General features: G+C 38.1%; 1 protein-coding gene across 1 annotated transcript; it reads right to left on the reverse strand.

Annotated features, from left to right (window-relative positions):
* Positions 1–10,390: 10,390 nt before the first annotated feature.
* LOC110907040 lies at positions 10,391–19,930 on the reverse strand. The gene is made up of 4 exons (XM_022152072.1): positions 19,862–19,930; positions 19,367–19,522; positions 18,752–19,231; positions 10,391–10,675 (listed from the first exon to the last, which is right to left on the reverse strand). Exons 1-4 carry the CDS (start codon positions 19,928–19,930, stop codon positions 10,391–10,393), a joined length of 990 nt encoding a protein of 329 aa, XP_022007764.1.
* Positions 19,931–72,089: the final 52,159 nt, after the last annotated feature.

A 72,089-nucleotide genomic window follows, 5' to 3' on the forward strand; every position in this document is an offset into this window, starting at 1 on the left:
CGTTTGAAAATAATTTATTCAATCTGCTCTGATACCAATTGTTGGACCCAGTATGGCCTTAACAACTTCTTTTTACGTAATATGGTGATTGTGCGGAAATAGAAATCAGACTTTCAAGAAACAGATGTGCGGAAATGGAAATCAGACTTTCAAGAAACAAGACCTACAAAATTAGCAAGTTTATATCACTTTGAAACAAACTAGTTTAACAAGGTGATTGTAAGATTATTATCTAATACAAATGAATATTGATTTCTGTGGGTGAGAAGAGCAGTGGAGTTTGGGTGTTTGTATATGAATGCTAAGCTTCAAACTCAAGTATCTTCTGCCTCTCGAGCCTTCTATTTATAGACGTCTGTGGACATGAATAAACAATTGTTTATTCATGCAATAAGTCCTGCGTAAAGTAGCAATTTGACATATTCATTGAATCCATTGTTCAAGTTGCATTTGTAATCATGATAACCAATAATGTCATGCTTCGGTCATGGGTGGCAGGATAGAGTTGTGATTTTTAGACAAGTGGGTCTTTTATCAGAATTTCTGATAAGCCACTTCATCGGAAATTCTGGTGAACAAATCACCAGAAAGTCTGACGATCAGAATTGTCAGAAACTGATGATATTTAATCAGAAATATCATCAGATCCATCAGAAATGACCTTCTCTGATAATCCAAATCAACTCTTGATCAACTTGAGATTCTTTGTAGTAGATACTTTGCTTTTCAGTTGTCCTATCTGATTTTCTTCATCTTGCTGTGATCTTCAGGACTGTTATCTTCTTCAGAGATCCAATTGATTTAGATTTTCTTCAATACTTACAAATAAAGTTTCCTAACACTAAGCCTCTAAGGTTCCCGTGAACATAGCGCGGAACCGGGCGATGATGTTCAAACATGAGCCACTTAAATTAATTCGCGCTTCTTCAACGAAGTTGCTAACACATGCAATAATTGTAATTCAGCAGAAAACAGATAAAAGAAGTCTGTTCCATTCCTAAGCGCAACCGCGCAAGGTTACATATGCAAATGAAAAAAGTTTACAAGGCATCAGTGCCCAAGTAAAAAGTCCTACAAACTACATTCAACCTTCACTCTGCGTCGTCAACATCGGCCTCATCATCATCGTTCATTGCTGGAACCGTCTCTGGAGGCTCATAAATGACCCTTAGTCGCACAACATAATATTCATGCTTCAAAGCCTCAGTGACTTAGTCCATTATGGGCAAGGAGATGTTGTCGTAGTTCTCTTCACCCTTGAGCAATCTCTCCTCCGCTCCTTCGCTAACGGCGCAATGACAGGTACCAAATTGGGTGCGCAATGACTCTTGGACGTGTGCTGCACATTCCACATAGCCGGCTCGATGGCCAGCTGCTCTCGCAACCATAGTAAGCGCAGCCACAACACGATCGAGCTTAGTGGCATTCAAGATTGAATTAGCAATCTGTGCAAAGAAAAGAAAAATGCAAGTAGAGTTCAAAAATTCAGACAAGGGAAAAAAGGAATCACTTACGTGCGCAACACCATAATGTTGCATCCATCCCAAATCAGTGATAAGAGGGTCCACTGTTGATTGCACCTCAGTATTGTTTTCCTGAGCCACGTTCAAAGCCGCGTGGCTAAACTTGCACGCCTCTTCCGCGGTCTCAGCCTTAACCTTCTCTACAACAAGGTCAATCTCCACGGAGTCACTCTTCTGCTTCTTAGCTTCCAAGCCCTCTTGCGCCTCGCGCAGACGACGTTGAAGCTCGACAATTTCAACATCTTTGCCAGCCAAGTCTTTATCTTTGCTGATGATTTGTTGAGACAATTCAACCTGCAAGCCCTTCAAGGAAGACGTAAACAAGTTAGAAAATTTTCTCAACTGAGTTATAAACAAGAGTCAAAAGGGTGCTAACCTGAAGAACCTCCACATGCTCCCTGTGAGACTTGGCTTCCTCATACTTGTCCTTATGATCTGCTTCAGATTTCTTCAGCTCCTCAATGCGTGCGTTCCTTAAGATTTGAATTTTCCGTTCGAACGGCGAACATCCGCTTGTTCTCATTCTCGCAAACCATGCTTCATTTACGACGCTCTTAAGTGAGCGTATCCTCACTCGCTTGCAGCTTCTTCTTCAAGCCTTGGAGTCCCCACTCTTTAGACCTTTTCTCCTGCTCAAAAGCTTCCTTGTCCTTAGCAAGCTGAGCCTTAGCTTGCTCAAACAACTTGGCTTCAGCAGCTAACCGTCCCTATGCTTTTCCCAGCTAGAGCGTTCAAGGTACATCGTGCGCCACTCAAATGTGATTTGGTGACTTGAAGAAGCGCAGTTGGCCTGGGCATTGACATGTGATCTATACAAAGCATTGTGCCCACAGTCACACTGATGGCGCACTTCACCTGGGGGGAAAGCCCCCATGAACCACTCCCTGCATGGAGCAGAATCACCAAAGGTATCACCTTGCTTTACCTTCCAAACCGAGGCGTGGATCTCATTGGCGAGACCTTCATCATATGATTTGTAATAGATGTTGCCCAATGTTTCTTCAGGCCAGGTCGGCGAAGGTTCCTGTTTACGAGTCTTGGGAGGGCTATCCTTCCTACTGCCCATGCCTGCACCCTCAACATTCTGGGTCTCCACATGCCTTTCTTCATGAATATCGCCAACAGCCTCCCCAGCAGTTGACGCAATAGTTTCTACTTGGATGGGGGCAGTCTGCTGCGCGATGGGGTTCTCAACCCGCGCTTAAGTATACATCCGCTCGATGATGGGCTGCTCGACTCCAGCAGCCTTCATAAACTTTGGAGTCTTCTTGACCTCCGGATTTATATCAATAGGCTGCTTCCCAGCCTTTGGAGTTTCAACCTTCTTCTCTCCTGCCTTCTCCCCAGCGGCAGCAGCCTTCACAACCTCCAGTTTCTTTTTAACCTCTTTTACAATTAAGGAAAAACATCAACAAAAAGCAAAGGAAAAAGGAAGTGCAAAAACGTAAAGTGTAAGAATACTTACCAGGCAAGGTTTCGGTCTACAAGGTTCTCAGGCTTCCCTTCTTCCCAATGGCAGGCTTGCTACCAGCAACCTTCTTGGCATCACGGGAAGCCTTAGATTTTGTCTCTTCATGCGCCCTCTTGGAAGCATTCTTCCAGATTAACTTCTCAGGATCCGGATCCTCTTCAGACTCTTGAGCATGAGCAGACGTCGGGGTCGCGCCGGATTCAGGGCCTTTAGAGCCTGCGCTACCAGAGCTCCGTGCACCTGCCACCACGCGGTCTTGTGGATTTCCACTTATGGCATATAATTCCTCTAAGGAATCAGCTACATACACAAAGTCTTCTGTAGGTCCCTTTAGTCCTATGGATCTTGACAGAATTATATATCTAATCTAGAGTGCGGAATCCTCTAGATCAGATTGTTATAGAAAATAGTAGTAACATAATTCACAATTAAATAGTCTTCTATTGATTATCCAAACTTGAAGTTTTACAATCAATTCAAGACTCACACAACCTCACAACCTCTCTCTGTGATCTTACCTCTCTCTCTCTCTCCCTAGAATTCTCTCAGATTTCTCTTATTGTTCTTCTAATGTTACAAACCCTAATCATAAAACATGTTTATATACCACATGTCTGTGAACTGGGCTTCCAACTGGGCTAGGCCATTCTCTAAGCCCATTACAACAATTAACTCACTAACCAATATGCTAAGCCTATTACAAAATATCCAAAGACTAAATAATCATACTATTAAGCTGTTGTCACAAAATATGCACCAACAGACTCCACCTTGACAATAGTTTCATAGTGTAACTTTGTCTTCAAACATCTTATGTTCTTTTGGTCTTTGGATAACTCAGCTACACACAATTTCTGACATCAACAGACTCCCCCTTAGTTGATGCTTCCAATCTCCAAAACTTTCATTCGTTGTAGATCAGTGAACTAGCATTCTTTGATTATGCACGTTTATATCACATTGTAGTGTAGTAGAAGGATCCTACCATGCATCTTCACACATTTTCACTTCACTCTCAATCTGCACTTTACTTGTATTCTACACTTCATTTTGATAACTGCATCAATCTGTTTAGCAACACAAGCAAGTAACTCGAAAAAGCGTTAGTCTTTTTCACATTAAAGATAAACCAATATTTTATCTTATCATGCAAAAACAACAACTTATCAATTCAAAATGGAAGTCTTTTTAAAAAGAAAAGTTTTTTGGTTTTTTTATTTATAAATAAAACAACTAAATAAAACTCAAAAATATTTACAATACATCTTTTTGTGAGAATCTTGTGCAATAAGATCATATCAGCAAAATCAAACTATTTTCACACTATAGGATAATTCTTTATATAATTTTCATAAAAGCACTACAAGACGATTACCAGTATTGTTTATCCACTTAAACATAATACATGAACATTTCAAGTTCCATTACCTAGTGATACGTTAAGGTTATTTCACGGATGCACTAATGTGTCCCACTTCAGGACATACCCCCATGATCAAGGCATGCACAAAGGTTCCTCGTAGTAGGTGAGCATACAAAATTCATCCCTTTTGTTTTACAATTGTAGGATCGTTGTTGGACCCGAACGAGTCGATCAGAAGAGTCTTTTATCCGAATCAAAGGCGGAATCAATGAAACGGATGCTCAAAGTAATTATAATGTCTCTTGTATTGATGTAACACTGATTACAACCTGAGAACAGTTTGGCAGCACTTCGTTACACAATTCTGATTCTGTGCCAAATGAAACAAACAATGCACTATTTATACTAGGCTAATTTCGCTCCTAATGACCAAGACCTTTCGAGCGAAATCAGAATCTTCTGATTTCGCTCCAAATGACCTTTGGTCATTTCAGGCGAAATCACATTCTTCTGATTTCACTCCAAATGGTCTTGGACCATTATGAGCGAAATCACACTCTAATTTTCTAACAATTGTTTCTCGAACCTCGTGCACTGATTATCCTAACCTATCTTATTACGTGATACAAGACGAAGTCAATAGACGTGATGCACTAACAGACTCCCCCTCGGATATTGACGAAGTCTTCAGTGTCTAGTCTCTGTCATGACACCTCTTCAGTCTTGATCATTCTGCATTCTCACTCAGATTGTAACAATATAACCATCCTTCAATCTTTATCTTTGATCAGCTTCTCTCTTTGACTATTAAGCCAGAATCTCATCACTGGCTCTTTCATCAACAGCTTCATCATAAGGCTCTCCCTTTCGTCAAGCTTCCGTGCTTTTAGGGATCGACACCTAGCTTTCCAGCTACAAGCTCCTCCTAACTTTCAGCTTGTCTTCAGACTCCCCCTTAGACTCAGCTCTCGGGATCGTAGTCTAGACTTTTCCTGCAATCACTCATACACTTGATAAGTAACAACATTTTAAACTTTCCAGATATTGTAATCTGACAACTCAAACCATTTAATCACCCCCTCTATCATCAAATTACAGATAATTTACAATTTCAACAAACAGGATCGTAAACTGACTCTTTAACAATATAAGCATCCAAATCCCCCACAGTTAATCATCCAAGTCCAACTTAATGACCATGGAGATATAACAAACTGTTTTTGAATTTTTTTTTTTAACTTTTAATATCAAGTTTCAAATTAATGAACTTGTTTTGTTTTCAGAAACACAATCAGCTTACATAGATTTTAAAACTCAGCATCTCAGACATCGGATTGTCGAAAATAAAGCAGAAATCAAAATCTTTTTGTGTTTTCTGAAAACATAAAACAGTAAAGAAATATGTACAAACATATTTACAAACAATATTTTTGCTTGAGTATGCGTCAGAGGATCATATCAGTTTTTGACTAGTCACAAGTACCGTTGAGCTTAATTTCACTTTAAGAATTAAACAATTCACTTAGATTGTCGATATACTAGTCCACTTAAATTTTCATACAGATTTCAACTGATTCAGGATACGAATTAGATGTTTTAAGAACTTAAACTCATTCATGTGTCGCACCTCTTGAATATACTCCCGTATCCAGAATCCCAATTATTCAGTCTTACAGGTGAGTATACCACAGATGATATCTGTAAGGGTTTAAATGCGAGGGCCGTGAGAGCTCAGGTCGATACTTCCGTATACGCAAAGAGATGACGACTTCGACTTTTTGGTATGTCCCCTTTAGAGGATCTTTTAGTTACAACAGCACACGATTAGCATTTTGCAATGTTTCATCGTTTTTATGCTGAGGGTGGTGCTATATTTCAAGCAATGCGAAAAGTATTATTCGGGGACTAGGTCAGAACTTCCATCCAGTAGAAGTCCCGGAATAATACCCCAGATATCACTGAGTATAAAGACCTAGTATTTCAGAATAAGGGACCTTTCAAACGAAATTTCAGGGGTTACCTATATATCCAAGTAGTGTTCCCCACGAAATAAGCAAGTTTGAATTTAGGTTTATATCCCGAAAAAGTTTACTAAATGTACGAAAACCTATCGACACATCATCAGTGAGACTGTCTAACGCTATTTAATCATTACAATTCTTTAGCATATTGTATTGTCTACTGATGTACTATCATTTCCTTTTTTTACGCAAAACTCAATTTTTGAATTTTATCATGTTTTTGTATTTTTCAAATTTTCTAATGTTTTTGGATTTTCTGACAAATTTTTCTCCCCCTGAAATGCAAAATCATTAAAAATTTGACAACACGATACTGATAGCTTTGTCTCGCCATCCATTTTCTGCTGACTATGAATCAATTGCACAAAAAACAGTAATTACCCCCATGATTTACAACACATTGATTTTTACAGTTTGAAAACCGTTTTTCAATCTGATGAACGTTAGATAATTGGTGATCGGGTCAGTACTTCCATACAACAAAGAGACCAATATCTAACGAGGGTAAGGCAAATACCAAATTTTGGTACAATTTATGCATTTTGCACATTTGAATGACTCCCTAGGTGAGCTTCTTCTATTTCTAGGTTGTTGACATTTTTCGCTCTTTTAAGATATCTTGGTTGTGCCTAGGTCGGCATATAACTGGATGCAGCAGAAGGACAACCCTGATATCCCCGGATTACATAACAGTATAAAGACCTAGAACCTCAGAATTTGGAAATCTTTCAACGCAAGATTTAAGGTCATTAAACCATACGCCACTGATATGTTACACATTCATACTCAGTTCATTGTGTTTATATCACCATGGTAAGTTGATTATTTCATGTTTCGTGCTTACTGGTACATCATATGATGAAGTTGCTATCACACTTAAGCAATTTAAGTTCAATTTTAGTAAGACAGTCTAAGTTGCTGATGTACTATCATTTCTTCTTTTTCACACAGTGATAACTCATTTTTTAGTTTTTAAATTTTTTTATTTTTATGGTTTTCTATTTTTTTTAATTTTTGATTTTTTAAGAAAGTAATAAACTATTTACAAAATTCTTATTAAAAATTGGTTTCAGGATTCCTCATCCCGTTGAGTTCGAATAGATGTTCAAATAGAGCCCTGTCAAATGCTTTTGTGTAAAGATCTGCCAGGTTATCTAATGTGTCGACTCTATGCAGTTCAATCATTTTCTTTTCAGCACAATCCCGTATAAAATGATGACGAATGTCAATATGTTTTGTGCGACTGTGTTTTGCGGGATTATTTGTTATGGAAATTCTGGCATTATTATCTATCATAATAGGGGTGCGAGTGAAATTCAAACCGTAATCGTGCATCTGCTATTGTATCCACAGAACATGAGAGCAATAACTACCCGAAACAATGTATTCATCTTCACACGAAGACGTAGACACATAGGCTTGTTTCTTGCACTGCCATGACACAAGTCTTCAACCCAAAGAGCTGACAACCACCTGTGGCAGATTTTTTGGTTGATTTACATCCTCCGAAATCTGAATCAGTGTATGCATTAAACTCCAAGTAACGTACAATTCGCATCACCGCCTTCATATGCGACTCCTTCGGATTTTCTTGATATCTGGCAAACATACATACGACGAACATAATGTCTGGTCATGAAGCAATAAGATACATCAATGATCCAATCATGGCCCTATATTGAGTTGGATCAACATCCTCCATACTTTCAGTATCTAGACCAATATTGTGATTTGCACAAATGGGTGTATTGTAAGTTGTGCAATCCTCCATCTTGAAACGAGTCAAAATGTCATATATACTTCGTCTGATGAATAAAGATCCCATCCTTTTTTTGTTCAACTTTCAATCCTAAGAAGAATGATAACTCACCCATTGCACTCATCTCAAACTTACTCTTCATCACCACTTCAAATTCATGACACATGCTCTCATCAGATGAACCAAAAATTATATCATCCACGTACACCTGTACCAGCTATAAATCTTCTTTCTTCCTCTTAATGAAAAGTGTACTATCGACCTGACCCCTTTCAAAACCATTTGCCAAAAGATGAGTCGACAGTGTCTCGTACCACGCCCTGGGTGCTTGATGTAAACCATACAATGCCTTATCCAATATGTACACCCGATCTGAATAGTCCAGATTAGTAAACCCATCTGGTTGTGAGACATACACCAGTTCTTTGACTTTCCCGTAAAGAAATGCACTCTTCACGTCAAGCTGATAAACTTTGAAGCCCTTAAAAGATGCAAACGCTAGAAACAACCGAATTGCTTCCAACCTTGCAACTGGTGCAAACACTTCATTATAGTCAATTCCCTCTTGCTGATTGAACCCTTTTACCACTAATCGAGCTTTGTTCCTTGTCACGATCCCTCGATCATTTTTCTTACACTTGAACACCCACTTGGTGCCAATTTCTTTCTCTCATTCTTGTAAATCAACTAACTCCCAAACTGAGCTAGTTCCTCCTACATAGCTTCTACCCACGAATTGTCCTTTAGAGCCATATATATGTTTTTCGGCTCCTCATGAGATATAAAACAGCTATACAAGCATTCGTTGATTATACCAGTCTTCTCAATTGTAGTAAACAAGCATGAATGTTCTGCTATACGTCTCCTTGTCTGAACACCTGCATTCGGATGACTTATAATGTTGTCAACTGGATGATCTTTGTTTGCTCATGTAGTAGCAATGGTGTCAACTTCCAAGTTAGTCCCTAGATTTGATCCAATCTCCCCCTGACCATTTTGATTAGCAAACGGATTTGTAAAGTCCTCTCCCTGAAGAGGTTCAGACTCGCTATCACTCGAATCCGCTACTTCTTCATTCATATTTGAGGAAGTTCTTAGCATATCAGCAATTGGAACACTTGTTGTCAAGCTATGAATTATCTCCACATCACCTACATCAGAAAACTCAGGAAATCTAAAAGATTCAAAGAAGAGATCATAATCATATAACTTTTCTAGACATGGGTTGGACTGTTTGGGCGAATATGATAAAATTTCAACATCAAAAACCGTCTCAATTTTACCATTTGTTTTATTAAAAACTCTCTTGTTTGGTGCACCGTCTACATAACCTAGGAAAAATCCTTCGTCAGCAACTTCACCAAATTTCGGTTGGTTTTTATGTCTAACTATTGTGCATGGTAGCCCAAATGGTTCAAACCCTTCTAAATTTGGTTTACGGTTTCTCAAAAGTTCATAACACGTTTTGTTATGTCGTTTAACCATCAAAACCCTATTCAGAACATAACAAGCTGTATTCACAGCCTCTGCCTAAAAGAGGACAGGAAGCTTAGAATTAGAAAGCATAGTCCTAGCAGCTTCAATTAAAGTCTTGTTTTTCCGTTCTGCCACTCCATTCTGTTGCGGTGTGTATGGGGCACTAAATTGATGTTCTACCCCCTTGCGAAGACAGTACATATCCAGCAACCGATTCTTGAATTCCGTGCCATTGTCGCTTCTATTGCGCTTGATCCTTGTCTCAAGTAGATTCTCTAACTTTGTAAAAAGATTGATCAACATTTCTACTGTTTCATCCTTTGTTACTAGAAAGAAAACCCAAGAAAAATGAGAAAAGTCATCAGTAACAACTAAACAATAATATTTTCCTCCAATACTCCTTACATTCACTGGACCGAACAAATCCATGTGAAGTAATTCGAGTGGAGAAGCAATGGAATTCACGGTTTTATACTTATGAGGTTTTCTGTGTTGCTTCCCCTTTTTACAAGGAAGACATTTTTCATCCACAGAAAACTTCTGCATAGGCACACCTTCCACTAAACCATTTTTAATTATATAATTCATTTTTCTATAGTGTATATGTGCCATGCATCTATGCCATAACATCGACTCTTCCTCAGTTGCTTTCGACAACAAACATGTAGACACCATCGAAGTATCATTGACAATCATGTCCATGACATAGGTATCATTCTTCCTTGGTGCCCTCATAACTACCCAAACATCAGGAATGATCAAACCAGGTTTTAACACCTATGCTTCAAACTTGGTAAAGTGGACAGAGTAACCATTGTCACAGACTTGCGACACGCTCATCAAATTGTGTTTGAACAACTCGACATAGTTGACTTTGTCCAACATTATCTTCCTATTGGTCACTTTTCCTTGAACTGTTATCTTTCCACCTTTTGCTCCTGCGAAGTTCACATACGCTCCATTAGTTTCTTCAAAATATGTAAGCAACCTCTTATCCCCCGTCATGTGCCTGGAGCAACCACTGTCAACATAGCACAAGTTGATCAGTCTCCTTAGCAGTTCCTGCACAAACCAAAACAAATTTAGTTAGCTAGGGGGACCCAAGCCTTAATGGTCTTGGGTCTTCCAGATTCACCAACTACCAGTACCAGTGGTGAAGCTTGAGATTTCCGACCTGATGGGCAAAAGTCACCGGACCTAAAAATTTCTATAAAACCAGGGAGTCGAAAACGTATATACCCAAAAGCTTCTATACGAAAACTACATAATCTCCACTACTGAGCGAAAAGTTCGGGGGGTCAGCCGCCCCCCTCCCGCCCCTTAAAAGATACGCCCATGACCGGTACATCCATCCAATATCCATCACTCCTAATAGGAGTCTTGGATCTCAGACCTGTTGATGGAAATGGTTTTTGATTTCCACTAGGTCTCTGGTCCTGAGGGTTCCTATATGTGTTTGGACTATGTGACCTTTGGAAATTTTGATTTTGAAAACCTCTATTCTTATTCGTAAATCCTGAGTTCGGGTGAACTCTCGATAGATATCCACAATTTTGATTGTACTAATTTCTTGAGTCATTATTATAAAAATTTCGAGTACCACTAGTGTGATATCGATTTTTTTGTGAACTTTGACCTCTGAAATTATTTGACTGACCATTAAAGTTATTCATTTTAGGTGAACTACTCCTAGGTCTGTCGAATCTGTCAGATGTAGACGCTGGCTGAAACCTTGGTTGATTTCTTTGAAAACGAGGAAATTGTTGATTTCTTATTTCAGCCTTGTCTTCAACAACAAATTTCTTTGGTGAGTTTGCTTTGCTCAACTTACAATCAACCCTCTTTTCTGGTGATTTGTCTTTCTTCATTTCTTTCAAAGGTGCTTCACCCTTCTTGTAAGGATAATAACTCACTACATGTCCTTTTGTATGATAATTAAAGCACGATCTTTTTGAAAAAGATTTCTTTTGCGAAGCCTTTGGACTTGATGGTTCTGATGATGTGGGCGATGTGTTTGAAGGACCAACGTTTGTTACTTTTGATTTGCCCTTATTCATTCTATCTTTAACAAACTTTTCATTTAACTCTGTTTCAATGATATTTTCTTCATTTTTCATGTCATCCCTTTTCACAAAATTCACCGTTTTAACAAAATGTTGTTTTTTAGACTTGGAATTTTTCAAAACTGATGTGCGTTAAGTGTGATATGTTTTTAGTTATATTTTAAGCCCTTTTTAACACTTTAGTCAAGTTTTAAATTTATAAAACACGATATTCTACTAACACTAAACACACATATGGGCAAGTGAACCCATCGTGAGCGTAGTATAGCGTTGGTAAGATACCGAGGTCATCCAAGGACACAAGAGCTTTTAGTACCGGTTTATCCTCAACGTCTAATCAAATCAAAATTTAGAAAAGGTTTTAAACATGAAAATAAAAACTAAAAATGCTGAAAAATAAAATAAAATAAAAACAGATAGACAAGATGAATTACTTGGATACGACTCGCCTTTAGTGTAACCTTTGATGATTTCCGCACTTTTGCACTTTTTAAGAGATTATCTTAGTTATAGTAGTAGGCCCCTCTTTTGAAGGTGACGTTACCCTCAACCCAGTAGTTTGAGTCAGCAAGGATACAATCCTAAAGGGTCGGAATATTGAAAGATAAATAATTAAGTTATTAATGCGTAATGTGGTAGGCCCCTCTTTTGAAGGTGACGTCACCCTCGGCTAAGGGATTTGAGTCAGCAGGGATACAATCCCAAATAGCTGGGTTAATGTATTAATAGTAGTTTACATATGAGGGGATCAAGCCATTCGCACCCCCGCTATCCAATACCAGTGGGTATTGAAGGAGGTCCTAGTAAGCTTGACCGAGGTCCTTGCAGGATCTATACACTGAACAAGGAAAAAACCTTACCAAACCATTCCCTTAACCCCCGACCAGATAGCTAACATATCTCTATATAGACCGTAGAGATATGAATGGTGTAAATCTTTTATTTTATATAGACAGTAAAATAACGCCAAGACACCACAGACAAATGATAAGGAAGTCTCACCTTCAACATAAGAAACTAGTTATTAAAGTCATTAATACAAAACCAAATAAAAAGTGCGAAAAGATTAAAAATCAAAAGTATTACACTAAATGCTTGTCTTCACCAAGTGATGTAAGAGACTTAGGTAAACATGGCCTTTGAATGTCAAGAACTCTTATTATCAATCTTGGATCCCGAGACTACTACACACACTCTAAGATGAATGATGGATGATGGTGGTGGATGTGGGTTGTAGTGGTGGTGGAGTGTGGGTGAAGTGGGAAAGAGGTGGTTTGCCAAGGGATGCCTTTGAAGTGAACCAAGCACCTCTATTTATAGCCTACACAGACGCCCGGACACGGTCCCGTGTTCACTGGGCACGGCCCCGTGTCCATCCCTTTTCTCTTTCTTCATTAATTTCAATTGTCTGCATTAGCTCCACACGCCCCCGTGTTCGCCGGGCACGGCCCCGTATGTAGAAGCGTATCTGTACTATCAAGATTTGCTTGGATTCTGCGAATCTTAGCGTTGACCATGGCCCGTGTTGACCTGGGCACGCCCCCGTGTTGGGAATAGAAGCTTCTACAACTTTGTCTTTTCTGTAGATACTTGGCCACGCCCCGGTGTCCGCTGGGCACGGGGCCGTGGTCAGCCTTCTGTTCTCTTGTTTTTGCTTGGGAATATGTTGTCGAGGGGTCAGGCATGCCACGTTTAAAATTCCATTTATATACAAGTTCACATACCTCATGGGAGATCACTCAACACTCGGCCGAACATGTATTTTTGTGAAACACTCGAGACCGGCATGCAACTTACTTCTACCATATGCTTACCAAGCAATCAATCATCCTCCTTTTTAACTATAAACCTTTGTAAATATCAAGAGGACTTGGGGAAGGGTTAGGCTTGGGTTAAAGGTAGGTGGTTTTGGGTTAGTGGTTAGTAGTAAGGGCTAAAAGGCGTAAAAAGCGTCGGTCATCGTAAAACTTTTTGTTTTTGTGACTTTTATTCAAACAAAACATTTTCAAACAAAGTTTCTTTGAGGAACTTGTTTGTTTATTCCTCGAATTCATTTTTTTATAAGGAATGTCACATGAAGACCGAGCTTTTTACTAAAATAAAGAGTTTAAAAATAAAAAAAGGTTTTGGTGGGTAAAGGGCGTTCATTTTGTGGGTTTAGAAACGAAAAGGTTTAGGCTCAAAGGGGTTAACTAGTTGGGTTTTGGGTTGGTGATAAAAAAATGAAAAATAATGGTGTTGAAAAGAAAAAGGGTTAGTCCTAATGCCTCCATCATTTACTTACTTGGGTTTAACTTGGTAAGGAACGGGAATGTATCGTCATGGCAAGTTCTAGAGTTGTAAGAAACCAAGCGGCTATTCACACAAGAAACGAAAGATGAGCATTTAATTTAAAAATGTATGCTTTTATGCTCAATATAGGCTCAAAACTCACTTTTTGTGGGAATGGGTTTATAATGTGATCGAGTATATATATAATCAAATTTTAACTAGATTTTTCATGCCGTTTCATAATTTTCTTATGTTGGTTCTTTGTATCACGATGCTATCGGTTGTAAATTTGTAAAAATATAACCTTTTTAGAACTTGTTATTCCCAAATTAAACCAAGACACGTAAAAAAAATGAAAAGTTTTTGAAAAAAATTGGGGTGATTAGCGGTTCCAATAGAGTTTTGTGTAAGGCTTGCTATTAGGACTTGCAAAATTCAAGTTTTAGCATCCCCCCACACTTAAATTACACATTGTCCTCAATGTGTCCCAAAAATAAGTTTTTAGGTTGATTGAAAGTGTAAAAAGGTGTCAAAAACAAAATTTTTTATGTTAGTGGGCATCTGGACACTGGCCCGTGTTGATCCGGGCATGACCCCGTGTTCTGATCGCCGGTATCATAATATACAGAAGGCTGGGCATGGGGGCGTGTTCAGTGAACACGGCCCCGTGTCCAGTTACCTGACTTTGCATTTTCTGCAGAACCTCGGGCACGGGGCGTGTTGGGCTGAGCACGGCCCCATGCTGAACTTGGTGTAATGAAGAAAAATTGTCGGGAGGCTCTGTTTTTGTGCATGGGGTGTGGGTTCAAGTTTCCCTCAGTAACCTCCACCATTCCGAGTGTGTTTTATCCATTACAACATCATCCAAACACCATTTAACTTAGAAACCATCATTCATTAAAGAGTAAATTACATTAGATCCTAGAAAATAAAAACATAAACTAAATCTTGATAAGTAGGTCATGAAACACGAGAAATCTAAAACCACAAGGAAGTCCTATCCTATAGTTTATTTTAAGGGCAAAATTTCTGAATAAAAGATAATTTTCTTGGTTAAATGCGGCTTGAAGAACTTCTTCGGGACGGGACCCTTATACATCGTTAAGCCATTCTTCTATCTCCCGAGGGAGAAGGGAGGCAGGCTCATTGGCGTCCTCGTTTTGAGGGGGTGTGACTTCCACCGGAACCTCTTGTAAGTCGTCAAGAGGAGGTTCCGGGGGGATGTCATCCCACCCGGCGGGGTTAATGACTCCTTGAGCTAAGTTCCAATCTTCTTAGGGAAGGATTGGTTCAATGGGAGGTGTTACAAGAATGTTCAACTTCTGCTGCCAGAGGTTGATTTATTAGAAATTGTTTTCTAGCCGCACCGTGAGATAATTAATACGGTCGATTAGGACTTCTTCTACGGATGTCATTTCGTCGAGAGCTTCTCGTAGTGCCATTACATATCGCACAAGAGTTGCTTCGATTGAAGGCCTTCGTTCCCTACGACTGTTCCATGAATGTGCTGAAGAGGATCCACTATTCTGGCTCGACATTCTACGAAAAAACAAGTCAAAAGAGTTCAATTTAATGAAATAGTGCCTCGGCCACGGCCCCGTGCTCGTTGAGCACGGCCCCGTGGCCACCTCTCTGCAGGTTTTTGAAACAAGGAATCTTAGAGCTTTAAATTATTTTTCTGACTTTTGAAGCATTTTTAAGCAGAAAATACTTAAAATAGTGTTGTAAAACTTATTTTTGACAAGATTCCTTGAATAAAAGCCTAGAAAATATCACAATAAAGGTTGAAAACATGGAGATTTCAAACTTTAATGGAGGTTTTGAGGAGAAAATGAAGAAGAAGGCAATGGACAAAAGTAGAAAAGACAAGATAGTTGTTAAGAACCTTCTTTAGAATATACCCTGTATGGTATATGTGAAGATCCCACCAGATCTTTATCTTTGGAATGGGTCCAAGAGTGCAGGAATCTTGCTGCATTTATAGAAAACGACAGCACGCCGAACACGGCCCCGTGTCGGCTGAACACGGCCCCGTGTGCAGACAAAATTCTGACACCTTTTGTCCATATTCTGACCAAAAGTCAGACTGGAATCTTTGGGTGGACATGGGGGCGTGCTGACCTGGACACGGCCCCGTGGCTAGAAGTTTTTATGAAGTTTCGTCTATTTTTAAGGAGTTTATCCGGATCGGGTGGTTCCTTACAGGATGGAACAACACCAAAGTGCCTGAGATACCTAAGTTGCCCTAGTTTTAGACAAGAACACAAGAGGTTATCGGAAAGGGTGGTTCCTAAGCTAAATACCGGTGGGCAAAACCAACCTTTATTTCCCTTATCCGGGCTCTCGTTAAAGAAGGTATATGCCTAATCACTCAGGTCTATGTATGCATCGGCGGAAACCGATGGGGAGTCCTTCACGGGACAATCAATACAGGGACGACTATCGCTCAAGTCCTTGCAAGAGTTAGAGGTGATTTCGGGAGCAACGATGTTGTTATAATCCGAGTGCGATCTCATTAATTCTCCTTGATCGTCGTCTTTAGATGAATTAGTTATTTCCATCTGAAGTTCTTTTATCCATCGGAGAATCATTTCATCTAGAAGGGATGATTGAGAGCATTCGAGGGAGAGATAGGGATTGTTTTTACTTTCGCCCATCTAAAGGCTATAGGAGAACGATCGGTCTATATAGTGGGGAATGTAATTTAAAAAATAACATTTAAAATCTTCAGGAGATCCACCACATAATTGACACCACGCACCATAAGAGGAGCGAAAGTAAAAATGATCAGTATCACTCATGTTTGCCTCAGAAATTACCAACCGTCGGGATCTTACAGTTCTGTTTTCAGTATCTGAAACTTGGGCACGGGGGCGTGTTTAGTGGACACAGCCCCGTGTTCAGCTACTGTCTGACTTAAAATAAGATTTCCAGTACCAAAGATTGGGCACGGGGGCGTGTTCAGCGGGCACGGCAAAATTAAGAAAAACAATTAGGCCGTTGATTCCTAACTTTCTTAAAATCCTTTTGTCCCCGGCAACAACGCCAAAAACTTGATGTGCGTTAGTTGTGATATGTTTTTAGTTATATTTTAAGCCCATTTTAACACTTTAGTCAAGTTTTAAATTTATAAAACACGATATTCTACTAACACTAAACACACATATGGGCAAGTGCACCCATCGTGAACGTAGTATAGCGTTGGTAAGATACCGAGGTCGTCTATGGACACAAGAGCTTTTAGTACCGGTTTATCCTCAACGTCTAAAAAAATCAAAATTTAGAAAAGGTTTTAAACATGAAAATAAAAACTAAAAATGCTGAAAATAAAATAAAATAAAAACAGATAGATAAGATGAATCACTTGGATCCGAATCGCCTTTAGTGTAACCTTTGATGATTTCCGCACTTTTGCACTTTTTAAGAGATTATCTTAGTTATAGTAGTAGGCCCCTCTTTTGAAGGTGGCGTTACCCTCAACCCAGTAGTTTGAGTCAGCAAGGATACAATCCTAAAGGGTCAGAATATTGAAAGATAATTAATTAAGTTATTAATGCGTAATGTGGTAGTCCCCTCTTTTGAAGGTGACGTTACCCTCGGCTAAGTGGTTTGAATCAGCAGGGATACAATCCCAAATATTCGGGTTAATGTATTAATAGTAGTTTACATATGAGGGGATCAAGCCATTCGCACCCCCGGCGTCCAATACCAGTGGGTATTGAAGGAGGTCCTAGTAAGCTTGACCCAGGTCCTTGCAGGATCTGTACACTAAACAAGGCAAGAACCTTACCAAACCATTCCCTTAACCCCCGACCAGGTAGCCAACATATCTCTATATAGACTGTAGAGATATGAATGGTGTAAATCTTTTATTTTATATAGACAATAAAATAACGCCAAGACACCACAGACAAATGATAAGGAAGTTTCACCTTCAACATAAGAAACTAGTTATTAAAGTCATTAATACAAAACCAAATAAAAAGTGCGAAAAGATTAAAAATCAAAAGTAATACACTAAATGCTTGTCTTCACCAAGTGATGTAAGAGACTTAGGCAAACATGGCCTTTGATTGTCAAGAACTCTTACTATCAATCTTGGATCCCGAGACTATTACACACACTCTAATATGGATGATGGATGATGGTGGTGGATGTGGGTTGTAGTGGTGGTGGAGTGTGGGTGAAGTGGGAGAGATGTGGTTTGCAAAGGGATGCCTTTGAAGTGAACCAAGCACCTCTATTTATAGCCTGCACAGATGCCCGGACACGGCCTCGTGTTCACTGGGTACGACCCCGTGTCCATCCCTTTTCTTTTTCTTCATTAATTTCAATTGTCTACATTAGCTCCACACGCCCCCGTGTTCGCTGGGCACGGCCCCGTGTGCAGAAGCGTATCTGTACTATCAATATTTGCTTGGATTCTGGGAATCTTAGCGTTGACCACGACCTGTGTTGAACTGGGCACACCCCCGTGTCGAGAATAGAAGCTTCTACAACTTTGTCTTTTCTACAGATACTTGGCCACGCCCCGGTGTCCGCTGGGCACGGGGCCGTGGTCAGCCTTTTGTTCTCTTGTTTTTGCTTGGGAAGATGCTGTCGAGGGGTCAGGCATGCCACATTTATTCCTTTTCTTGTATTTATGTTAGCTTTTGCTGCATATTTGTTCCTTTTGTTCATTTACGCTCATTTACTCCTGAAAATACAAAAGGAAGACAAAAGAACACTTTTTCCAACATTAGTACTAAAAAAGGGTTAGTTTTATGCCTCAATTGATGTATTTTATATGTTGCGTTTTACACACATCAAAAACAGTGTTTTGTTTGATTTCATTCTTAACATCAGCCACTTCATACTCAGATTCACCATCATTCTCAGATGCGGAACTATCAAGTACTTCGACGGTCATCGGCTCAACCACAACTACACCATACACAAAATTTGTTAAATCATCTTCATGTGGTAAAAATGTATAGTCCTGATGAACAGGAGGAACTTCATTAAATCCCATCATTGTTCGATCAATACTCTTTTTTAAGTTTCCCATCATGTGATTCATTACAAAAGATGTGTTTCTAAATTGGTCTATTTTTCTTTGAAGCTCAACAATCTTAACTTGTGAATCAGACAATTCTTTGCACTTGTCAGATAGCTCCTTTGTTTTATCTCTCATTGTCTCATGTGCTAAATCTATCACTTGAAGCTCTTTATTTAATTTTTCAGTTAAAGTTTGAACTTCAGCTTCGCATGATTTTATTTTCTTTATGTATTGAGACTCTTTTTTCTATATGAAAAAGTTTGATTCTTTTAGACCATTTAGTTCGTTTATCAGATTTTGGTTGTGTGTGGACAATCTGTCAACTGTACCTCTTAGTTCACTGCAACTCATGCAGACATAACTTATTTGTTTTGAACTTACTTCACCAGTAGCTTTACTCAAATCAGCCATATATGCAACAAAGTCAGCTTTGGCCTTCTCTTCTTCATCAGATTGCACATGTACATCATCAGCCTTAGGCTTGACCTTTTCCGCAACATTCTGTTCTTTGGCAGCTTTGGTTTCATCACTTGCTACCTATTGAGCTCCACTCTTCTTTTCAGAACACTCTTCTTGAACATCATCACTAGCTTCTCACTTAAATTGTTGACCTTCTTCGATCACAGTGACTATCTCTACCATTAGAGCTTGAGTTATGGTTCCTTCGTCTTCCAGGTGAAGACTCCAATCTTATGAACCATCAGAAGAAGTAGTAGAAACCAGTGCCCGCGATGCATTGTTTGATGAACTTTGACTAGACGAATTATAAAAAGTGGAAGGTTGTTGTGATTCTCATGTTTGTCTTTGACATTCTTTGGCGAAATGTCCAAGATTTTGAGATTTAAAGCATCGAACCTTTGATTTATCGAATCAGACCTTCTTCCCAATGAACTTCCTGCCAGTTCTAATCATGAACCATCTAGCCTTGAGAGATATCATAGCCATCTGCCACTAAATATCCATCTCATCCAAGTCGTCTGGATTAATCTGCTCATCATCTTCATCCAGTGCTGCTGGATATGTTATCTTGCCCTGTATATAATTCTGATAAGAAGCAACAAATGAGGCAAGGAGAGCTAGTTGATTCTTAGCTGATTTCACACTCATAGGCATGGACTTTGGAAGTTTGCTATTGTTCGATCCAGTCTGATGTTGTTCTTGTTATCGCTAACCTGCAATTGAACCTCCCGTTGAGGCAACAAAACATAATTCACCATTAGCATCAACAAAAACATTTTCATTTTCACTAGAAAGAAAAGCAGTTGCTGAGTCACTAGAATTGTTGAGAGAAGATGAAGATGGAAGGCCTTTGTAGAATCCCGGGTCTTGAACCTGATCATAACCTGTTTCCTTCTTCTTCATATTGAGCTCGTAAGCTCTCAACTTCCCAACAACGTCTTCTAAGTCATTATCAACATAATCAGCTTCACCCTTTATCATGAGAATGTAAATATCCCATTTAGCAGGAAGGGCATCTAGCAACTTGTCATTGATCTCAGTATCAGTGTATCCCTTTATGTCATAGTTGTCCATCTCTGTCATCAAATGATAGAACCCTATGATGATTTCTTCAAGGGACTCATTTCTAATGCACTTAAAAATAGCAAATTGCTTATTCAGCAGATCAATCTTGTTCTTCTTCATATCAGGGTTGCCCTCATACCGCTTTTCTAATGCATTACACATATCCTTTGAGGTAGTGTATTTCTTAAAGGTATGTTTAATGCCATCAGGTAGAGACATCTTTATAGCTGCAAGAGCTTTCTTCTTAGCTTCATACATTTTCTTCTCAGTTTCTTCCATATTGACATAAGCAGTGACCCGTTGTCTGCCTTCAAACTCATGAGTTGGGTTCGCGTACCCATCCTCAATGCATATCCACATTCGTGTGTTCTTGAGGATTATTCCATGTTTTTACTAAGCAATTACATAGAAGAAAATTATGTGGAGGGTTCAAATGATTTTTTTTTTTTTTTTTGTAAAAGGAAAAAAGAAAAATTTCAACCAATAACAATCATTCATTTTACTTCATTTAATTTTTGTACTTAATATTAGTGTAAGGGTAATTTGGTAACTTAGATAGATCATTAAATGCCAATTTTCCTCTTTAATAGCTAACTAAATTAAATTTGTAACTTATTTTTTCAAAAAAAGAAAAATTCAAAAAATAATAATAATAATTTAAAATGTAGGATAAAATACGAGGTGTGTAGGATGAATTACGAGTTATATAAGATAAATTTCAATATGTGTAGGATAAATTTCAAAACATGTAGGATAAATTTTGATGTTTGTAGGCAAAAATTTTAGTGTGAGGGGTGATAGTGGGATGATAGTCTTTATAAATAATTAATTAGCCAAAGATAATAATAAATGAGATGAGAGAAGACTTTTAAATATTTTACTGTTGTACCATTTATTTTTTATTCTCAATTTAATTTTCTTATCAAATGAATTTTCATAAAAAATTAAAATCCACTAACTAAACACCTACTAGGTTTAAGACAACTTTTATCTATTTAAATACTTATAATATTTATTTCTAGATACATAAAATGAGCATATGTCCACTATAGTAATAATGAAAGATATTTTGATCAAAAGGCAAACCCTTTTGATGTTTCTTGGTATTTCATCTGAGAAAAAGAAAGTGCATACATATTTGACCTTTTGGTTTGTTTATGCATATTGTGATTCTAAATGCTGATATTAGTGAGATGAATATACCCACAATTTACAAGTGCTCTACCTCTTCACAATTGTATTGGGACAATATCAATATCACCCCTACGATTTATATTTTAAGGAATCTCTCTATGTTCATGAAACACCTAATGTAACTATAAAATATGTAATGTAAGGTTGGTATCATGTCTTACTATTAAAGTTATAACAATATATTAAATGTAGAGGATTCAGACTGTAAGATTGGTATCATGTCTTACTAATAGAGTTATATCTGCTATACTTGCGTCATACCCAAATTTAGAATGCCCATCCTCCTTTCTTTGAATTTCGTTGAGACTTACCCAAACCCACCCACCAATCGGCAATACTAGATTTGGCACCTAGTAATTTTTGCGAGAGCGTTCTTTCATGCCCGTTGCCAATGACGGTGTGTACACGTTTACAATATTGATGCGTATATACATACCTGCCGAACTACCATAGACTATAATGAAGTTGTATGTGTGGATTACAGATGATTTTGTCAAAATGACAGGGTTCCATGAAGAGAACAAACCACATGATTGCCCCCTCGATTCAACCGCAAGTGAGTCAAAATCCATATATCCCCACATCCTGGCCAATGGTATACTCACCGTGTCCGCTAGTTGAGTCTCTTGCTCTCCTGCTAAAAAATGAATATTATTTTTTTACACATACTACATATCTACAAATCGTCTCTCAAAAATGTCTCTAATGTTCATCGTCATCACACAAATACCAACATATTTCATTTCGAATTACTTGGTAGCGGTATGTTGTTCACCATTGAAGAAGAACTTGCATATGCAAGCAGAACCGCATATAAATGAATAACGTTGCTACCACCACCGTCTCCTGTGTTACCAAACCCCCCTCTTAAAAACTCTGGGCCTAGGCCCACTGCCATCAGGTAGATTTGATTTACTCACTACTTCTTGGCCATTCTAGCTAACCCGCCCATCACTTTGTTGATCATTTAAATTGCCTTTGTTGGAGTCTTGGACCATGTTCTCCAGGCCCAAACCTATAAGGTTCAAAAACCCACAAAAGGTATTAAATCACATCTCATATTGGTTAAGTGTAACTCTGTCAGCTCATTTAAATACATCTTCTTGGTTCTTTTAAAATAACTAATAACAAGATCCGCGTGCGTTGCGGCGCGAGAACATCACTAACATCGAATGGATTAGTCCAAACGTTGTGTGATGCTTTTTTGACGTATCAGATTGAACCCGAAGTAACCTATATAAGCATTGCGATTGGATCAAAACGTGAAGTAAATCGAATTTATATGTGACATGACTCATACATAGAAAATAAACTACAATTTGACTCCACACAATTTGAAACAAAATTTACGAAACATACATAAAATGCTCACGAATATATATATTATATTTGTCCTGACTCATCTCCCAAATCGAAACGTAAACCAACTCACATTTATAGTACATAAAAATATGCACATAAAAATGTTTTTTTTAATGAAAAAATATTATATTTGACTTGACTCGTTTTCCAGAAAAAGTTTACGTCAAAACATAGAGAAAAACATATTTATATGGACGCGTAAATAAACATATGCACGTAAAAAATAGTATTTTTAAGTAAAGGAAGTATAGGGGTAAACTCGAAACAAATTATATGTAAAAAATTTAACAGGTTAAAAAGATTCGTAAAACCGTGACAAGTAGCACCAATGCCACACCATTGCATCGACCTCAACATCGGAAAAGTTCGTAAAAATAAATTAAATAAAAAAGGAAAAAAAATAACACCAAACGAAAAGAAAACGTAAAGTAATTGAACCACGCACGCCCGTTGTTGTGTGTTAATGCGAAGAAATTAGACTGAAACGTAAAACGTGGAAAAGAAAACTAAGTCAAACAGGGAAAAATAAACGTGTTGCGACGAACCTATCAAATGGGTAAAAAATATACCAAAAAACGGTGAACCCCACACACATGTTGCGGTGTGTTAACTTGCAAAATTAAGAACAAAACGTAACGATTATTTTGTGAAAGACGAAACATATGAGAGGCAAAAGATGAAAATGAAAAAATGTTTGGGTTAAATTGCAAAAGAAGAAAACCATTAGAATAGAAATGGAAAATCAATTATTATTATTATTTTTTTGAAAATCTACCCATGCATGGGGTACAACTTCATAAAGCAAAATTTGTTGCTAATTTATAGTTTATAATTTATAATAAATGAATTTTGACTAAAAATAAATTAATTCATTGTAATGTTTTTTTTTTACAATATCTTTATAGTTAGCTAATACGAAAGAACTTTGTTCTATTAATTTTTTTTTTCAATTTTCTGCGCCGCCATTCCTTTCTGAATCTTGAACCTTACTTACTTTAGTTTTTAAAGAATGTTAAAAAGCATTTTATGTGGTTTTGTATATCTAATTCTGAGCATTTTATGTGGTTTTGTATATCTAATTCTGAGCATGCATTTATAATCATTACCGTAAATTTTGGAATATGTCCCACTAAAATTAAATAGAACTGATGGAGTATTATAAGGCTATACGGTATGGTGATGGTCCTCCCTTGGAAGATGATCCGTCACATAAGCGTAAAGAAATGGGGGGATGATCCTGATATGCATATATATATATATAGGGTAAGGTTCATGCGAGAACCACCTTATTGCGAGAACCGCGAGAACCGCGAGAACCAATGTGAACACAACCTAAAATAGCTAAAAAAACCTAAAGAACCCTAAAAAAAACCTAACCCCCACCCCCCAAAAACCTAAACCCCCCACCCCCCAAGCTAAATGCTAAAAACTAAAACCCTCAAAAAACCTAAAAACACCCTAACCCCCCCCCCCAAAAAAAAAAAAACCTAAACCCCCCTCCCCCACCCCCCAAAAACCTAACCCCCCCCCCCCAAGCTAAAATGCTAAAAACTAAACCCCCAAAAAACCTAAAAAATCTAAAAAAATCTAAATTATTTTTTTTTTGCTACTAAAAGTAGCGATTTGAACATAAAAAATAGTAAAAAAATAAAAAAAAAAATTTTTGAGTGTTTTTTAGATTTTTTTAGGTATTATTGTTTGTGTTCACACTGGTTCTCGCGGTTCTCGCAATAAAGGGTGGTTCCTAACGGATCTTTGTCCTATATATATATATATATATATATATATATATACACACATATAGGGGAGAGTTTAAATGAGAACGCTAAATATTTGTGAGAACCGTGAGAACAAATGAAAAAACCATGAGAACTTGGTCAAAAACAATTCAAATTCAAAATTTTTTTCTACACTTATCATTATTATTCGAATACAATGTTAGAAATTCAATTTACACGTTTAAATTTACGTTAATTCATAAATAAAAAAAATTTACACATGTGTAAGTTTGCCATTTACACATGTGTAAATCTGCTATATTTACACATGTGTAAAAAATCTAAAAAGAATGATTTTGATATGAGAAATGAATTATTTGATGTTATAAATTCTTGTTTTGATGTTGTATCTTAATTAAAATGAGGTTTGTATAAAAAAATTGGTTTTGATTGGTTTTTTTCATTCTTTCTCACGGTTCTCGCAATATTTAGCGTTCTCAAGATAACCCTCCCCTATATATATATATATATATATATATATATATATATATATATATATATATATATATATATATATATATAAGTTGTATGTATAGGTGTGTGAGAGGGGGAGGAACGGCTCAAACGGCCGCAGGGGACGGGGAGGATGCCGGCAAGGGGGCGAAATGGCTGGAGGAGCGGCGTCGGTGGGGCAGTGGCGGAACTAGCCCATTAAATTAGGGGTATCCTAAATTTTTTTTTTACCGTGCAATCATATAATATTAAAAAAAAGACAATAAATAAATAAAGTAAACAAATAACTAATAGATTTAGCCTCTTATTTTTTTTCATAGATTGAAATCGTTCCATCACATCGTCGTCTTTTACTTTATGAAAAAAATTCTTTTTGACCGCATAAACATGGCATTGTTCAAAAATTACGGACCCATTCGATTGCGTACATCCGTCTTGATAATCTTCAATTTTCAAAAAACATCTTTTAACGGTTGCGGTTGCAACCGGTAAAATCAAAGCTAGTTTCACTACCCAAAAACCAAAGGACAAGAACAATTTGTTCCAACCATAAGATGCACAAGATCACTTATTCTATTATATGAGCTTTATTAGTTAATAGAATTTGGGCTTAATTATCATAAAACTAATTATTTAGGCTTTATTACTAAACATGTTTTAGGCTTAATGAATAATATCAAGTTTCATAATTTTCTCTTAGAGGTCCTCGTATATGTTTTTGGGTAGGCTATATATAAAATCGGAAAAAAAATTACACTGCGAATACAAATACGGGGTTGAGCCGTAGCCCGTGCTACGGCTCATTCTTAATTAGTTCCCCCTGCGGTGGGGGACCGTCCAAAACCGATCCCCGTACCGAGCAGCCTAATAAAACATTTTGAACCTGGTTTTTGGTAAGGTAGCCTGACTCTTTCAGACAACAACATATGAATGAGACAATGTCCACTTCATATATAGACAGAATTAACCCAGGTTTTATTGGGTTTCATCATACCCAATTTCTTGATTTGTTCAGTACGTTAATTATGGTTTTTGTTCTGATTCTAATTTGCTCAATATGTTAATTATGGTTTCTGTTTTGATTCTAATAAAATATCGTTACACTTGCAGGCTAGCTAGTTGAGTAACTTAAGAGCTAAATTGGTAAGATAGATTATAGTCGTGTTTATAGGTTTGGATATTGCATGCATGGGTGAAGCTTTTAAGGGGCGAAAGGGGGCGGCCGGCCCCCCGAACTTTTCGCTCAGTAGTGGAGATTATGTAGTTTTCGTATAGAAGTTTTTGTGTATATACGTTTTCGACTCCCCGGTTTTATAGAAATTTTTAGGTCCGGTGACTTTTGCCCATACAGTCGGAAATCTCAAGTTTCGCCACTAATTGCATGAAATGTTGTTGATATTCTAGGTGCTGATTCTTTTTCCTCACAAAGCTATACATACATCGATTGTTTAATATGTAATAGCACTCAGCTAGTAAGAATGCATTATTCTTTGCTAGTGAAAGTGCTAAGGGATGTACGGAAAAAATGTTTGGATTCTTTTCTAAATCAAGCTCTATTAATCTGTTATGTCCTTTTTAAGAAATAAATAAAAAAACAAGTGGCTTCTGACTGGTTAGTAAACAATGTGTATAATTCGTCTTGAAAAAGGGTTCTATATTTTTGTCAAATAAGTTTCCTGGTTAGAGGTCAGTTATGATTCTGGGCTACCTATGTTGATTTAACAAGTCATTTCTTTAGGTGCGTAGAAAATAACATAGTGTGACAATGTCTCCCTCAAATGAGATAAATGTTAAGACATACAAAATAAGACAACCGATCTCAAATTATTTATAAGAGTTAAGGGTGTAAGGAGTGGTTAAACACTTTGGAGTGGTAAACTAAAAAACCGGCCAATCAGAGCGCGCCATGTCAATCAGTGAAAAGTGTTTAAACTTTGGTGAAAAGTGTTGGCAATGGTTTAGACATTTGATAAAGTGGTAAACTTTTTTTTTTAAAAAAAAAAAGAAAAAGTGTGATTGGTTGAGAGATGGAATGGACCCCACCCACACACCCCCTATCTCTTTCCTTCCTCCCTTACCGATTTGGCATGCCACCACCGATTTGGCAAAGTTTGATGATTAAACACATGTTGGCGGTGGTGTTTACCGATCGGTAAAGGGGTTTGCCACCCTTTACCGATCACCACACCGTATACCCTAAAGCCTCGAAAGTTCTTTGCGCGGTAATTAGCAAGTTGCTGATTCTCTAATAAAGTGAGAGGTCTTTAGTTAAGGCGTCTAAGTGTCTTGTGAATCATGCCAATTTTCAATGTAAAACTGATTTTGTTTGGTTGACATGCTATGAATAAACTCAAATGTTTTAAATTTCATAAATAACATACGAAATACAAGAAATGTTTAATATTGATAAATGTGATATATAGGTTTTATCTGGAACAAATTTTACCCGCTGGAGGTCTCATCTTCTATCATATTTCATCTGAGCCAAGTGATCATGAGTTTATTTTCTTTCATTTGTTCTTTAATGTATGGTCCATGTTCTAACTGCAACTACGTCCTTATTTTCCTGATTTTCCTGATTTTCATTAATAATTTATATATACAAAACAAACTCAACCATGAATATTCACAAACTGACTACTTATGATATCGAGGTCTTGACAATATTATCTTGTTTTAGAAAATATTAGAATCAAAGATTTTTTTTTTGAAATGTAACTTTTATAAACACCGAGACCGCACCAAAAACAGGCCGGCTCACCAAAACAAACTACAACATGTACATAGGAAAATTACAGTACTCGACCCAAACAATATCTTTGTACTTCGATCTGTTTTTTAACCAAAGAATCAAAGAATGTTCATGGTAAGTTCACTATTTATGATTAATTATTGTGCTTAACTCGTATGTAATTTGATGAGAATGCGGAAAAATAGTTGTTAAAAGAAGAGAATTAGTATTCTCATTTATATGTTTATTTATTGGACTGATTTGCGTTGGGCTGATTATATAGCCTGGTAGTCTTTGGGCCTGTTACATCTTTGGGCTTATGTTCGAGTGGGCTGGTTGTTAGGTGGCTGGGCTATTTGTTTGTTATAATAACCACTTTAATGTTTGTTGCAAGTTGTTAGAAACAGCTGGAAGTCTGAGGGGGTGTTATGAATCTTTAGAGGGACTTCGATCATCACATCGCATTCTTTAGGACTGATGTGTAACATTTGGTGCTGGAGGTATATAAAAGACTGATGTTGTGCGCAGAAGGATTTATTTTCCCCAAGAAAGTTCTCCCCACAAATTCAATCTTACAATTCTCCCCATTCTCTCTGTTACGCATATGATCTACCGTCTTGCATATATACAAGCCATTGGTTCTAATCAATAAACCATTGAAGATCTGTTGAAGATCTCGTTGATTTGTTCAGTCTGTGTTGTTGAAGATCTTGTGGATCTTCGTATATTTGATCCGTTTTTGTATTCGTTAGTCACCAGTTTAGTATGGACTGGTTGACATTGATCCATTATTAGATCTTGTAGTGATGTTTTTTTGTTTCTATGATCAACTGATATTTCTATCAGTTGATCTTGTATTTTGTATATCTTGATTTAGATCTTACGTAAGTAAGATCTAGGGTTTGGGGGGTGTTTTTTTGGTTTGGGTTAATTAATAGATTTTTGTCACGTTTTCGTTGCTTCTCTTCGTGTTCTGTATTGATTCTTTATGTTGTTAAGTGTCCTTACCATTTTTGACATGGTATCAGAGCCACAGGTGCTCTGGTAGATCCATTGTTATCATCTTCCGCTGGTTCGTTGTTGTTATTGTTTTTTTAGGTTTTCTCCATTTTAGATCGAGACATGTTTTTTTTTGGGTTTGTGAGTTTTGTAAACCCTAGATCGAAGAACCGATTGTTATCTGTTGCAAGTTTGCTTCTGTTATGTTGGATTGGTGACGTATCTCAACTGGTATACTAAGTCAAGAGATCCGGTACTGTTTGGATTGGGATGTCTTGAAGACATCAGAACCCTAAGCGAAGGTGCTTGGTGTTCTCAGTCTTCATTTGTTTTTTAGCTCTCTGTAAGTTTTCTGAGCTTTAGTCTCACCCTGTATTCAGTTATTGCATCTTGCTTTTATTGTTTGTTTTTCTTGTTTATGCTTTTGAGTGATATTTTTTGTTTTCTTGATATTCTATTTTTAGTAATGGTTTGTTATTGAGTATTTCACTCATGTGTTCAAGGTTTTTTTTTTGCAAGTAAAATATTTGCTGATTCTTGTTTGTTTCATCAAATCTGTTTTGAGGCGAATCATCAATTAGTTTTTGATTTAGTTATACATGGATTTAGTTATTTCATTGGTATTATCTGATCTGCTGGAAATTTTTTGAAGTTTAATCATCGTCATATCGTTTCTACTGTATGTCATTCTTGTACTGTTTGGTTGCTGAACTACTCTATAAGGGATAGTTTTCTTTAAAAAAAGAAAAGAAAAAAAGAAAAATGTATTTGTCTCTAGTTTACATTCGATGTGCTTATTTGGCTAAGTCTTGAATATCTTGTTGTTTTGCATCTCTAGCAGAGTTTAGATCTGTTTTGTTTACGATATTCTTGTCTGTTCTATTTTGATCCTTTTATTGAAGTGAGTGCAGGTATCAATCAAGAGAGAAGATTATTTGGTCTTCTGTTTTTGAAGCCCTGTGTTAGTCTCTGAACTCTATAAGGTTCAGGGCAAACTAACCAGGTATATTTTTTGTATGTAAATTGATCAGTTCTTGTAGTTCTCAAAAACTACAGTTTTGGTCTGTTTTTTTGGAGCTTCTGCACCCACTGTAAGATTTTTCCAATCTTTGTCTTTTATATTTTTTGTATGTAAATTGATCAGTTCTTGTAGTTCTCAAAAACTATAGTTTTGGTCTGTTTTTTTGGAGCTTCTGCACCCACTGTAAGATTTTTCCAATCTTTGTCTTTTGTATTTTCCTGGTTCTGCATCATTCTATTCTGAGTCTAGGCATCCCTTTTTACCGGACTAGTCGGGCCGGCACTTGATAGAGTCTACTTGCTATGTGTTGCATAGTCCAATCTTGTTGTGTTGTTTTTTTGTTTTGTTTGTATCTATCCTGTTTTGTACCATTTTCTGCTTGTTATTCTATTCTGAGTCTAGGCATCCCTGTTTACCGGACTAGTCGGGCCGGCACTTGATAGAGTCTACTTGCTATGTGTTGCATAGTCCAATCTTGTTGTGTTGTTTTTTTGTTTTGTTTGTATCTATCCTGTTTTGTACCATTTTCTGCTTGTTTCTATTCACTGTTTTTTTTTTGTGCTGGGCAATTATATTTGTTGTCTATACTACTTTTATTGTTTTGTGTATTAGGTCTGGTAGGATTAGTTGTGGCTCCTGAGTAAAGGCTTGTCCAGGCACCATAGAGTGACGGACCTGGAATATGGTCCCTGACTTAGCTTCGCCTTAGGGCTTTTTTGTTGGTTTGTTTGGCTCGTAAGTTTTTTGTGTGTGTTATCTATGTTTTCTTATGTGGCTTGTTCTCTGGTTGTATTGTGTTTATATATCTACTTCTGTTGCTGGATTGTTCTATGTATGTTCAATCTGTCCTGTTATCAAGTTTCTTAAACTCAAATGTTGTTTTCTTTGTTAAGTATGAGAAGCGTTATATGTTAGGTGCAGTTCATGCTTCAAGTTTTTCGATATGTTCAATAACTTGGTACAAGTTTTCTTGGTTTATTGAACCTCATGTCTATATGTCTTAATAATAGAATATTGTATGTTCATTGTATGATCCTGTATTTTTCAATCATGTTTAATTGGTTGAATTTCATCTAATATTCTATTTTTGTGGGTAAATGGTTTTTTACTTTCATTAAGTTTAAACCTGGAAATGTTGTTGATTTGTGTGGCGTGAATCTTTATCTTGGATCATGTGATTCAACTCTGTTTTGGACTATCGTAGTGTCTTCTGTGCATAGTCCATATGCCTTATTGTTTTCGTATGGTATGATTAGTCGAACCATGAGGTTTGAGTGTTCTTTAATCTGTTGTTTTGTCAAGATTGTTCTTGATGTCTGTATCTGTCTTACTATAAGATCTTTGAGTTGAGGATCTTTGTCTTTTATGCTGTTAAATGTCTTCTATTCGCAGTCTTGATGTCAGCTTATCTATGATCTTGTTTGTATGGTTAGTTTGAGCTGTGTGGTTCATGTTTAAACGTTTGTATTGTCAAGATTATTGTGTATTTGTGACAGCCTTGTATGTTATCTCTTATGAGGTGTTTTTGGTTGCAAAATATGTTATTTTGTGATTTTGTTTGGCTGTGTCTTATTGTCGTGTTGTTCTTATCTTATGTGTGAGATATTAAATCATGTGATTTTGTATTTCATGTTTGTTTAGGCTGAAATTGTTGTCTAATATAGAAGTGTGTACTTCTTGATTATCAGTCTTGGTATGATTCTTGTGATTCAGTATTTCGTGAAAAGTTTTTTCTAATCAAGTCAAATTAGACTTTGAGTTCTTCACAAGTATTGTCTTTCGGTCTTGGTATCATATTCTTAAAAATCATGTGATTTTTAGTTTAAATGATATAACTGTGGTATTGTTGATGGACTGTGTGGTTCATTGATCAATTAGAATATGCTTTCTAGTTGTCTGTTATCTCACTTGTTTTGTATATGTATGAATCATGTGATTCAGTGTTGTCTTTTTATCTTGCTAGTGTCTTTGTGTAGAAAATTGTTCTTGTAGGTTATGACTGCCATGTTTGTCTCTTTGTGAGTAGTTCTCAGTTCTATGGTTCATGTCTTGTTTAATTGTAAAGGTTTTTTTGGGTAAAAACATATGGATCTTTATGATTTCTTGACCATATTTTTGGTTCAGCGGTGGGCTGAAATTTTCTTGACATGTGACTTTGTTATTTGTTTTTTTTTTTTTGATAAATGTTTGGTGTTAACTGCAATTTTCCTGTTAAGGCATAGTAAAAGTGCCATATCAATTTGTATGTATCCTGTTTTTCATCAGTGGTCTTCTCACTTTGAAATTGATCTGCATTTTTTGAGAAAAGGGTTTTATTCTAGTATTATTGAACCTGAAAAGGTTCATACAGATGTTCTGGTTGCGTATATTTTTTGTGACGGGATTGAGTGTTTACCGATGTCAATCTATTTGTAAGGAACTTGGTAATTTAGACATGTTTGCCACCTGAATGAAGGGGGCGTGTTAAAAGTGGCTTTTTTGGCTGTCATTCAGGTTACAACATGATCTTATGTGTGATAAAATGGGTATTATTAACATGTATACATATGAATGATGGGGTTGATAAACATGTTCAAACATATGAATGAAGGGGGAATGTTAAAAGAAGAGAATTAGTATTCCAAGTTAATTTTTGAACATTCCATTCTTGTTAGCGCGTTTTTATTCCATTTTTGAAACAAACTCCAAAAAGAAGAGAATTAGTTGGGACAAATATATTCTGGCTGAAAGTAACTCAAAGTTCAGAGCATTTTTGCACAAATCATTCAAGAGCCAGAGTTGATGAAAGAATGGATGGATGTGTTTGCGGATGATAAGAAAAATCAAGACGGAAAGTCTGTCACTTCAGAAGATAGTTCAGAAAAGACATCAGTCTTTGATCAATCATCAAGTGATAGCAGTGATGATGAGGAAGAAATTAAACAAATAAACATTGTAAAACTCATCTATCTACTGAAAGTTTCAAATTTTATTTTGCAGATAAATTGGAGAAGCTAAAGGAGAAACGAGCCGCAAAAGAAAAGAAAAAGATAAAATGTGAAAATGTTGCTCAGGAAGATAAGAATGAACAGAGTGAAGAGGTTAAAGAAGTTAAAGTGATTAAAAAGATTGTAGAGGTCACAAAACCCTGTCTGAAATGTTTGGAACCATGCAAACATTGTGAAGAGAAAGATAAGAAGTATAGTGGGCTCGACGAGATGAAAGAAAAATTGTTGTTTGATGTTATGTACGTGAAAGAATCTTATGATGTGTTGAACAGAACAGTCAATCAGTTGGAAAAATCTGACTTCTACTCATTCTTTTACACCTTTTCATCAAATTTACTAAGATTTCACGGATAAAAAGATCTGATTTTGACATATAACCTGTAAAACACTGTTTTTATCAATCCTTGAACAAATCAGGACCTAAATCAACCTAAAGCTTGATAAAATTGACCAAACCGCGTGAAAAACATGTCAGATTGTTCGAAATCAGTTCAGGTCGTGTGAAAAATTGATCCAGGTCGTGCGAAGTGTGGTCAGGTCGCATGGTTTGATCCAGTTCACTTGAAATTCTGCCAGGTCGTTTGAGATATAATCAGGTCGTGTGAGTTTCAGCTTCAGGTCGTTTGAACCTTATCAGGTCGTTTGAACTGATCCAGATCGTTTGGAGGAAAACCAGGGCGTGTGAAATCCCAGTTCGTTTGAAAAATCTGTTTGTGTGAACTTTTAAACCCGAAACATGGATAACGAATTTTATAATGCATTTGCTACTGCCCCGGGTACTCCTGTTACCGTTGCTCAGAGTGTAACTATGGAAAATGAAATGGGAACGTTGCAGAAACCCCCAAAGCTGATGAGCATTGAAGAGTATTACAGTTGGCAAGAACGTTTCGAAAACTGGGTTCAAGCAAATCAAAGGTCTTGGGAATGTATTGAAACGAAGTATGTTCGACCTCGTAATAATGTGGGAGTTATAAAGAATATTTCTGAATTTACGGAAAAAGAGAGAGAAATGTACAAGGCAGAAAAAATGATGACCAATTTACTTCAACAAGCTGTGACAGAAGACATTTTCATGTTACTTCAACATGATGATAGTGCACGTTCGATTTGGGAAGCACTTCGTACAAAATTCGAAAGAAGTACGGAGATGATCAAGAATAAAAAGTCACTATTAAAGAAAGAATTTGAATTGTTCTCAAGTTTGCCGGGTGAAACTACAAAGACTCTTATTGAGAAATATTGTCATTTAGTACGTTCAATGAGTCGGTTGGATATCACTAAAGATCGTGAGGAATGGGTTGAAAAATTAGCCGATGCTTTACCTCAAAAAGAATGGGGTACATATCTTATGATTTTGAAGAATACCGGAGAGTATGATACATTGACAATTTCTCAATTCATTGAAAAACTTGAAGGACAAGATCTTGAACAACAAAAGATTGCTAGAATGAATAATTCAAGTGGTCAACAAGATATCAAGATGTATTTCAAAGGTAATGTTCAAAATGTTGAAGCAAGTCCGAAGATCTAAACTGCTTTCAGTGCAGAAAACTCATCCGGATCACTCAATCAAAGCTCAAACAACAATAGTGGATTTTCTTCACATCCGAGTGTCAATCCTAATGTTTCAACTTCAAGTTATCAGTCTCAAAGCTCAAACAATGGTAATAGTCATGTGCTACAATGCAACATCGCATTGCATCTTCAGAATGGTCAAAATTCCTTTGAAGAAGTTGCTAAAGGTCATATGGCATTACTAGTTACTATGTTAAAATCATATGAGAGTTTGGTTGCGGGAAGAATCGGAAATCCTATGTTAACAAAAGAGGATTACGATCAGATTGATCCTGAGGAAATGGATTTTATGGATATTAAGTGGTGTTTAGCGAGCGTGTTGAGGAGAGCTGAGAAATTTAAGCAGATTACAGGAAGAGATGACTTATGATGCGTGTTAGTGTATATATGTTTTTAGATATATATTTAAGCCCTTTTTACACTTTTAGCCAAGTTTTAAATTTATAAAACACGATATTTACTAACACTAAACACACATATGGGCAAGTGCACCCATCGTGGACGTAGTATAGTGTTGGTAAGATACCGAGGTCGTCCAAGGACACAAGAGCTTTTAATACCGGTTTATCCTCAACGTCTAATCAAATCAAAAAGGTTAGAAAAATGTTTTAAACTAAGAAAAATAAAAACTAACTAAATGCTGAAAATAAAAATAAAAACAGATAGACAAGATGAATCACTTGGATCCGACACGTGTATTAGTATAACCTTTGATTATTTTCGCACTTTTGCACTTGTTTAAGAGATTATCTTAGTTATTGTAGTAGGCCCCTCTTTTGAAGGTGACGTTACCCTCAACCCAGTAGTTTGAGTCAGCAAGGATACAATCCTAAAGGGTCGGATTATTGAAAGATAATGAATTAAGTTATTAATGCAAATTGTGGTAGGCCCCGCTTCTGGCGGTGACGTTACCCTCGGCTAAGTAGTCTGAGTCAGCAGGGATACAGTCCTAAATAGCCGGGTTATAGTATTAATAGTAGTTAACTTATGAGGGGGTCAAAGAGTTTGGATCCCCGCCATCCAATACCTATGGGCATTGAAGGAGATCCTACTAAATTTGACCCAGGTCCCAAGCAGGACCTCTAAACGCTGAACAAGGGCAAGACCCTTACCAAACCGTTCCCTTAACCCCCGACCAGGTAGCCAACATACCTCCATATAGACCGTGGAGATATGAATGGTGAAAATCTTTTATTTTATATAGACAGTAAAATAACGCCAAGACACCACGGACAAACGATAAGGAAAGATCACCTTCAACATAAGTAACTAGTTATTAAAGTCATTAATACAAAACCAAATAAAAAGTGCAAAAGATTAAAAATAAAAAGTATTATACTAAACACTTGTCTTCACCAAGTGATGTAAGAGACTTAGGCAAACATGGCCTTGATTGTCAAGAACTCTTACGATCAATCTTGGATCCCGAGACGACTCACACACTCTACGATGGACAATGGATGATGGTGGTGGATGATGGTGTTATGGTGGTGGTGGGTGGTGGATGAGGTGTGAGAGAGGTGGTGTGCCAAGGGATGAGAGAGAATGAATCCAAGCTCCTCTATTTATAGGCTGAACAGAAGGCTGGACACGGCCCCGTGTCCGCTGGACACGGCCCCGTGCCCGCCTGACACTCTCTCTCTTCATTAATTGTAATTGCGAATTACAATTAATGCGCCTGCTGTACTTTCACCACGCCCCCGTGCTCGCTGGACACGGCCCCGTGGTGGGCAATGGAAGCTTCTACTGGTTTGTCTTTTCTGCTGCTTCCTGGGCACGCCCCCGTGTTCGCTGGACACGGGGCGTGTTCAGACTCTGTTTCCTTCTTTTTGCCTTGGGAGGTGCCGTTGAGGGTCCGGGCAGTCCACTTTTGTTCCTTTTCTTGTATTTATGGTAGAATTAGTGGTCTTTTTGCTTCTTTTGTGATTTTGAGCTCATTTCATCCTGAAAATACAAAAGGAAGACAAAAACACTCTTTTTCCAACATTAGTACTTAAAAAGGGTTAGTTTTATGCCTTAATTGATGTGTTTTATATGTTGCATTTTACACACATCAAATACCCCCACACTTGAACTTTTGCTTGTCCTCAAGCAAAACTCTTTAAATGTGGCTTACACTCCCAAATGGAATAGGTAGAAGAGAAGTTTTTTAGCTTGTCCTAGAGTGTCGGGAATCCAAGGTTTTTATAGGTTTTATTTTTAGTTATTTACAATCCTATTCGTTATGATTTATTTTGAACTTTTCACAAGATAAATTACTTATTCGGGCATAACATGTTTTATTAAAATTCCATTTATATACAAGTTCACATACCTCACGGGAGATCACTCAACACTCGGCCGAAGGTGTATATTTTAGTGAATCACTCGAGAGCGGCACGGAACTTACGTCTTTCCATAGGCTTGCCAAGCAATCAATCCTCCTCCTTTTTAACTTTTTACCTTTGTAAGTATCAAGAGGACTTTTTGGGTGAAGGCTTGGGTTTAAAGGTGGGTGGTTGGTTAGTGGTTAGTAAAAAAAAAAGGCGAAAATCGTAACAAGTGTCGGTTTTCGTAAAATACCTTGTTTTTAGTGACTTATTATTTTTGAAGTATTTCTCCAAACAAGCTTTTGTAGCTTTTGTTTGTTTTTGACTTCATATAAGATTTTTTTTTTTTTTTTTTTTGATGTCACATGAAAGGGCAAGTTGACGAAAAACCGAGCTTGTTACTAAAATAAAAGAAAAAAAAATGAAAAAGGTTCTTGGTGGGTAAAAAAAAAATTGTTTTGGGGTAATGAAATGAAAGGTTTAGGCTCAAAGGGGTTTTCTAGGGGGATTTTTGGGTAGGTAAAAAAAATGAAAAATAATGGTTTTGAAAAAAAAAAAATAGTTAGTCCTAATGTCTCCATCATTTACTTACTTGGGTTTAAGTTGGTAAGGACCGGGAATGTATTGTTGTGGCAAGTTCTAGATTTGTAAGGACCGAGCGGCTATTCACACAAGAAACGAAAAATGAGCATTTAATCTAAATATGTGTATTTTTATGCTCAATAAAGGCTCAAAACTCACTTTTGTGGGAATGGGTTTTTAATGTGACCAAGCATATATAATCGAATTTTAAACTAGACTTGTTATGCCGTTTCATAATTTTCTTATGTTGGTTCCTTTTTTATCACGACGCTATTGGTTGTAAACTTGTAAAAATATAACCTTTTTAGAACTTGTTATTCCTAACTTAAACCAAGACAAGTAAATAATAAAAAAAAGAAAAAGTTTTTTGAAAAAATTTGGGGTGTTTAGCGGTTCCAATAGAGTTTTGTGTAAGGCTTGTTTTAGGATTTTGCAAAAAGTTTCAAGGTTTTAGCATCCCCCCCACACTTAAATTACACATTGTCCTCAATGTGTCCAAAAATAATATTTTTGGTTGATTAGAATGTATAAAAGTGTGTTAAAAAGCAAAGATTTGTGTTACTGGCAGTCTGGACACGGCCCCGTGTCCATTGGACACGGCCCCGTGGTGAACTGCCAGTAACGAAAAACTTACAGAAGGTGAACACGGGGGCGTGTTGAGTGAACACGGCCTCGTGTCTGGCAAAAATTTGCAGGTCAGTAGCCAAACAGCAGAACTGGGAGATGGACACGGGGGCGTGACGGCTGGACACGTCCCCGTGTGGACAGTCTGTTAGCCTGAAAAATAAGGTTTTCTCCCGGTTTCTCCCTCCTGGGGCTGCAAGTACTAATGTTTAGCACTCGAACCCCTGCATTGCACCTGTTAATCATTCAATACCAACCAACCAAGCACAAACCATCCTAATTTACCATTGTCAAACATTATCCAAACATAAAATAAAAACAAAACAAAGATAAAAAGTAGTTAAGGAAAGTAAATTGTTCGACAACTGGCACGCAGGCCATGAATTGTTTGATGGATAAGAAGGGCAATCAAACCTGTGGGCTCATCACCAGCCAGCCCCTTGTTCCTCCCAGCCTCCTACTCCATGTCTTCATCACTACCATCACCTCCATCCCCTTGCCTCGCCATATACTCCCGGATGCTACCGATATCATCTTGTATATCGTTGACACTGCGCTCGATAGCTCCAACCCGGTGGTATGTGTTGTTGGCGAGGTTGTAGGTGTTCCTGGTGCACATAAGGTTTTCCTGCAAAAGATCATGTAAACTTTGGAAGTTAGGAAAACCGCCTCCTTGAGAGGAGGATTGACCCTGATCGCCTTGGGGTGGGTATTGAAAATGTGGAGGTGGTGCATGAAGAACTAGAGCCTCCTGCGGGTTCCATGCGTAGCCTTGCGTCCTCTGAAAGCTCACCGTCCCGTCCTCCGCTTCAAAAAGCAGGTTCATGGCCCGGCAGATGTGATAATCGACCCGTCCCGACCATGGACTCCTTTCGAAGGACCTTGGGATATTCGCGAAATGCTTGAAAAGACGGTACACCCATCCCCCGAAGAAGATTGGTGTAGGAGCAGAGGCAAGGTGGTTCAAGTGCATGTTTCGCAGTAGGAAGTAAGGAACATCGAGAGGCTTCTGGTTGTGGATGCAGTGAAGGACAACTAAATCTTTCAACCCAACAACGCCACTACTGTCATGGCGTTGGTTCAGCTAGTACGTGAGGAGCCTGTGGATGTAGCGGTATAACGGGTCCCTCAGTTTGGTGCTCTTTGTGCTGCTCGGGTTGTAGATTCCTTCACCTATTTGAGCCCATGCGGCTTGGCGTTCGGTTGCATCCAAGTCTCTTAACCCCCCTGTATTCTCTTCATTTCCCGCTTCTTCATCATTGTATAGCCCAATGATGGCTCCAAACTGCGCCATGGAGGTTCTATAGGTGGTCCCTCCACATCGAAATTCAACCGCCTCATGATCAAATGGTTCGCGCCTCGAGTTGAAGATGAAGGTGCTATAGAACTCCATCGTGCATTGGTGGACCGACCGAAGTCGGGCAGTCAATGCGACGTGCAGTGGACCCCTCACAATGTTGTTGAAGCGGTCCAGTTGGTTCACCATGGTTAGCAAATCGGTACACGCCCGTCTTGGGTACTCTTCGGGTCTTGTTTGTAAAACCTCGTATCGTGCCCTTGCGTCCAGTTCATTTGCGCCAAACCTTGTGAATTTCGACATCTGAAAAGAATACATAAAAAGTTAGTACGAAACCAGGAAAATCGGATTGGAAACTGCAAACAGTGGGCTGGACACGGCCCCGTGTTCAGCGGACACGGCCCCGTGTCCGAGCGTCTGTAACCCAAAAATTCCATTTTTCGTCCCGGTTTCGAAAACCTGAAAATTTTTAGCCCAATAGTAGCGGTTTCCCCCGAAAATGAAACCCTAAGTGTCATTTTTCCCATAACAAACCGTTTACCCTTTCAATTTCGTGTTTTTCGGTTCAAGAACAAGGGTTTGGGTTTTTAGTTGGAAATCGGACGAATCTATCAACAATACATGTCTATTTACTTTCTACTACTCTATTCTAAACTAATACTAACAATTTTCATCAAAAATTTTGAGTTCGATCCGGATGAACATGAAGAACCCTAGATTTTTCCCAAATTTTTGATGTTTTAACTACATGCAAGTAACTAATCTAACTAATAAGAAGGATAGAATCATACCTTGACGTTGTTAGATTTGGTGGTGACGTTGAAAATCTGCAGAAAATCGCCTCTAACCAGAGAGTTTTCGGCTAAACGGGGCGTGTGGAATGGTGTAACTGATAAGAAAAGAGGGTTTTATCCCGACAGTCGCCTCGACACGGACCCGTGTTCAGCGGACACGGCCTCGTGCCGGGCGAAGTTTTTGATTTTTTTTTTTTTTTTTTGTGCTCGTGTGCATGCCCCTTATTTCCGAAAAATGATTTACCGGTTTTTAAACGTACACTTACCTGTAACATGTCGGGTACGAATTTATTCGTTAACCGTCTGAAGTGAGATCTCCTCTTCCTCATCCTCAATGGATCCTCGGTAGAGTTTCAGCCGTTGGCCATTGACTTTAAATGGTGTCCCATTTCGAGTTTTAATTTCTACTGCACCGTGTGGAAAAACATGGGTGACGGAAAAAGGTCCTGACCACCTAGATTTCAACTTACCAGGAAATAATCGAAGTCGTGAATTAAACAATAGAACTTGGTCTCCAACCCGAAATTCATTAGATTTAATATATTTATCATGCAAATTTTTCATTCTTTCTTTATAAATTTCGGAGTTAGAATATGCATAATTCCTAACTTCGTCTAATTCGTTTATTTGACGAAATCGATTCTTACCGGCAACTTCTAAATCTAAGTTTACGTTTTTTATTGCCCAGTAGGCTTTGTGAGCGATTTCTACTGGCAAGTGACAACTTTTTCCATAGACTAGCTTATATGGGGTTGTGCCTATAGTGGTTTTATAAGCGGTTCGAAAAGCCCATAAAGCGTCGTCTAATTTGTCGGCCCATTCTTTTTTATTTATTCCTACGGTTTTTTCAAGTATTCTTTTTAAACCTCGATTAGTCACTTCGGCTTGCCCATTTGTTTGAGGATGATATGCTGTTGAGACCCGGTGATAGACCCCATACCTTGTTAATATTTTTTCGAGTTGATGATTGCAAAAATGGGTACCTCTATCACTTATTAAAGCCTTTGGTGTCCCGAAACGAGAGAACAACTTTTTCAGAAATTTTACCACTACCCTTCCATCGTTTGTTGGAAGAGCCTCGGCCTCTGCCCATTTAGACAAGTAATCGACCGCCACAAGTATATATTTGTTTCCCTTTGAAGGTGGGAAAGGTCCCATGAAATCGAGCCCCCACACATCAAAGATTTCACAGACGAGAATGCCATTTTGAGGCATTTCGTTTTTGGAAGAAATATTACCTGATCTTTGGCAGGCATCACATGTCTTTACAAGGTTTTGTGCATCCTTGTAAATGGTTGGCCAGTAAAATCCCGAGTCAAACACCTTTCGTGCGGTACTTGCGGCACCATGATGTCCTCCGTATGGACCTTCATGATAATGATGGAGAATTCTTCGTGCTTCATTACCATAGACGCACCTTCGGATGAGCTGGTCAGCACACATTTTGAAAAGATAGGGGTCTTCCCAAAAGTAATGCTTTACATCAGCAAAGAATTTCTTTCTTTGATGATGTGGCCATCCTTTGGTGACTACACCGCTAGCTAAGAAATTAGCGTAGTCGGCATACCATGGTTCTTGTCTACTCTCTATCATTTCCAAGGATTCCGTGGGAAATTTCTCGTTGATTTGCTCGTCCCTGGTTGTCTCCAAAGCTGGGTCTTCTAAGCGTGAGAGATGATCTGCAGCAGTGTTTTCTGCTCCTCTTTTGTCCTTGATTTCAATGTCGAATTCTTGGAGGAGTAGAATCCATCTTATCAAACGGGGTTTTGCGTCTTGCTTTTTGAAAAGGTACCTGATGGCTGCATGGTCTGTATAAACTACTGTTTTAGAAAGAACAAGATAAGAACGAAATTTATCAAAAGCAAATACCACCGCTAGTAATTCTTTTTCTGTAGTTGTATAATTTTCTTGCGCATCATTAAGAGTTTTACTAGCATAATAAATTGGGTGGAAATGTTTTTCTTTTCTTTGTCCCAAGACTGCTCCAACAGCAAAGTCGCTTGCATCGCACATGATTTCGAAAGGAAATTTCCAATCTGGTGCTATCATGATAGGTGCATTGACTAGCATTTCCTTGAGGGTTAGAAATGCTTGATTGCATTCCTTGTCAAAGATGAAGGGTGCATCTTTTTCAAGCAATTTTGTTAGAGGTCTCGAAATTTTTGAAAAGTCCTTGATAAACCTTCTATAGAATCCGGCATGCCCTAGGAAACTCCTGATTGCTCGTACGGAGGATGGAGGAGGTAATCGAGAAATAGTTTCTATTTTTGCTCGATCAACTTCCATTCCTTCGCTTGAGATTTTGTGACCGAGTACTATTCCCTCCGTTACCATGAAATGGCATTTTTCCCAGTTAAGGGCGAGGTTAGTTTCCTCACATCGGGATAGCATTCGTTCAAGATTATCGAGGCATTGGTCATATGAGTCTCCAAAGATGGAAAAGTCATCCATGAAGACTTCCATTGTCTTCTCGATCATATCATGGAAAATGGCGACCATACAACGTTGGAATGTTGCAGGCGCATTACATAGACCGAATGGCATGCGTCGATATGCAAAAGTTCCGTAGGGACATGTGAAAGTTGTTTTCTCTTGGTCTTCCGGTGCTATCGGTATTTGAAAGTAACCTGAAAAACCATCTAAGAAACAATAAAATTTATGACCGGATAATCTTTCTAACATTTGATCAATGAAGGGTAAAGGAAAGTGGTCTTTCCTAGTTGCTTCATTTAATCTCCTATAATCTATACAAACTCTCCATCCTGTGACGGTTCTTGTTGGTATTAATTCATTTTTCTCGTTAGTTATCACCGTCATACCTCCTTTCTTTGGGACTACTTGGACTGGACTTACCCACGGGCTATCGGAGATAGGGTAGATTAGTCCGGCGTCGAGTAGTTTGATGACTTCATTCTTAACCACTTCTTGAACATTGGGGTTCACTCTCCGTTGTGGTTGAATTACCGTTTTGTAGTCATCATTCATTAAAATTTTGTGCGTGCACATGGAAGGGCTTATTCCTTTAATATCTACAAGCTTCCAAGCGATCGCGTTTTTGTGTTTTTTAAGTAAGTTAACTAATTTTTCTTTTTCTATACTACTTAATTTAGACGAAATAATTACAGGTAAACCACCATCTTTGCCTAGAAAAGCATATTCCAAACCTTTAGGAAGTTCTTTGAGCTCAATGGGTGTTTCTTTAGAAGACACCTTATTTTGTGGCTCATCTAGATCAAGAACCTTAAAAGTTTGTTCTATGGCTATCTCTTCTTCGACAAAGTGGTCCTCTTCGTTGGTTGTATCGGGCGGTTCAGCTTTATCCTCAATTAGGGGGTCATTGTTACCAAAAGGATATTTCATTGAGCGCTCAAGATCTATGCTGCTTTTGAATGCCCCTAATTGAAGAGGTAGATTGTTGAATTTCCGGTTCTTTAAAGCTTTATGAGTTTGTACAAAAGGTTTTCCCAAGACTAGAGGAGCGTCATCGAGGATGACAAAGTCGGTTGGGATTACCATTTGATTTGTTTGAACCAAAACATCCTCAACTACACCGATTACTTTCCGATCGGATAGAAAAATGGGTATTTGAAGTGGAGAAAAATCACTAACACTTAATTTTTCAAAAATGTAGTTAGGCATTATGTTAACACAAAGATCTTTATCAATAGTGATATTACTAATAAACGAATTTTGAAAGAAACATGGAACCAGTGTAATGTTAATTTCAAAAGGGTCTTCTTTTATTAGCGAGGTTTGATCATTAGTTAACTTAACGCTTACTAAGTCTTTGATTTTAGCACTAGTGTTTAACTCTTTTAAAAACTTAGCATGAGGGGTTATTAAACAATGGTTTTCGAAAGTAGGTGACAAGAGGTTAATTTCTTCAAAATTAGACTCTTCTTGAATTTTAACATTGTCGGACTCACCTTTTTCTTTGTTTAATTCATGTGTCGGTTTTTCACTTTCTTGTTCTTCCATTTTTACACTTTCAACTATCTCTACGTTATTATCATTTTTTAGCTCTTCTCTTGCGCGGGATTCCTCTTCCCTTGCGCGAGATTCTTTTATGCAACGTTCGATAGTTTTAATGTGTTCTAATATCCTATTAGTTACTTCGGTGAGATTGAAAGAATTTGGATCCTCAAAGCTTGAATCCGGTTGTTCGATCCTAGGTTCCTCATAATACTCATATGAAGTAGATGGTTCACACCATTGTTCTTCATTGTAAGTATATGATAGATAAGGGTCGAAGCTTTGTTCTTCATAGTACTCATATGAGGTGGGTTGTTCACGCCATGGTTCCTCATAGTAAGAGTATGAAGGTGGTGGCTCATATGTTGAATCTTCAAAGTATGAGTATGATGGCTCATACCTTGGTTCATCAAAATATGAGTATGAGGGAGTAGGTTCATACCTTTGGTCTTCATAGGATGTGTATGAAGTTGATGGCTCGTACCTGGGCTCCTCATAATGGTTGTATGAATTGGATGGTTGATATGAAGTATTATATTGAACCGAGCGTGCGTTACGACAATTAGTGCAATAATTACCCCTATAATCATCCTCATCATAGGTGTAGTTGTAACCTCTTGAGTATTGATCCATAAGAATCACTCAACAGATCACAACTGAGTCTCAGGACCAGAAAACAAAAATAAGACGGAAACAGAAGCTGGACACGGCCCCGTGTTGAGTGAACACGGCCCCGTGTTCAGGGACTGTATCTGGGCGTTTTAATTAAAGTTACTGGTCACGTTGAGCACGGGGGCGTGTTCAGCGAGCACGGCCCCGTGTTCAAACTCTGTATCTGGGTATCTACTCTAAAAATATGCAGCACGGGGGCGTGTTCAGTGAGCACGGCCCCGTGTTCAGTCTACTGTAAATGCAAAAACTAAACTAAAATGCAGAAAAATGCGCGCGTTTTGAAAAGGTTTTGAAAAACTGATTAGGCCGTCGATTTTAAGCTTTCTTAAAATCCTTGTGTCCCCGGCAGCGGCGCCAAAAACTTGATGCGTGTTAGTGTATATATGTTTTTAGATATATATTTAAGCCCTTTTTAAACTTTTAGCCAAGTTTTAAATTTATAAAACACGATATTTACTAACACTAAACACACATATGGGCAAGTGCACCCATCGTGGACGTAGTATAGTGTTGGTAAGATACCGAGGTCGTCCAAGGACACAAGAGCTTTTAATACCGGTTTATCCTCAACGTCTAATCAAATCAAAAAGGTTAGAAAAATGTTTTAAACTAAGAAAAATAAAAACTAACTAAATGCTGAAAATAAAAATAAAAACAGATAGACAAGATGAATCACTTGGATCCGACACGTGTATTAGTATAACCTTTGATTATTTTCGCACTTTTGCACTTGTTTAAGAGATTATCTTAGTTATTGTAGTAGGCCCCTCTTTTGAAGGCGACGTTACCCTCAACCCAGTAGTTTGAGTCAGCAAGGATACAATCCTAAAGGGTCGGATTATTGAAAGATAATGAATTAAGTTATTAATGCAAATTGTGGTAGGCCCCGCTTCTGGCGGTGACGTTACCCTCGGCTAAGTAGTCTGAGTCAGCAGGGATACAGTCCTAAATAGCCGGGTTATAGTATTAATAGTAGTTAACTTATGAGGGGGTCAAAGAGTTTGGATCCCCGCCATCCAATACCTATGGGCATTGAAGGAGATCCTACTAAATTTGACCCAGGTCCCAAGCAGGACCTCTAAACGCTGAACAAGGGCAAGACCCTTACCAAACCGTTCCCTTAACCCCCGACCAGGTAGCCAACATACCTCCATATAGACCGTGGAGATATGAATGGTGAAAATCTTTTATTTTATATAGACAGTAAAATAACGCCAAGACACCACGGACAAACGATAAGGAAAGATCACCTTCAACATAAGTAACTAGTTATTAAAGTCATTAATACAAAACCAAATAAAAAGTGCAAAAGATTAAAAATAAAAAGTATTATACTAAACACTTGTCTTCACCAAGTGATGTAAGAGACTTAGGCAAACATGGCCTTGATTGTCAAGAACTCTTACGATCAATCTTGGATCCCGAGACGACTCACACACTCTACGATGGACAATGGATGATGGTGGTGGATGATGGTGTTATGGTGGTGGTGGGTGGTGGATGAGGTGTGAGAGAGGTGGTGTGCCAAGGGATGAGAGAGAATGAATCCAAGCTCCTCTATTTATAGGCTGAACAGAAGGCTGGACACGGCCCCGTGTCCGCTGGACACGGCCCCGTGCCCGCCTGACACTCTCTCTCTTCATTAATTGTAACTGCGAATTACAATTAATGCGCCTGCTGTACTTTCACCACGCCCCCGTGCTCGCTGGACACGGCCCCGTGGTGGGCAATGGAAGCTTCTACTGGTTTGTCTTTTCTGCTGCTTCCTGGGCACGCCCCCGTGTTCGCTGGACACGGGGCGTGTTCAGACTCTGTTTCCTTCTTTTTGCCTTGGGAGGTGCCGTTGAGGGTCCGGGCAGTCCACTTTTGTTCCTTTTCTTGTATTTATGGTAGAATTAGTGGTCTTTTTGCTTCTTTTGTGATTTTGAGCTCATTTCATCCTGAAAATACAAAAGGAAGACAAAAACACTCTTTTTCCAACATTAGTACTTAAAAAGGGTTAGTTTTATGCCTTAATTGATGTGTTTTATATGTTGCATTTTACACACATCAACTTACGTGATGATAATGTTTCTACTTTAGGTTTTGATAAGTCTAACGTTACTTGTTTTCGGTGCAAGGAAAAAGGACATTTCAAGAGGGAATGTATAAACCGAGAAGAAGGTGGAGCTCAGAATCCGTTCGGAAACAATGAATATTAACGGAAAGCAATATATCATCAGGTAGCTCAACAACCATCATCATCCCGTGCTATTGAAGATGGAAGGAAGAAAGCATGTATTACTATGCCTCCAGATCAAGAAGATGAAAGATTGCCAGAGGGATTTAGTTGGGACAAATATATTCCGGCTGAAAGCAACTCAAAGTTCAGAGCATTTGTAGCACAAATCATTCAAGAGCCAGAGTTGATGAAAGAATGGATGGATGTGTTTGCAGATGATGAGAAAAATCAAGATGGAGAGTCTGTCACTTCAGAAGATAGTTCAGAAAAGACATCAGTCTTTGATCAATCATCAAGTGATAGCAGTGATGATGAGGAAAAAATTAAACAAATAAACATTGGTAAAACTCATCTATCTACTGAAAGTTTCAAATTTTATTTTGCAGATAAATTGGAGAAGCTAAAGGAGAAACGAGCAACAAAAGAAAAGAAAGAGATAATATGTGAAAATGTTGCTCAGGAAGAAAAGAATGAACAGAGTGAAGAGGTTAAAGAAGTTAAAGTGATTAAAAGGATTGTAGAGGTCACAAAACCTTGTCTGAAATGTTTGGAACCATGCAAACATTGTGAAGAGAAAGATAAGAAGTATAGTGAGCTCAACGAGATGAAAGAAAAATTGTTGTTTGATGTTAAGTACGTGAAAGAATCTTATGATGTGTTGAACAGAACAGTCAATCAGTTGGAAAAGACAAATTCAGAAAGGGAAGATGCTTTGACAATGATGAATGCAACGATGATGTCTAAGCAGAAGGCCATCAATCATTATATTAAAGAGTGTGCAAAGTTGAAGCAGGAATTGGAGACTGAAAAGATTGAGAATGAAAGAATCAGACGATTGCTAATGAGTTATTCAAGTTCTGATTACTTGATTGACAGAATTTATCCAACTGTGGCAGGTTTTGAAGCTTTTCAAGATAAGAAGTCGGAAGATACGGATACTGGTAAGAAAAAAAGTGCAAATTATAACAAGTGTCCGCCTCCGATCTGGGAAGGTTATTCTCCCAGAAAACCAAATTCGGAACAAGTCAAAAAGGCAGTCAATATAAAGTTAAAGTCTGAAATAACTGATGAGTTATCAGAACACATTGACGTCACATTTACATCGTTTGACACTGATCATGTGTCTGAGTTAATAAAGAAAGTGGTCGATCAGGTGTTGGTTAAGGATGAGGAGTCAGAGTCAAAGTCTGAATCTGAGAGCCCAAGTTCATCAGTTGACAGTTCGAAATCATCGGTCAAAAGGGTTTACAATAAAGAATTTCTGTTATCAAAAAATAATTTGAATGACGAAACATTCAAAGTAGCATATACTTTGAATGATTCAGACAAATTATTTTCTAATGAGGAATTTCCAATTAAAAATGTGAAAAATTGAAAATATTAAAACAATTTTTAAATTGATAAAAATAAAATTTTCTGAAATAAAAGATAAAATGGGATTTTCAAAACCTAAATATACTTCTAGAAGGGGTTGGGTTTTGATGTTGAAAACAATCAAAATATTAAAGATTTTAAATCAAACACTATATTTGTTTCAGGAACAAGTTCTGAAGAAGAGAAAAAGAGCTCATTCTGGAAACAATCGAACAAAGCGTTTCTTGCAGAAAAACAGAAACGGGAAAAGAATGAAGCGAATCAGAAAAAGGAGACAAGAACATGTTATAAATGCAAAAAAGTTGGTCACATCGCCTGGAACTGTCCAATGGCAACCAACATAAAACAGGAAGTTGGTTCTAAACTCAAAGAAAAAGTTGTTGATAAAGTTGAACCACCAACTGAAAAATTCAAAGAGTTTAAAAATTCAACATTTGAAGTTGGTGAGAGTTCAAAACGTTTTTACAAAAGAAGGGTGAATCTTAACAACCAAACGTGGGTTGTTAAGAAATCAGATGTTAAATCTGGCGATGAATCTGACTCGTCAAAGTCAGAGGAGCCACAAGTTAAACTAAATAGAGAAAATTCAGTTCCACCAATGGATGATATCAACTTTCCACCATTGCGGGCTGAAAATTTAAAACAAAAGGTTGGAAAAGTGGAAATTTCGAATCAATTCTATTCTATTCTGAAAAGAAAGAATTTGATGTCGAAAAGGCTTTCAATGGGAAAGTAAAACATATATTTGGAAAAATGGTGAATGGAAGGGAAAAAGGGGTAAAAGATTTCTATGAATCAAAAAGGAGAAATTACCCACCAAGTGAAAATAACTCGGGAACACCCAAAGCTGGTCAGGCTAGGGTGTTTGTATTCCATGCTTAAAAATCTTGATTTACCGGAACTCACAGGTTGGTAATTGGGGAGTAGGAATCGGCATCTTTCTTAAAAAATTCACTACTGTGATATTTCGACTTACAAGTGTTATTGTTGATAAGAACCTACAAATGTCATATTTCTTGAAAAATATTTGTGTGAAAAATATACAAGTAATTGTTCCTACAAGTGGTTATTCAAGGTCATTAAATTGAACTTGATTTAACTTTCATACAAATGGTTGAAGAAAAAGAAAAATGTTAGATTTTAAAACTGGTTAAAAGAACAATGTGATGGATAAACCCCATGATGTGTGAAATCAACAAAACTAATTTTCCGGAAAAACCATTTTGATTAAAACAAACTTAAGTGTTTTGAAATCATAATGGGAAAATAGTTTGTTGTCAGGGGGAGTTCTGATTGTTTACGCCAAGTGAATGGAGAAATGAAGCAATTCACATTAGTTTGTCAGTTTACTTGTACAGCTTATTACGTTTATTTTCAAATTTTCCTTGAAAATTAAAAATTGAAACATATTTTTAATTTTAGGGGGAGTAAAAATTTAGAAATTTGAAAATTTGAAAATCCAAAAACATGATAAAATCTAAAAATCCAAAAACTTCAAAAAATAAAAAATTGAGCTTTGTTGTGAAAAAGAGGAAATGATAGTACATCAGTAGACAATCACAGCATGCTAAAGAAATGAAATGTCAAAGTGTGATAAACGGACTCACTGATGATATGCCAGTAGGTTTTTATACGTTTAGTAGATTGTTTTCGAGACATAAACCTAAATATGAATACTTACTTATCTCGTGGGGAACATCTCTCGGATATATGGGTAACCCCCGAAATCTTGTTTGAAAGATTACCTATTTCTGACATACTAGGTCTTTGTGCGTGATGATATCTGGGGTATTATACCAGGACTTCTGATTTTGCGGAAGCAATATCCTAGTCCTCGTATAATACTCTGCACTGCTTTAATCATAAAGCTCACCCTCAGCATAAAAAATGATGAAACATTGAAAAATGCTAATCATGTGCTGTTGAAGAAAAGATCCCCAAACAGGACACACCTAAAAGTCGAGCGATCATCTCTTTGTCTGAACGAAAGTTCTAACCTGAGCTCTCATGGTCTCACATTACCCGTTTACAGATATCATTAGTGTACATTCACCTGTAAGACTGAATATAGGAGTCTGGATACAGGAGTATATTCAGAGGTGGGACACGCGAATAAGTTAAGTGCTTAAAACACTAATTCTCGTATCTCGAAACAGTTGAACTTTGTGTGAAAATTTAAGTGGATCAATATACTGACAATCTAAATGAATCGTTTAGAACTTAAAATGTTTAAGGCTTAACGGTGTTAGTGATTTGTCTCATAAACTGATATGATCATCTTACACAAACTCACAAAAATATTGTCTGTAAATATTTCTTTACTGTTTTTCATTAAAGAAAAAAAATCCAAAAAGAATGTGTTTTAGCATAAAATTTTGAAAAATCAAAAAGATTTTATTTCATCTTATTTTCGACAACTGATGTTGAAAAGCTGATTTTCAAAATTCTAAGTGCTAAACATGATGAACAACATTGGGTTGGGAGAGTTTGTTGGAAATGAGAAATGATTTTGAAATGATTAAATGGTTCATTAATTTTAAACCAAATTTGAATGATATCTACAAGTGGTTTCTAAAATTGTTAAATTTTAAAAAATTGAGAAATTTATTTTTGGGTAGAGTATGTGCAGGTAAACAACTTTGAAAGAGCTAAGTTTCGACTCCTGAGAGTATGAAGATTAAAGCCAAGTTTCTGATCTTGTTACTACGGAGAGCCAGGAATCGTTTCTGAACAAGTGAAAGCCAATAGATAGAATATTCCAGAATGTGATCCCAGTTGCACTTAAGGGGGAGTTTGTTAGCAAAGGTGTAACGCCCTACTTATTTGTACTTTCCATTTATAGCAAGTCTTGTTCGTATATCTATTTTTAGAACTCTTGTGTCCTTTTTGTATTTCGTATTTCGTTTCCAACCATTGTAAATCTGAGACTTCGATCGTAATGAAATTCGATTTTTTTATACATGCTTACACGTGTTGCAATACTCGGGTTATACGTTACCAATCTCAAGTGCATACACGCAACTAATACTCGACATAGTGGTACTCATAACTTATACATGCTTTTTAACTATTAGATACGTGGTTAATCTTAATAATAATAATACTAATAGTCCTACTAATATTATAATAATAGTAATAATAACATGTTAATAATAATAATAATAATAATAATAATAATAATAATAATAATAATAATAATAATAATAAAATAATATATACTACATATGAAACGTAAAGTTTCATCTCAAACAAAAAAAAAATATAATAATCAAAGCCAAACACAGCCTTGCGGCCGTAACTGCCAAAACAGTTTTGTAGTTGTGTTTTTATTATTACAATCCTCCACTCACCACTTAATATTGCATGGGATTTAATGAGTTAGTCAATTTTTATAATAAGTCACGCTCATACTAGGATCTATTGTCACAAACACACAACAAAAGAAAGATATCATGGCTGTTAACAGCTATACGACTGCCAGCCCCATGTGGGTGTTGATTTTTGTTTTTTTTTATTTAAATAACCACCTAACCATATTAAATGCCAACCCAACTTAACCCTAATCCTTTCCCCTATAAATACAACTTAATCTCAGCCTCCTTACCACTTTACAAACTCAAATCTCACTCTCAAAGCTCTTGCAAATCAGAAATTCGGACAGATTCATACCTCCTTACAAAAGTGAGCATAACTTGCTCAAAACTCAACCAAATCACTTGATTCTTCTTTCTAAATGCTTGGATAATCTTTGGGCTTGATTCCTTGATCTCTCCTTGGAGAAATCAGACCTGGAAATACCCTAAAAGTGTCCATAAACTTTCTGTTGTGTTTTTAAAAACTTTCTAAACTCTTGTTTACTTTAAACAAACTTGTGTTCTTATGCTTCTAGTCTCTTGTATGATTAGTAAAGCCAAACCAAGGTTGTTTTACACTTAATAGGAGTGTCTAAACACTCTAAACTTTCTGTTTTAATCGAGTTCTTAGCTCACAAGTGGTGTCAAGTCTTGAACTTGAAGATGGTGTGACTACTTGGCTAGCCTAGGCTAACCTACATACATGTCCACACACCACTTGATGTTTTGCTTAGTTAGTTGTATTATTTCTTGTACATATCTATGAGGTTCCTAAAGAGAAGATTCGTCTTCCTACCTCCTACATGACCACATGTTAATAAATCATTCGAGGTACCAAAGTGGAGGGTTTCACCTCCCACCTCCTACTTGACTTATATGACACCAAGAGGTACCAAAGTGGAAGGTCCAACCTCCCGCCTCCTACATGACTAAGTATATTATTATATATATTATAACTATGATAAACCTTAAAACCGAACCCTTGGTAGTGATTATATAAATCCCCTATCAAGCTAATAAGTTTATCACTATGTGTGTAGTTCCTTGTCACGATTCTAATAGGTCTTGAACCTATGAAATCACATACAAATCCTTAGGGATTACTATAGTGTCAAGACAAGTGCTAATACCATAGTGAATATTTTCATTATATTTACTTTTTCATTCTTTGAATCTTAAGTCCGAATATCCCATCTTTCTTCCAAGTTACTCATACACCTTGACTTTCCTCTTGTAGGATAACTTGGTGTTCCCTCCATCAAATCAACTCTTCACGGATTCAAGTGGGAAAGCTTGCAAAACCGTGAGTACACTCGACCCATTTACATTTTAAACCACTTTTGGGTTGTAGCATGTTACCATACAAAATTACACTTACACACACATAAACATGCTTTATGAACTCAATCCGTTATACATGCTACTTGTTATGCTAGATAATACATGCTTTATGCCATTACTATGTTATACCCTCGCTTAACAATTATAGCGCTATAGGAGTAGCACACCACCCGACGGGGGATTGTTAGGTCATTATACAATACGGTCTCGTCACTTTTGTGGCGAGGGATGCTAAATACTAGTGGACACTTTGGGTTTAGACGTAATGATATGCATGCTAATTACCTTGCTTACAAATTGCCATGTGGATTCGAGTAAAATGCTTTATACTTATGCTATACTATTTAAATCTTGTGTACTCGCCTTTGCTTTTGCATTGAATTTTATTTTAACATGTTACAGGTTGATGATGATGATGCTATGAAATGAAGTAGCCATGATGCCTAGATACACATATAGACGTTTAGGTTTAAATGTTGTATCAATTTTGACTATGTTGTTATGTATTTCTTTCGAACATGTTGTTATTTGAGATTTCTATGTAATGTTGACAATTTGATTTATGAAATGAAAGTGGTTGATTTAAATATTGTCACAAATAGCGTTATGAAGTCTCTTGCAATCTTGTTCGTCTCACTCCGATGTTTCTGCCATCGGTTGGGGTGTGACAGATTGGTATCAGAGCCATAACTATAGGGAATTAGGAAAATTGCCATGCTTTTGCCCTAGTCTATAGTTTTAGGAACTTTGTCTCTTATTTGTTGTTTAAAACATTTGTACTCTACCTTACATGCTTCCTAGCTACACTTCTTGTTATTAAATTTATATGCCTTTCCTAAGGCTAACACGAATACACTTATGCTATTTTATACTCTTGTAACATCAACGAGACAACTTTACCAAAATAGGCGTGAAACCCACAATTTGGTAAACGACTCTCACTCTACCTTTAATCTATTTTTGCACGAAATTTCACCATTAAGCTAGGAGTGACATCCACAACTTAATGGTAATTTCCATTTCAACTCTAGTGGACCCTTGTCAAAGTGTCAAAATTTTATTTTTGGCCGACAAGTACCAACTACATTTAGGGTACGAAATCGTCAAGTTAGGGGTGAAACCCGCATCTTGTCGATTAAGTCCCATTCCTTGAATTTTATTCTCGCCAAAGTCCCGAATGTTCCAATCATTTAGAGATGTGTAGTAACCGGAAGGGTAAGATACCGTTAATCGCTTCTCGACGAGAGTATCTTACTTATAGGCCAAAGCACAATATCTCTAAATCGAAAGGACTTTCGACCCACTTTGGAATTGTCGACGTTTCTCTACCCGAAACAATCCTATGTTTTATTGAGCCTCTCTTTTATGTATCTCAATTTATATGTGATTTATACTTGAACGTTCATTCGTTTTGAAATGTCGTTTTAATCATTTCGCACGTTACCGCAATCACAAACAATAATAATCCTCGTGAACAAACTAAATTTATACCCCCTTCACGCAACTTATGTGTTATACTTGTTGAATGCATGTTGAAAACTTATGCTTTATGTGAACTTTACTTGATACATGAACATTTACTTGCTTTTACATACACAAACCTTATTTTCAACTAATGATCAAGTCTCATCCTTTCCTTCTCTTTTTCAATCTTTTAGATGTCGTCTAGTTCCTCCAAGAGACGCAAGTCAAAGAAGGGTTCGACTTCCACCGCCATGTCTCAAAAAGATTGCATGAAATTTATGGCCAAGCAATTTGCTAAAGTCCTACCCGACATCGTTAGCAAGATTCAAACCGAATCACCGCATGGCTCTGTTGACTCAAAGGCAGACAAACCCAAACCGACCTTCCAGTTTAAGCAATTCATGGCTTGTAAACCCTTAGAATTTACTGGCAAGAATGGCGCTACCGGCATGATGAACTGGTTTGATGCCATCGAGCTTACTTTCTTGCAAAGTGGTTGCCCTGACGAACTAAGAACCTTGAATGCAACTGGGGTGTTTCGTGAAAAGGCACTCGAGTGGTGGACGACTGAACGTAACAAAAGAGGAAACGAGGTCGCACATGCTATGCCGTGGGACGATCTCAAACAGCTTATGAAAGACCACTTCTGCCCCCCTCATGAACTCCAAAAATTGGAGAACGAATTTTGGAACCTTACTCAGAAGGGGAGTGACATGGATGGCCTGATTACGCGCTTTAAACAACTCAGTGTTCTTTGCCCTGGACAAGTTGGGACCGTTCCTAAGGCCATAGCCAAATTCGTTCGTTGTGTTGCACCTTCCCTGACAAACCACCTTGCCTCTGCTAATCCCCAAACCATCGAAGATGCTTTTCGTATAGCCACCGAACTTAACAACAACTGCGTTCTTCATGGAACCTTTGACAAGGTTTCAACGAAGAGTGCACGCCAAGCTACAATTGACGCTCCTGATGAGCTCAAACCCTCCCAACCGTCTAAGAAAAACCAAGGCAAGAAGCGGAAGGCTTCGATCCAAAATTGTGCGGTCGTCACTCCGCCAAACCCACAACCTTTACAAACCGTACCAGCCACTAATCCCACAACCTTTGGACCACAAGGAAACTATGTTGGGTCGTGGCCCAAATGCAACCAATGCTTTTACCATCATCCTACTGGCACCCCCTGTCGCAGATGCTCCACCTGTAACAGACTAGGACATTTTGCCAACCGTTGTCGCAACAACCTGAAGCCCGATCAAAACCAGGCTATGGTAGCTCAACACCCTGCTCCCAATCAACCTCAGAACCAAACCGTTCGTGTGCGAGCATGTTATAAGTGTGGTGATGTCAACCACATGGCAGATGTCTGTCCTCAACGAAAACAACCACAGCAACCACAGCAACCACAGCAACAACAGCAGCAGCAGCAACAACAGGCTCAACAACCCGCTCGAGGCCGAGCCTTTCTTCTCACTACTGCTCAAGCTCAAAACGCGAATGATGTCATTACTGGTACGTTCCTTGTGAACCATATTTATGCTTCTTGTCTATTTGATACTGGCGCCGATAAAAGTTTTGTGTCGTTAGAATTCGAGTCCTTGCTCAAGTGTAAACGCTCTAAGTTGCCAAAATCTTTCGCTGTCGAGGTCGCTAATGGTAAAACCGTCACTGTCGATTCCGTTCTCTCCAATTGCTCCTTGATTCTCAACGATCATACGTTTTCGATCAACCTTATACCTATGCAAATGGGTAGCTTTGACATCATAGTAGGCATGGACTGGCTTAGGCGAGTTCGTGCTGAAGTTGTTTGTTCTGAAAAGTTTATCCGCCTTCCTCTTCCAAACGGTGATTCCCTACACGTCTATGGTGAAAAGCCTTCTCAAGGCCTTAAGCTTATGTCGTGTATCAAAGCAAACAAGTGCTTACGCAAGGGTACCTTCGCCTTTCTCGCCCACATTGTGGAAAAGAATGACAAAGGCCCAAGCATAAGCGACGTTCCTGTTGTACGCGACTTTCCGGATGTATTTCCCGACGATCTTCCCGGTCCGCCTCCTGCTCGTTCTGTCGATTTTCGCATCGATTTAGTGCCTGGTGCTACACCTGTCGCTAAGTCCCCTTATCGTTTAGCACCCTCTGAGATGCAAGAGCTCTCGAGTCAACTTCAAGAGCTTCTTGACAAAGGCTTTATACGCCCTAGTACTTCTCCTTGGGGCGCTCCCGTTTTGTTTGTCAAAAAGAAAGATGGATCATTTCGTATGTGTATTGACTATCGTGAGCTCAACAAGCTTACTATCAAAAACCGATACCCTCTTCCTCGCATTGATGACCTCTTCGATCAATTGCAAGGCGCGACCTGCTTTTCAAAGATCGATCTTCGTTCTGGGTATCATCAACTTCGAGTACTCGAAGAAGATGTACCTAAAACCGCTTTCCGCACGCGTTATGGTCATTACGAGTTCGTGGTCATGCCCTTTGGTTTGACCAACGCACCTGCTGTTTTCATGGATCTAATGAACCGCGTGTGCAAAGCATACTTGGACCGTTTTGTGATCATCTTCATCGACGATATTCTCATCTATTCCAAGACGCAAGAAGAGCATAAGCGACACTTGCACCTTATCCTTGAACTCCTTCGTACTGAACGTCTATACGCCAAATTCTCCAAGTGTGAATTTTGGCTAAAAGAGGTTCAATTCCTTGGTCATACTGTCAACGAACTTGGAATTCACGTTGACCCCGCTAAAATCGAAGCTGTGAAAAATTGGATCGCACCTAAATCTCCGTCTGAAATTCGCTCGTTTCTTGGTCTTGCTGGTTACTATCGTCGTTTTATCTCCAACTTTTCAAAAATCGCCGTCCCTTTAACCTCCTTGACTCAAAAAGAGAAACCTTTTGTTTGGGGTCCCGAACAAGAAGAGTCTTTTCAAACACTCAAGGACATGCTATGCAATGCTCCTATCCTAACGCTTCCTGATGGTAACAATGATTTTGTCGTGTATTGCGACGCTTCAAACCTCGGCCTTGGTTGTGTCCTTATGCAACGTGACAAGGTTATCGCTTACGCATCAAGACAACTCAAAATTCATGAGAAAAACTATACTACCCACGACCTTGAACTTGGTGCAGTCATTTTTGCATTGAAGATTTGGCGACACTACCTTTATGGTACTAAATGTGTGGTCTTCACCGACCATAAGAGCCTTCAACACATCTTCAACCAAAAGGAACTAAACATGCGTCAACGTCGTTGGGTGGAATTGTTAAACGACTACGATTGCGAAATCAAATACCACCCAGGTAAAGCAAATGTAGTAGCCGACGCCCTTAGTCGTAAAACTCATGTCAAAAGTATCCGTTGTTTCCAACTCGTCCACGATCTTCAAAATCGCATACGTAACGCTCAGTATACATCCGTTAATGAGGGTAATCTCTACAACGAGATGCAATGTGGTGCTGAAAATAGTCTCGTGTCCAAATCTGATGGCATTTTATACTATCTCAATCGCATCTGGATTCCCAAACGTGATGATCTTCGCAAATTCCTGATGAAGGAGGCCCATAACACGAAGTATTCTATTCACCCTGGTGCCGACAAGATGTACCATGATATGCGTACATCCTATTGGTGGCCTGGAATGAAGAAGGATATAGCCACCTTCGTCTCAAAATGTCTCACATGTTCCAAAGTGAAAGCTGAACATCAACGTCCCTCTGGCTTACTCAAACAACCAACAATTCCTATCTGGAAATGGGAGAGCGTTGCCATGGACTTTATCACTAAGCTTCCTCGCACTACTGCTGGTCATGACAGCATTTGGGTAATCGTTGATCGATTGACCAAGTCAGCTCACTTCCTCCCTATTCGTGAAGATTTTAAAGTCGAGAAATTGGCTAAGTTCTACATGAAGGAGATAATCTGTCGTCATGGTATTCCCATCGACATAATTTCTGATCGTGATGCTCGTTTTACGTCTCGTCTCTGGCAAACTTTTCAATCTGCTATGGGTACTAAACTCAACCTTAGCACTGCCTTCCATCCTCAGACTGACGGTCAAACCGAGCGTACTATCCAAACCTTAGAGGATATGCTTCGTTCATGCGTAATAGATTTTGGTGGCAACTGGGATTCACACTTGCCCTTGGTCGAATTCTCGTACAATAACAGTTATCACGCGAGTATTCAAATGGCACCTTTCGAAGCATTGTATGGTCGCAAGTGTCGTTCGCCTATTTGCTGGCACGAGATCGGTCAAGCCCAAATCACCGGTCCCGAGCTTATACAAGAGACGACGGACAAGATTTTACAGGTTCGAGACAACTTATTGAAAGCCAGGAGCCGACAAAAGAGTTACGCTGACAAAGGACGCAAACCTATGGAATTCGAGACAGGTGACTTCGTGCTTCTCAAGGTATCCCCTTGGAAGGGCGTGGTTCGATTTGGCAAGAAAGGGAAACTCGCACCTCGCTACGTTGGTCCTTTCAAAATTCTCGAGAGGATTGGCGAGGTTGCGTATAGACTGGACCTGCCCGAGGAACTCAGCAATGTACACCCTGTCTTCCACGTGTCCAACTTAAAGAAATGTCTAGCTGACGAAGGACTCCACGTTCCTCTCGAAGACTTACAAGTTAACGAAACACTTCACTTTGTGGAAAAACCAGTCGAAATCATGGACCGAGGAGCCAAGCAATTGAGGCGCAGTCGAATTCCTATCGTCCAGGTTCGATGGGAGGGAAAACGTGGCGCTGAATTTACTTGGGAGCTCGAAAGTGAAATGAAGTCGAAATATCCTCATCTTTTCCCTACGTCTTCCTAAATTTCGGGACGAAATTTCCTAAAGCAGGGGAGACTGTAACGCCCTACTTATTTGTACTTTCCATTTATAGCAAGTCTTGTTCGTATATCTATTTTTAGAACTCTTGTGTCCTTTTTGTATTTCGTATTTCGTTTCCAACCATTGTAAATCTGAGACTTCGATCGTAATGAAATTCGATTTTTTTATACATGCTTACACGTGTTGCAATACTCGGGTTATACGTTACCAATCTCAAGTGCATACACGCAACTAATACTCGACATAGTGGTACTCATAACTTATACATGCTTTTTAACTATTAGATACGTGGTTAATCTTAATAATAATAATACTAATAGTCCTACTAATATTATAATAATAGTAATAATAACATGTTAATAATAATAATAATAATAATAATAATAATAATAATAATAATAATAATAATAATAAAATAATATATACTACATATGAAACGTAAAGTTTCATCTCAAACAAAAAAAAAATATAATAATCAAAGCCAAACACAGCCTTGCGGCCGTAACTGCCAAAACAGTTTTGTAGTTGTGTTTTTATTATTACAATCCTCCACTCACCACTTAATATTGCATGGGATTTAATGAGTTAGTCAATTTTTATAATAAGTCACGCTCATACTAGGATCTATTGTCACAAACACACAACAAAAGAAAGATATCATGGCTGTTAACAGCTATACGACCGCCAGCCCCATGTGGGTGTTGATTTTTGTTTTTTTTTTTATTTAAATAACCACCTAACCATATTAAATGCCAACCCAACTTAACCCTAATCCTTTCCCCTATAAATACAACTTAATCTCAGCCTCCTTACCACTTTACAAACTCAAATCTCACTCTCAAAGCTCTTGCAAATCAGAAATTCGGACAGATTCATACCTCCTTACAAAAGTGAGCATAACTTGCTCAAAACTCAACCAAATCACTTGATTCTTCTTTCTAAATGCTTGGATAATCTTTGGGCTTGATTCCTTGATCTCTCCTTGGAGAAATTAGACCTGGAAATACCCTAAAAGTGTCCATAAACTTTCTGTTGTGTTTTTAAAAACTTTCTAAACTCTTGTTTACTTTAAACAAACTTGTGTTCTTATGCTTCTAGTCTCTTGTATGATTAGTAAAGCCAAACCAAGGTTGTTTTACACTTAATAGGAGTGTCTAAACACTCTAAACTTTCTGTTTTAATCGAGTTCTTAGCTCACAAGTGGTGTCAAGTCTTGAACTTGAAGATGGTGTGACTACTTGGCTAGCCTAGGCTAACCTACATACATGTCCACACACCACTTGATGTTTTGCTTAGTTAGTTGTATTATTTCTTGTACATATCTATGAGGTTCCTAAAGAGAAGATTCGTCTTCCTACCTCCTACATGACCACATGTTAATAAATCATTCGAGGTACCAAAGTGGAGGGTTTCACCTCCCACCTCCTACTTGACTTATATGACACCAAGAGGTACCAAAGTGGAAGGTCCAACCTCCCGCCTCCTACATGACTAAGTATATTATTATATATATTATAACTATGATAAACCTTAAAACCGAACCCTTGGTAGTGATTATATAAATCCCCTATCAAGCTAATAATTTTATCACTATGTGTGTAGTTCCTTGTCACGATTCTAATAGGTCTTGAACCTATGAAATCACATACAAATCCTTAGGGATTACTATAGTGTCAAGACAAGTGCTAATACCATAGTGAATATTTTCATTATATTTACTTTTTCATTCTTTGAATCTTAAGTCCGAATATCCCATCTTTCTTCCAAGTTACTCATACACCTTGACTTTCCTCTTGTAGGATAACTTGGTGTTCCCTCCATCAAATCAACTCTTCACGGATTCAAGTGGGAAAGCTTGCAAAACCGTGAGTACACTCGACCCATTTACATTTTAAACCACTTTTGGGTTGTAGCATGTTACCATACAAAATTACACTTACACACACATAAACATGCTTTATGAACTCAATCCGTTATACATGCTACTTGTTATGCTAGATAATACATGCTTTATGCCATTACTATGTTATACCCTCGCTTAACAATTATAGCGCTATAGGAGTAGCACACCACCCGACGGGGGATTGTTAGGTCATTATACAATACGGTCTCGTCACTTTTGTGGCGAGGGATGCTAAATACTAGTGGACACTTTGGGTTTAGACGTAATGATATGCATGCTAATTACCTTGCTTACAAATTGCCATGTGGATTCGAGTAAAATGCTTTATACTTATGCTATACTATTTAAATCTTGTGTACTCGCCTTTGCTTTTGCATTGAATTTTATTTTAACATGTTACAGGTTGATGATGATGATGCTATGAAATGAAGTAGCCATGATGCCTAGATACACATATAGACGTTTAGGTTTAAATGTTGTATCAATTTTGACTATGTTGTTATGTATTTCTTTCGAACATGTTGTTATTTGAGATTTCTATGTAATGTTGACAATTTGATTTATGAAATGAAAGTGGTTGATTTAAATATTGTCACAAATAGCGTTATGAAGTCTCTTGCAATCTTGTTCGTCTCACTCCGATGTTTCCGCCATCGGTTGGGGTGTGACAAAAGGGAGTCTGAAGACGTAAGAGCCAGATACAGATCTTGGAATAAAGCTCGAGATAGAAGCTGCTGATACTGAAAAGCTTAAGGAATCAAGAGACCTGATCAAGAGAATTAGAGAAATGATAGAGCCAGGTTGAGATTCTGATATAAGAAGAGAGAGATTGGTGAGAATGCTTACAGAGAAAGACACTTTGGAGAGAGCGAGAAGACTGATCAAGACTGAAGACTCGTCATCATCCAAGGGGGAGTTTGTTGATCCATATGTCTGTTGACTTCGTCTTGTATCGAGTCGTGTAATAGAATAGATAAACCAAAACGCGTAGTTCGAAAGATACGGGAAACAGATCGGAACTAGTCACCTCACACGAACTGAGCAGTTCGCACCAGTTCATGCGAACTGCTCAGTTCGTGTGAGGTGATTAGTTCCGGCCCGTTTCCCGTATCTTTTGAACTACGTGTTTTGGTTTATCTATTCTATTACACGACTTGATACAAGATGAAGTCAACAGACATATGCACCAAAAAACTCCCCCTTGGATGATGACGAGTCTTCAGTGTGTCGAGTCTTCAGTCTTGATCAGTCTTCTCGCTCTCTCCAAAATGTCTTTCTCTGTAAGCATTCTCATCAATCTCTATCTTCTTCTATCATAATCTCAATCTGTCTCTATCCTCTCTTGATCAGATCTCTTGATTCCTTAAGTTCTTCAGCATTAGCAGCTTCTCTCTTGAACGCTGTTCCAGGATCTGTACCTGGCTTTTACGTCTTCAGACTCCCCCTTTGCTAACAAACTCCCCCTTAAGTGCAACTGGGATCGCAGTCTGTCATAGCATTTGTTCTACGATCGTGTCCTGGCTTAAACTCTGCTCAGGCTTAGACACGTGGATCTACACAAATCTCTTCCCAAAAGTAAATTTCACTATTGTTAAGATTTAACAAATTTAGAATCCACTTATAGATATCATATAAGTAAAGAAATATTTACAAACAATATTTTTGTGAGTTTGTGTAAGAGGATCATATCAGTTTATGAGACAAATCACTAACACCGTTGACATTTTTAGACTTTAAGTTTTAAACAAATTCACTTAGATTGTGAGTATTTTTGTCCACTTAAACCTCTACACAAGTTTCAATTGATTTGAGATACGAATTAGTGTTTTAAGAACTTAAACTTATTCGCGTGTCCCACCTCAGAATATACTCCCGTATCAAAATTCCCTAGATTCAGTCTTACAGGTGAATAAACCAATTTGATATTTGTATCTCTGGGTTAGTGCGAGACCTTGAGAGCTCAGGTATGAACTTTCGTTCAGTCAAAGAGATGAAGGCTCGACTTTAGGTGTGTTTCCTTTAGAGAATCTTTTCTTCAACTGCGATTGATTCATATCTTTCGATATTTTTCAATTTTTATGCATAGGGTAAGCTTTTAAAGCACGTAAAGTATTATACGAAGTCTAGGCCATTGCTTCCGCAATATCAGAAGACTAGGTATAATACCCCAGATATCAAACAGTATAAAGACCTAGTATCTCAGAATCAGGCAATCTCTCAAACAAGATTTCGGGGGTTACCCATATATCCGAGAGATGTTCCCCACGAGATAAGTAAGTATTGATATTTAGGTTTATATCTCAAATTCAATCTACTAGTCGTGCGAAGTCTACTTGCACATCATCAGTGAGACTTGTTTAAAAACATTTTGACTATCCATTTCTTTAGCATGTTGTGATAGTCCACTGATGTACTATTATTTCCTCTTTTTCACAACAAACCTCATTTTTGATTTTTCAATGTTTTTGGTTTTTTAGATTTTATCATGTTTTTGGATTTTTCAAATTTTCAAAATTTCTAAATTTTTTACTCCCCCTAAAATCAAAAATATGTTTCAATTTTTGATTTTCCGGGAAAATTTGAAAATTAAAGCAATAAACTGTACAAATAAACTGACAAACTGATGTGAATTGCTTCAAATCTCCATTCACTTGGCGTAAACAATCAGAACTCCTCCTGACAACAAACTATATCCCATTATGATTTCAAAACACTTAAGTTTGTTTTAATCAAATGGTTTTTCCGGAAAATTAGTTTTGTTTGTCATTTCACAAACATGGGGTTTCATCACATTGTTTTTTTAACCACTTGTAAAATCTAACATTTTTCGTTTTCTTTAACCACTTGTATGAAAGTTAAATCAAGTTCAATTTAATGACCTTGATTAACCACTTGTAGGAACAATCACTTGTAGATTTTTCACACAAACATTTTTCAAGAAATATGACACTTGTAGGTTCCTATCAACAATACCACTTGTAAGTCGAAATTTCACAGTTGTGAATTTCTCAAGAAAGATGCCGATTCCTACTCCCCAATTACCAACCTGGGAGTTGTGACAACCCTCACAAATCCAGGTATCCGTACAAATTAATTAATATTTAATTAGTGCTTAATTACAATTATGACTAAACTCTTTCTGTTTTCTGATACATACATGCATCATACTTTATTACTGTCACTTCATTTATTACACACAAACAATAGTGACAAATCTGATGCATAAAGCACAGTTAGCACAGTGAGCGGATAACCCAGTAAACATGCTGACATTGCCAGCACTAGACAGGCATTGTTTCTGAGGCCAATATGAGCCGGGAGTAGATCACTACATTAGTAGGGAGTGTAGGGAGGTGAGAATCATAAAACTATGTCACTAGGTGATAGTTATAGTGACCGGAAGTGCCTAAAACATACTTTAATTACAAAATTCTGCACTACATACGAGAATTCAGCATTTAACAATATTAGTAAAGTGCAAAAACTTGGCAAAATAATACTAGACACTTTCCAAAGTGTTAAGAATTTATTGTATCACTAAAAACAATATAAACGACACTTTATAGCTTTACTTTGCACTTTAACGGATCAATATCCAACCGAACAACCGGACTTTACCCAGAACATAAAAATATTGCCAAAAACATTGTTTTTGCTTTTCTGAGCCAGTTAGGGTCCCCGAACACCCTAACACCCTTTATAATACACTACACACTTAACATACTAACTAAAACAATTTTATTTCAACTAGATCCTAACTTAACCACTACACCCCAACCCTTACCCCCCCCCCTTCATTGCTGACGGTCACAAGGGTGGGGCACACCCTTGTGTTTTCCTTGATTATTTTATTGTTATTGTTGGTGATCTAGAGAACATAATACTTGTTGGATAAATCTTGAACTTGGATTATAAATATACCCACAAGTTAACCAATCTCTTTCATCTTCCAACATCAACAACTAGCTTCTTCTATCCCTCCATAACCACCTCACGGCCGCCACCCCTCCACCACACTACCACCACCTTCAACCTTTGATCAACCATTTTTCATTCATCCATAGAAGCAAGAAGTCATACAATCAAGGCGGGTGCTCACGAAAGTTCAAGAACCGCTCTAGATTTCTTTTAACCACCACATTTACACCTTGTTTCTTCTCTAGCCTTGTGCTAGTAGTAAGTGCTTCTAATCATCATCTTGATCTTGTTTATGGTGGTTAATCGTTGATTTAATGGTTAAAAATTAAGAAACACTAATGAACATAACTTAAAGTCTTGAACATAAAATGAATAAGGTGGATAAAGAGAAGATATGTGTGTAAATCATGTAAATCTTGTATAGTTGTGATTATTCGATGTTGTTTGTTACTAAAAGAAGGATGGATCATTATCTAGACATACTAGATCATGTTCAAGAACATGAACTAGTAGGATGTTAGTGTTAGAAATAAGAAAGATGATGAAACCATCCACCATGAACTTGAAACTTGAAGAAACATAATTTTTCTTTTAAAATGAAGTTGTAAACTTGTGGATCTAAAGATCTACAAGTGGTTTTTCGGAAGAACCAAGCGGAAGATACTAGTTTTGTTAAAACTCGGATATTTTATGAACTAGAAGCATACTTGGTAAATAAACAAGTGTATGAACACTTGTGTAACAAGAAATTTAACAAAGAAGTATTTTTGTAAATCTTGACTAGAAGTTGTGAAACTTCAAGTTCTTTAAAAAAATGAAGTTTTCAAGAAGCTAATCATGTTTTTAAAGTTAACAAGACCTACTAAATATGATGGTAATTTACTACATATTTTTACAAAACTCTCAAGTTCATGAGTTATGGTTTAGTCTTATTCTTGTCAAGTTTGATGAATAAATATTGTATGTTGGTGATTGATACATTTTTTGGTTGATTTTACAAAAAGAAAATGATATGCTAAAAGCATGGACACCTCCAGTTACAGAGGAAACTTTGGCGAAATTTTTCCAGAAATATAACACTTAGAAATATTTTTCTAATAAATATTTACAAATATAATTTTTAACTAGATTTCCAAAATAAACTTCGCCATGATTTTTATTACAAAAATTTCAAAGTATCGGAGGTGGATTTTCATAAATAAAACTCGTTAAATATATATTTAGAATATATTTTATAATAAGACGCTTGTGTGATTATGTGATTGTTTTGTGATCTAGATATATATTATTTTTAGGGTAAAAATAATATAACTTGGAAATACCGTGAAAATACTACTCCAAAATAATACCAACGTGCTCACAGAATAAATATTTAAGTTATATAAGTATCGTAATACAACGCGAACTTTAAAAATGTAACTTATGTATTTTTCGGAAAAATACTCTTATTAGTATATTTTTGGTAAAGTATTATTTTGGAAAAACTTGTGAAATAAAATATAATATATTTGGAAAAAAATTTATATATTTTGGAAATTAAAACATTTTAGACAAAGTGATTAAATATATTTTCAAGTGAGACTTAACAATATATTTTCGGAATCATAAAACACGCATGTATTGTTACCCCCATCCTTGGGAAGGAATATACTTATTAAATAATTAAGAAGTGTAAATACGAAATAGTTGTCTAACTATTTCCCAAAAACGTTAAACCTTAAGCCAAGGGACGGCCATCCGTCTAATAGGAATTAGTACGTGTAGGTCGTCACGCAGCAGGTTGATTTGGGACCGACTATTTCGAGACGCACTTTTGCGAGTTCATGTCCCCATTTTCTCTTTACTGTTTTCAGTTTTAAACCTCGGGGGTGAAATACATGCGACAACTATTACAAACATTTATTACATGGTATGGTTAGCATAGGGAGGGTTTATACTACTAGATTATGTGAGGGGTGGGTACAACACTCGAGGCCATTAATCCTCTTTGTTAGGACCGAGGGACACAAGAGTGATAGATCTATTTGGGTGTAGCGAGCCCACACCCGTGAGGCCAGGGAGGCCCATAGAGCTGACTGTGTCTTACAGCCAGAAGCCCGGTACAAATTTGCTAGGTTTGAGTTTCCCTGCACTTTCTCACACATACCAGTGGCTTTGCAACCCATTGGTGATCTCTTTTTTTTCCTTGTTGCAACATACCAGGGACTTTTATACATACTTTGAAGGTTTATTCATGCTCACTCTTACATGAACTCGCTCAACTTTTTGTTGATTTTTCAAATTACATGTATTTCAGGAAATTTGGGATCTGGCAAGGTATGCTATGTCGTCAATCTGCGTAAGAGAAATGATGTCATCTAGTTTAGGGATTGTGACTTTTGCCTGGACGAGTCACAAGTCTTAAACTGTGTTTATTTCATGTCTTATGGTTGTGTCGTATGAACAAGATTTTTATTATGTCATGTTGTAATTTCGTTGCATGTGTCGACTTTTGAAAACAATGTTGTCGTGTTTTATTTTTAAAACTTGAATTAATGGATAAACATCATGGTTTTACATTCATATAGCATTGTTGTGATTATGCTATGGTATTAAGAAGTCACACCAAATAAAAAAGCCAGGGTGTGATAGCTTGGTATCAGAGCATTGATCATAGCGAACTAGGATTCTTTCTCGAGTCTAGACTATGGTCACTAGGGCTCTCACGAAAACATTTTTACATTGCATACATTACGTCTAGATCCAGGACACAAAACATTTTCACAAACAAAAAGTATGAGAACTTTTTCAAAATTTATGGTTCAGTCTTGGCGACTGAGGGAGTTCAGCCCTAAAGGCTGGGGAGGTTCAGTCAGGTAGACTGAGGGGCCAATCTTTGAGATTGGGGAGGTTTTGGTCTGTGAGGCCAGGGAGTTAGTCTGAGGGACTAGGAGGTTCAGTCTGAGAGGCTGGGAGGTTAGTATAGTGAGACTATGAGAATTACTTGTTTGCTTATTGGTGACTAACATGTTTATTTGATTATATGTTGATTGTTTATGCATATGTGTGGTTGTGTTACAGACATCATGCCTTCTTCATCAGACACTGGAGTTTCAGACACTTTAGATCCTATGTCGATCGTATCAGATGGCAGAGTTTCGTCAGAGCGAGAGGTCTACGCTTCCGACACCACCAGTACCGATGATGACAATTTCTAGCCCTTTGCGCTGCCTGACGTTGGAGCTGAGCCTGCTGATGGCCTTCCTGTCGGGGACTTACCACTTGCGGTGATCCCTGCTCCTATACCGCTTGCTTCTTATCCAGTTGTTGATATGCCACTCGATGTTGTTTCTGACGACGATATCGATCTGTTTGAGGAGGACCCACCTGAGGCTAACCATGAGGGCGGGGCCCCTATTGTTGCTGATGTCATCTTACCCATTGCCGATGCTCCTACAGAAGAGGCTCCTGTTCATTCACCTGTCCCAGACTCATTTGAGTCTGCGGCGTCTGCATCTTTGCACACTCAGGGAGTGCAACATCACTCTCACGACGCCGACCCTGACATGGCGTCATCAGCTGCACCTGCTACCACACATGATCTTGAGTTTGATCACGAGGTTGACGATGATTTTGATCCTGTCTTTCCCCCTGGTTTTGATCCTGACCAGGATATCGAGTTCATTCACTTAGACCAGCCCCTAGAGGAGCCTGTAGCCCCTATCGATCGTTTGTTTGATGATCCAGCTGATTTTGATATGGATTTTGTTGACCCGGAACCTGCTGTGGCCCCAGAGCCTGTAGCTGCTCCTGACCCTGCATTAGAGCATGACCCTGTTAATGATGATGCACCAGCCATTGCACCCTTCGTTGCTGATCATCCTGTTGTTGCTCCACCGTTGGTGGATGATCATATTGTTGACGCTTCTGCTGACGCTCCACTCTTGATAGAGGATCCTGTTGTTGCACCATTTCCTGATCCTGTGCCGGTGTTGTTCGACCGTGCACCTTTTGCTACCCATATAGATCAACGTTACGCCGACACCCGCAACGGGTGGATCGATGACGATGACGATTACCCACCATTCGTGTTACCTGTTACACCTCCAGCAGCCCCCGTTTTAGCACCCGTTTTAGCACCCATTTAAGCACCCACTGATATCCCACTACTTCCCCCACGCACCCAGATGCTCATCGCACAGATCTTCCTATTACGTTTCTTTAGGACATACCGCCACCGCGTCCTGTTGAGGGGTCATCTAGGCAGCCGCCTGTCCCTGTTCCACCCATTTTGTCATCCCCTTTTCCATTCATATCACAGTTTCCCTATGTTGCACCACCCACTGCACCGTCCTTCACTCCACCGAGCGAGCCATTTCTATGGACTACGCCCCCTATCATGCCACTGTCTAATCCGTATCACCCATACCATGTTGGGTACTCTACGGAGGACATCCTTACATCTCTGATGATACAGCAGGAGGCATTGACACGTCGTATTCAGGATTTGGAGAGAGCTCCACGTCCACCCTGTCATTGCCAGACCCCGTTTGCTGCATCACACCCTCCGCGTCCACTTTCACCCGACTCAGACGTCCGTTTCTTGACCTCTGAGCAGCAGATAGCATATTTGCTGCGCGTCTGTTGCGCTTTAGAGCAGGATTGGTTACATATGCGTCACCTGTATTACTCTCATTTTCCTCCTCCTCCTCCGCCATCAGCATAGGCATTTTGATTCGACGCAGGTAGACTTTTGGTGAGAGGACCGCGATTGTGCAGACTACACAGCTTTTTGAAGACCACATTTTGATGACATTACTTTTGATGTTCAGTTCTTGATTGTTGTTGTAGTTGATTAGACAGATCAGACAAGGGCGATGTGGCCCTTAGTCACTTTTGATGTATGATACAGTCACAAAACTTGTAAACATTGTACTGTGGTCTTGATTTATGATAGCGCAATCGCAGTATTCTCATTGTATGTGATGTTGGATTGATTGTTTACATTCTATAACATGTGATGTTATGTGCTTGATATTGTTGTTGCATACGTATACCATTCACTTATTATGACCTGACTAATGTGAAAAATCTTTTAGAAGATGCCACCAAGACGTGATCCGCGCATGCCCACTAATGAGGCAGAACTTCAAGGAATCATTGGTGCCGCTATCGCGCAGTATGCTGCTTAGCATGCAGAAACAAGTGGAAATATCTCTCAGAACCACGGCAATAAAAATCCACCTAATGGTAATGTTAAGTCGTTTGAGATATACTAAAATACATTTGGATATTTTTAGCACGTTCGCTAATACCATTTGTAAATCCTAACGTATGTGCAGGGTGCACTTACAAGCAATTTCTCGATTGCAAGCCCGTGAATTTCGACGGCACAGGAGGTGCTGTTGCGTTTGTTAGATGGGCTGAGAAGACTGAATCTGTTCTTAGAATGAGCAAGTGTGCTCCCGAGCAACAAGTGACCTACATCTCAGGGCTATTTCTGGATGGAGCCCTATCTTGGTGGAACCTGCAAGTGCAAACTCTTGGTGAAGTTGCTGCTTATGCGATGTCATGGAATGAGCTGAAGGAGCTCATGAGAAGGAAGTACTGCTCACGTGCTGAAATTCAGAAACTGGAGACTTAATTCTGGCATCTAAAAATGGAAGGTCCCAAGATTGCGGAGTATGTTCAGAGATTCCACGATTTGTCCCACGTAGTGCCATACATGGTTACACCGGAGTTCAAACGTATCGGGCGCTTTATCTAGGGATTGGCACCTCAGATCATGAGTATGGTTACTACTTCCAAGCCTGCAACCATCACAGAAGCCATTGATCTCAGTGTGGCTCTTACTGAGGATGCCATTCACTTGAACAAGTTTTCGAATGTTGAACCGAAGAAGAAAAAGACTCACGTGGAGTCGTCTGGTGAAAATAAAAGGAAACTTTCGAACTTCAAGCAAGGTACAAACAATGCAAACAAGAAGAGTGAATCAAGCACACTGGCAAAGGCTGCAACCGGTGTTGAAAATAAAGGGAAGGGTTATATGGGTACTATGCCCAAGTGTAATACGTGCCAGCGCCATCATCATGGCCAATGTAGATTGAGGAAGTGTGAATCATGTGGAAGGAACGGCCACACGAAGGATACGTGTTGGGCCGGAACTGGTGTTGGGCGTACTGGGAATCGAGGATATGGGAGTGGTAATGGAAACTGCCAGCAGGGAGGAAACGGCGGAAATGGAAACCGCGGAAACAATGCAAATCAAGCTGGGAATGTGAATCGCAACCAAAACAACGCTCAAGTTAGAAACAGAGGTGGTAATGGTCACGGACCAGGATGTTTTAACTGTGGAGAAGTTTGGCACTTCAAGAAGGAATGCCCAAAGCTGAATCAAGCCCGTGGAAGAGTGTTTAACATCGGAGCAAGGGAAGCGCGCCAGGATCCCAACGTTGTCACTTGTACGTTCCCTATAAATCAACACTTCGCATCTGTTATGTTTGATACTGGTGCTGACTATAGCTTCGTATCGTTAGAATTTAAGAATATGCTTGGGTTAGCTGCTAGTGAATTAGATATTCCGTACTCAATTGAACTGGCTAATGGAAAGCTAGTTGAGGCGAATGAAGTTTTCGGAGGTTGTGTAATCGAGCTGGGAGAGCACGAGTTCACTTTGGACCTACTACCAGTCAAGTTGGGCAGCTTCGACGTGGTAGTAGGGATGGATTGGTTGTCAAGCAACAAGGCTGAGATTATTTGTCATGAAAAGATCATTCGCATCCCAACAGAAGATGGAGAGACGATCGTGGTTCACGGGGAGAAGCGTGATACGCCTTTGAGAATCGTCA

This window comes from Helianthus annuus, chromosome 15 (genome assembly GCF_002127325.2).
Source record: "Helianthus annuus cultivar XRQ/B chromosome 15, HanXRQr2.0-SUNRISE, whole genome shotgun sequence".
NCBI classification, from domain to species: Eukaryota; Viridiplantae; Streptophyta; class Magnoliopsida; order Asterales; family Asteraceae; genus Helianthus; species Helianthus annuus.

What these genes read in the sequence shown, in the direction of transcription:
- LOC110907040 (XM_022152072.1), bottom strand. Translation starts at nt 19,930, where the DNA reads ATGGCTATGATATCTCTCAAGGCTAGATGGTTCATGATTAGAACTGGC. An exon ending in TGAGTAAAGCTACTGGTGAA is followed by an intron (nt 19,232 to 19,366) that starts GTAAGTTCAAAA and finishes TTTTTCATATAG; the next exon opens with AAAAAAGAGTCTCAATACAT. An exon ending in AACAAAACACTGTTTTTGAT is followed by an intron (nt 10,676 to 18,751) that starts GTGTGTAAAACG and finishes TGGTTTGTGCAG; the next exon opens with GAACTGCTAAGGAGACTGAT.